The sequence below is a fragment of the Glandiceps talaboti genome, chromosome 22 (assembly GCF_964340395.1).
Source record: "Glandiceps talaboti chromosome 22, keGlaTala1.1, whole genome shotgun sequence".
Classification (NCBI taxonomy): domain Eukaryota; kingdom Metazoa; phylum Hemichordata; class Enteropneusta; family Spengelidae; genus Glandiceps; species Glandiceps talaboti.
The window spans coordinates 15716851-15777798 of NC_135570.1; the positions used below are offsets into that span (position 1 = coordinate 15716851).

At 36.8% G+C, this 60948-nt stretch overlaps 1 protein-coding gene across 4 annotated transcripts; it reads left to right on the top strand.

The window, feature by feature from the left end:
* The first annotated feature begins 27651 nt into the window (after positions 1 to 27651).
* Positions 27652 to 58611, top strand: LOC144452346 (uncharacterized). Of its 4 annotated transcripts, none has more exons than XM_078143426.1 (18): positions 27652 to 27767; positions 29066 to 29197; positions 31177 to 31447; positions 32719 to 32811; positions 33403 to 33537; positions 33759 to 33872; positions 37007 to 37086; positions 38334 to 38439; positions 40930 to 40987; positions 41103 to 41197; positions 43134 to 43283; positions 44014 to 44167; positions 46373 to 48604; positions 49835 to 49954; positions 52134 to 52320; positions 52609 to 53708; positions 55544 to 55642; positions 56388 to 58611. In XM_078143426.1, the coding sequence occupies exons 3-18, from the start codon at positions 31319 to 31321 to the stop codon at positions 56408 to 56410; spliced, it is 4875 nt and encodes a 1624-aa protein (XP_077999552.1). In that variant the 5' UTR covers positions 27652 to 27767; positions 29066 to 29197; positions 31177 to 31318; the 3' UTR covers positions 56411 to 58611. The 4 variants fall into 4 exon arrangements, with proteins under 4 accessions (XP_077999552.1, XP_077999556.1, XP_077999554.1 ...); XM_078143430.1 differs by having other exon boundaries at positions 52609 to 53275; XM_078143428.1 differs by lacking the exon at positions 29066 to 29197 and having other exon boundaries at positions 27659 to 27767.
* Positions 58612 to 60948: the final 2337 nt, after the last annotated feature.

Genomic DNA, 60948 nt, shown 5'->3' on the forward strand with positions numbered 1-60948 from the left:
GGGTTTCAAATTTCACACCATTCCTGGATATCCGTTTGACAATGAAATTCCTGAAAATTGTTGAAAACTCATGGAAATTAAAGTTTGGTGCCATTTCAGCCTGTTTTATATTCTATTTGTTATAACAAATACTTCATGATAATCACCGAGTCTATTGTTTGTCACCTTCCTTGCAGATGCCGTACTTTTTTCTACAGAATTCAAGGCTTCATCAAGCAAATTTTGACATCCCTGAAGAAGGTTTTGGGGGAGCTATTTTGGTAGTGGGTCAAAATAGAACAAGAAGGTAGATTTATTCTGTCAATAACATTTACTATGCAAATAAGCACAGGCATTCAAATAAATCTGTATGTTTTCTAAAAAAAAAATAAACATTAAATAAGATGAATATGGAACTGTTATGTATGTATCCATCTCATTATGACAAACTGTCAGGTCCATTGTTTTGATAATTGGTGGGGGATATGTTCCCTTTGGAGTCTGGTTGGGAAGTTGTGCAAATCAAAATGATTGTGTCAGAGGTGTGCATTTTTAGGCAAAAAAAAAAATACATATTTGTTAGAGAATCAAAGCTTGAAGTCTAAGTCAAAGAGTAAGTTATAGTTTCATCGATGGAAACATTAAATCTTTTATGGTGTAAATCTAGGTCTGAGTGGTACCACAGGGTTTCAAATTTCACACCATTCCTGGATATCCGTTTGACAATGAAATTCCTGAAAATTGTTGAAAACTCATGGAAATTAAAGTTTGGTGCCATTTCAGCCTGTTTTATATTCTATTTGATATAACAAATACTTCATGATAATCACCGAGTCTATTGTTTGTCACCTTCCTTGCAGATGCCGTACTTTTTTCTACAGAATTCAAGGCTTCATCAAGCAAATTTTGACATCCCTGAAGAAGGTTTTGGGGGAGCTATTTTGGTAGTGGGTCAAAATAGAACAAGAAGGTAGATTTATTCTGTCAATAACATTTACTATGCAAATAAGCACAGGCATTCAAATAAATCTGTATGTTTTCTAAAAAAAAATATAAACATTAAATAAGATGAATATGGAACTGTTATGTATGTATCCATCTCATTATGACTTAGAGCACTAGATCGACTTGAAAACAAAAGGTCAAATAATGATTCGAAGCTGGATGAAAGACCATCAGGAGTGAATGCATCAGCAAGTAGGAGTAAATTAAAATACCTTGGAGGCAGATGCATCGATAAAGCAAAGTATTCTGTGACAAAGCAACTTCGGTGAGGTATGTTCCACGATCAGGTGAAATATGAGGTCTGTAAAAGTACTCTAAGTATGTTGGATGTATTGGAGGCATCCGAAAATGAGACAGTGTGACAACAGACACATAAGAAGGCCTCTCATACATATATCAGATCCTAAATTTGATTTTTTTTCCTGTCAAGTTGAACAACGTCGAAGCGGGCTAGAAATTATCGAAGCTTTTCAGATATTTAGGGGCAGTATCATTGAAAAAGTTGAAAAATGCTTTAAAATGCCACAGATTTGCAGAATACATGGAAGCATTTGTTTGACAAGGAAGAGAATGGAGAAATAGTACGACGACGTTAACTGTCGATATTTCAGGATTGCAAATAACCAGTACAGAAAATCACTGCTGGAACAACTTGGTAATACTCATGGTGCAGAGAATAGAAATTCAAAAAAGAAAACGAGTTAACACTGTAGCAGAAAACGCAACAGGCAACATCACCAAACACCAAAAAATTGGAAATGGGTGGATAGGGGAGGTGACGGAAAAGGATGGGGAAAGGAAAAGCAATGAAGGAAAATGGACAAATAGTTCTGTGCGAGTGCTGCATGTTTGGTGATGTGCGAGTCGTGAAGCTTGGATACAATGCAATGATTGCAAAGGGTGGTTGCATATGGAATGTATAGGTTTATCGTTGTCAGTGTATGCAGAAAATGAACTAAATAGTGTCCTCACCTACAAATGTACGAGTTGTTGTGAGCCTTCATAAGTTACGTTTTGAAATCATGACCCCATGGAAAGGGCACATGTTGCAAGCGAAGATAATTGGCATTTCAAATAAGTGATCACACATTAGCCTAAACCATTTTGTATTGTATCCTACATGTAGATATTTTCACCAATATTTATTTTTATTGTACCAAAGTGTTTTATCTCATGAGAATTTTTACAGCTGCATCATTTTTCACATTTCTCTGGTACCACTAAATCAGTCAACTTTTCTCTGTAGCAAAATAAAGTTGTTTTACAGCATACAATTACTCAATGTAATACATAGGTCACATTGTAGGGTAGTTTAATTTTTGGCCGAGATAAAAAAAGGTAAAAAAAAGTGCTTGTTATTGTTGTGATATTTTTTTTATTTATTTGAAAAAAAACATTCTTCACAGTAATTTTCTTTTCCACAAATATTGTCTTGTTTTTAGCTGACAAAGAGAAGGTCCTAAAGCCACGGAGTACGGATGATGGCAAAAAAAGGTAGGCATTAATATTTCAGCTTTAAAGCATAGTGTCTTTTTCTGCACTTGATCTAGTTTCTCATTGTGATAACGTCTATGGTGCAGTCAAGATCACGAAATTATTCCCATGAGAATATATTATAAGCCACTCAGTGTCTGGTAAAACCCCCAATAAGGCAACAAGTGCAAAACAGGCATTTGACTGTCGCCTTTATTAAATAATGGTTACTGTATTAAAAGGCAAATTTCTAGCAATGTCTTGTAAGTCAATAACCGAGAAAGTCCAATCTGTTCAGAAATATGTGAAGAAACATTAAAGACACAATCTCTGCATTGTTAGATCTTTTTTAAGGTTGTTGCACAGGCTATTTTTCAACCCCATGCTTTACTTATAGTAAAAATGTCATAATTTTGTTAAAAATAAAGATATTGACTCCATATTTTCAGTTTGTTTTTTATATATTCAACATATCAGCAAAAACATTAAAATTTTGTTTGTTTATGTTATGATGAAATTCGATACGTGTGTATATTAATGTCATATTTTTCAATTTTTACAAGGCAATTGTTATTTTCGGGGGTTTTTTCACCACTCACAGTCATCAAAAATAAAAATTGGTATTGTTCAACTTTGCTAGAGGGTCAAAATACAATGTAGATCAAGCTGAAATTTGTTGAAAGTGAAGAGAATAGAAAAAAGAAAAAACCATGTGCATGACTTAAAACTCACAAACTGTCAGGTCCATTGTTTTGATAATTGGTGGGGGATATGTTCCCTTTGGAGTCTGGTTGGGAAGTTGTGCAAATCAAAATGATTGTGTCAGAGGTGTGCATTTTTAGGCAAAAAAAAAAATACATATTTGTTAGAGAATCAAAGCTTGAAGTCTAAGTCAAAGAGTAAGTTATAGTTTCATCGATGGAAACATTAAATCTTTTATGGTGTAAATCTAGGTCTGAGTGGTACCACAGGGTTTCAAATTTCACACCATTCCTGGATATCCGTTTGACAATGAAATTCCTGAAAATTGTTGAAAACTCATGGAAATTAAAGTTTGGTGCCATTTCAGCCTGTTTTATATTCTATTTGTTATAACAAATACTTCATGATAATCACCGAGTCTATTGTTTGTCACCTTCCTTGCAGATGCCGTACTTTTTTCTACAGAATTCAAGGCTTCATCAAGCAAATTTTGACATCCCTGAAGAAGGTTTTGGGGGAGCTATTTTGGTAGTGGGTCAAAATAGAACAAGAAGGTAGATTTATTCTGTCAATAACATTTACTATGCAAATAAGCACAGGCATTCAAATAAATCTGTATGTTTTCTAAAAAAAAATATAAACATTAAATAAGATGAATATGGAACTGTTATGTATGTATCCATCTCATTATGACTTAGAGCACTAGATCGACTTGAAAACAAAAGGTCAAATAATGATTCGAAGCTGGATGAAAGACCATCAGGAGTGAATGCATCAGCAAGTAGGAGTAAATTAAAATACCTTGGAGGCAGATGCATCGATAAAGCAAAGTATTCTGTGACAAAGCAACTTCGGTGAGGTATGTTCCACGATCAGGTGAAATATGAGGTCTGTAAAAGTACTCTAAGTATGTTGGATGTATTGGAGGCATCCGAATATGTTGGATGTATTGGAGGCATCCGAAAATGAGACAGTGTGACAACAGACACATAAGAAGGCCTCTCATACATATATCAGATCCTAAATTTGATTTTTTTTTCCCTGTCAAGTTGAACAACGTCGAAGCGGGCTAGAAATTATCGAAGCTTTTCAGATATTTAGGGGCAGTATCATTGAAAAAGTTAAAAAATGCTTTAAAATGCCGCAGATTTGCAGAATACATGGAAGCATTTGTTTGACGAGGAAGAGAATGGAGAAATAGTACGACGACGTTAACTGTCGATATTTCAGGATTGCAAATAACCAGTACAGAAAATCACTGCTGGAACAACTTGGTAATTCTCATGGTGCACAGAATAGAAATTCAAAAAAGAAAACGAGTTAACACTGTAGCAGAAAACGCAACAGGCAACATCACCAAACACCAAAAAATTGGAAATGGGTGGATAGGGGAGGTGACGGAAAAGGATGGGTGGTTGCATATGGAATGTATAGGTTTATCGTTGTCAGAGTTACGTTAAATCCTGTCTAAGAATAGATACCAGGTGTTAATATTGTAAGAAATGGTTAAAATGCCCCAAGTTGGACATGTAGACTTGCGTGCCAATGAGAGCTAAAATCCTGATCATAGCCATGTGAATCAAGGTTTGCAAAGTATATGTTTGGAATAGAAAGGTTTTACCGTATGCCATCTAGAAGTTTGAAATGTTGGGGGAAATAGTTTGTCTTAAGTATGTACAAATACCTACCAGTATGTGAAGTCTGATGATCTTATGCATTGATAAATAGATACACAAAATTCTGTGATTACATAATTTTAGGCAAATTCTGCCATCAGCTGTGTTCACAATTGTTCTGTGATAGAAGCATCTGACTGGACTGGAATAATATGAGAAGAGAACTTTGAATCAAATCTGAATTTCACAATTTAAATTGTTCATTTAGCATTCATGTAAGAATAAATTATACCATGCAAGAACCAAACTGAACAAAAAATATGGAATATATACTTTGGTCATTCTATGTCATGACAACAAGTGTCTGTGTCATTGGTTCTGTTGTGTTCAAAATTGCCCTTACTTTCCCCAATCTTACTGGCAATGGTACATTGTATAATCATATTATTCCCAACTTTTTTCTTCATTCAGCCGTAAACTATTCGTGGCCTCTAAGGGTTGTCACTCCTCAAGTGACTCATCATGACAAGGGCCCCTTAGGTTACTCATATTTTCCTTGGCTGAACGAAGAAAATATTTGGGAATTATATATAAGTACAAATGAAACTGGTGTTTCTGTCAGCAAGAAACCCATAATAAGAGTTTTTCTATGTTTATGGTGGTAGGACCAGTGGAACGTTGAAGTGAATGATGACCAAGGCTTTGTACCAGCAGGCAATGTCAAGAAGATAGATTTGTGCTAAAAAGTAAAAGCCAGATGAGGGAAAGGAGACGGTTAGTGTTAATAACCTTTGTATGTCCCTGGGATAATGTTTGGATGGCGAGGGTAGATGGGCCGGGCTCAATATACATGTTTGTTGGTTCACTACCATTTCAGTGAACATGCCTCGACTAACTTTATTCAAACTTGGCAGACACCCACTTTGGAGTGTATAGGGTTGATGAATGTACTATATATGTAAGTTAAGTTCTTCATACAATTTATTATTTGTAATTCATATGTAGCAGATGATACCACTCTCGGCAGACAGGAAAATGAAAATACTAAAAGTCTTTATATCATCTATTTTGGCACAAGCACAGAAGGAGTCAAAGAAGCTGCTCATAAAATTAACGGATTATTACTTAAAACTACACATCTCTGAAGTGGAGAGATGGGGAGGGGGTGTACTGTTTAATTTTAATTACACATAACAATATGTCTAGCTGGGAAAGGGGGAGGGGCTACAAGATTCTTAGGTTCATTGGGGGGTGAAATTTTTTGAGAACGTGAAGGGAACGGCAAAAAACAGATTAAATAATTAGCCCTGTAAAGAAGTGGTAGTAATAACTTGCTTGTGTAGTTTACCAGATCTACCTCAGAGTTAGCGCTGGGATTTTAAAACTAATAGCCACGATCTTCATTTGTGGTGAAAAATACACATTTTTTTTTTAGCCACAGAGGCATCTTATTAGCCACACAGTCTACATTTGTTATGTGAATAGAAACAAGATTGGCATGTGCTTATTGTTAGCAAATGTTTGGTTATTGCTTTCAAGTTGTGGAACACAACATGCAGTCACAGTTCTGACTTGTAATTATCAGCTAAATCTCTTAGTGCAGTGTAACCTGTAAAATTTGGATATGGCCCAACGTATGGAAAACATATTGTATGGAATACAATGAATAAAGAAATATACAAGCTATACATGAAGACAAGGAAAGCAAGGATATTGTGACCACATTCATGAAAAATAATACAAAATAACACAAAGTAATGAAATGGCAATGAAATTCCAAGAGATGATACATCAAATAGCAAACATATGTTCCATAAAAAGGAAATCAAAGAAGAAGACACAACATAGGAAAATGAATTACACACGTCAGATAGACAGTGCAACCTGAAGAAAAAAGAACTAAAAACAATTGCAAATATGTTACCCAACAGATGGTACACTCAGAATAATGTATTACACCAAGAAACAAGTCATTGAGAATGACATAGTCCCCGCTATGATTGTTTTTTACGGAATTATCACTACTCTGATCACGCAACAACACTTGTGAACCTAAATCAAACAGACTTAGATATGTTGTGTCTGCTTGTTGGACATGGAACATGCCTACAACAATAAAGAATGGGTCGGGTATGGGGGATCGTATCACGATGAAAATGGATATGCACATGTATGTCATAGAACACTGTCCTAATACCAACTTTGAATGAGATCTGTTCAAGCATGTCCGAGTTATGGCTTTGGACATAGAAAAATCGCAAACAAAGTGGCTGCCAGGCGGCCATATTGGATCGTATCACAACAACAATGAATATGCACATGTATGTCATAGAACACTGTCCTATAACCAACTTTGAATAAGATCTGTTCAAGCATGTCTGAGTTATGGCTTTAGACAGGGAAAATTTGCAAACAAAATGGCTGCTAGGCGGCCATATTGGATCGTATCATGAAACAAATTGACGTGCACATGTATGCCATTGTATGTTGCCCCTGTACCAAGTTTGAAAAAAAATCAGTCCAGGCATCTCCAAGAAATGGCTGCGGATGGACGGACACATGGACGCACAGACAGACGAAACCCAATCCATAATTAATTATCAAATCTTCATACGGAATCACCCACTCTGATGAGATTCTTGGCCTCTGTAATAATAATTAACAAGTCTACATTGCAGATACAGTATAGACCCCTAATGAAGACACTTTGGGCTATATCAAAATTATGTCACTCAGCAAATATAAGTTGTGGTGGGGGTGTCTTTGAAGTCTAAGTTGTACAAAGATCAAAGGTCTGATGCAACTAATATTCTTATTTCAATCTTTCATCTCACATCTTATGAATAAAGATTGGAATAACAAGTATTTGTTGTGTCAGATCTTGTCTTGGTGACGTAATTACCAGGGGAGAGCAGTGGAGAGATGGAAGAGATAATGCACAATGAACAAAAAACGAGACCAGACTTACCAGGGGAGGGCAGTGGAGAGCTGGAAGAGATAATGCAGAATGAACAGCATTATAAAGGCAGGACGATGTATCAGAGGATACGTCACATCACTTTTTATTTTGCGTAGGTCAGTATGATATTGCTACTCTGGTTATTATTTTATAGGTAGTAAAATAGCTATTAATAACTATTCAAATGATTAACAACTATTCTAGTTCAATGTTGATGTCGATACTTTCCCTTTTTTTGAATTCAAAATCGTCTTCTGGCATTGCCACTACAGTCAATGTATGGGTTTCCATGACATTGTAGTTTTCATATATGCTAAATATCCAATGTTTACATATGATGTATATCAAAATATTATGTATACTAATACTAAGTTTTGCCCTCAACAGTCTCATCTGAAAAGGGTAGGTTGATGCATGAGGGCATCCAAACACGGTTTGCCTTTAATACAGACCATACAACCATTAGATGAAATAGATTTATTATTGATATGATACACTGTTATGACTTTGACCTTTCTTTCTATCCTTTCATTCTCAGGAAGTACTTGTATGCCGTGAGCATGGAACCTGGCTTATATATTTTTATATTAAAGAACTCCATTCTCAGGACAAATTACTGGTTTGCCAAGAATTTGACAATGATCCATTACTAAAAATTTTAGAGCCAAGGTATTCAGTGTTCAGGCCTTTCAGTCTAAACAGCAAGTCTTGGAACGTGAACTTTCTGCCCTTGGTGACAAAGTGCATCAACTAGATGACAGAGATGGATGTTTTATTCAATCCCACCGAGAGTCAGATGGTGCTTTCTCTAATCTCAAAGTCTGTCGACTTCTACATTGGATGGCATCATGATGTATGAATCAACACTGTCTGACAGAACAAACAACACACATGTCCTTAGACTTTACAACTATAATCTATTTATAGACACTCAGTTTCAGTGATGATACTACCAATATGAGGCTGTCCCAAATCAGCTGTTGATTTCAATTAACAGGAAGTGGCGACAGGTGAATTTACTTTGAAAGCTTTCAGGGTAAAATGTGACCAGAAATCATGCCAACATGATGACTGCATGCCAGGCCTGCATGTAAGTGTTACTGAAAGGTAACATATACCTACTGAATTTATGATACCATTGCCTACAGAGTTCAACCAACATCACAGTGACTGAGCATCTCATAGATATAGCATTGTCTACATATTCAGTGTAACTCATTCTGTCTGGCCATACACATTCCAAACGTTCATGACAACTGACATAAGCCACCACTCTCTGTTACACACCAATATTTTCAAGTCTCTTAATAACTGCAAACATGACATGGTTGAATTAATTGGTAGCAAGCATATTACAAGTCAGTACCCTGGCTAGCTAGAATTTACCAGGGCGGACATAACGTTGGCTTCATATCACCTCTTGAGATATATGCCACCATTACATTTCTATTTAATATATATATATATATATATATATATATATATATATATATATATATATATATATATATATATATATATGGGAATGGGAATGACGAAACAAATGTACAGAAATACCTGTAAGTAAAGCAATTTTGTAAAGATGTAATTTTAGAACTAAAAATAACACTTCCAAAAGAGGACAATATAGTTTCTAATGCGACTTGAAGTTTTGTAAATGTTGAAGGGCTCACTTTCTACACCAGATATACAAGCAAGAAATTTTCACTGAGTATGTATGGATTACGAAACGCTGGATGGTTGTGAAATTGTGCCGGTGCTTTGAAACTCGGACCATTATGGTCTGATGTTGAAGGAACACCACTGCTCTCGCTCTAATACATAAACAAATCGTTTTTTGTCTGTAATAGTTTCAGATGAGTACAGGAAAGTAGTCCGTGAAGCTGCCAACGATTCAATGGAGAGTGCATTACATGAGGTAATTTTATTTCATTTCTGCGTTTTCTTTCGTGTGCTTGTATGTTACACAGGAAGTTATTTTGTAACATAAATCTTAGATCAATCATTGGATGGACTTTGAGCGCATGTGTGTCTACATGGGTAGTTTTTGGAGACAAAGCAAAAGAGATGACACCGTCAACGATGTCAATATTTCTCATACTTGTTATGTTTCAGGAAATTGCTTCCGACGACAGACGGCAGGAGCCGAGTATTGACATTATGTCCGATGCACGACATGGTACGCGAAAAAATTCCCGCAACACTGACATAATCATACTCGGTGACAAAGTAGTGTTATTTATAGTGTATAAGCATGATAAGAGATTATATATAATTATATATATATATATATATATATAGGAAGCCAGTGGTAAGATTTGTCCGTAGTACAGTGCTCGATACGTCTGCACGCAGAGCGGAGTATATGTTGAGGGTAGAAGAAAATCAAGTCGGGTTTTTCGTCTCGACAAGCCTGTTTCGTGAGTAAATCACTCGTCAGGAGATACATCAACATCTCCTGACGAGTGATTTACTCACGAAACAGGCTTGTAGAGACGAAAAACCCGACTTGATTTTCTTCTACCATCAACATATATATATATATATATATATATATAACTCGGTGAGTATCAATCTGCTAAGACAGTGCTCTATACCGCAGTGGCAGAGCGTAATAGTTTTGGTAGTACTGGAACTCTTTCTTGGGTGTAACTCGGAGTTTCACGCATATTGCGATCATCAGACACTCGATGATCGCAATATGCGTGAAACTCCGAGTTACACCCAAGAAAGAGTTCCAGTACTACCAAAACTATATATATATATATATACTATAGCAAAGCCGAGAAGTGCTGATACTATTACATTAGTACCATCTCAATTTCTCCCATGCGCCTGAGATGTCAATGTAAATCACGTCACCATTTACTGATATAAACCATTTACTAAAGTGTTGCTTTCATTTTCCCCAAGTACGCACAAGTGTATTACCAAAGAACATGTCACAGCAGAAGATGATCGATGTTCTCAAAGGCATGAGATGAATGGTGTCAGGAGGTTTTATGGATGGGCAGACGTCAAGGGTAAGTATGTACATGTGGCAGGTCTTCAGTGGTAACTCATCATATTCTTGTTTGTTGTAGAAAATGAGGCAATAATAATGTATTCATGTTCTATCCACAGGAATTCCAGTGAAAGTCCACGCTCATGACAACAACGCGTCTGTCAATAAATATCTGAGAGAAGAGAGACCCGACACTATAAGTAGTAATGATACCTGGCATGGTAAGCATCATAATCAAATACATATCAAATAATGTCTTATCATACCAGTATAGTGTCAATTTATTTCCGTGTTCAAAATAAAACCAAACGTTTTTTGAGCATCAAAGTAGATATACGTCGACTGTCAATAAAACTAGTGTGTTTTTTTCCGATGCTCACTTGGAACTAATATGGGTTTTGTATTTACGTTTGTACCCTTGCAGTCACAAAGCAAATCGGCAAGTCACTCAAAAAAATAACGATGGGATCAAATCGGAGCAAGGGCAAGACATGGCACCCTGAACTATCGGATAAAGGTGGGTGAAAAGTTATACCACGTGGCAAGCAGAAACATGCCGAAATGGCCGAGATCCACTCCAATTACTTTAAAATGCATATCATGTATTAAAATCGGGAATAAAAATATTAAAAAATTGAATAGCCTTGAGTCGTTCGGCTTCTCTAAATGCGTTCCAAAGTTGGTATTTTTTGTCTTTTTAATCACGGTCCTCTCTGGTCTTCATCATATAGTGCTGTCTCATGATTTTTTTTATGTGTTTATCAATCAAAACGAGTTTTTCATTTAGACGTTATTAAATTGATTACGTAAAGATGTTCAAATAATGTATTTTAATGTATTTATTTATTTTCACTTTAATAATATCCATTTTATTTTATTTTGATTTAAAAGGTGCAAATGTAAAAACTCATTGCTACTGGGCCATGAAGAGAGCGAGGAAATATATCAAAGATAATGGTGGTACGCCCCAATCCCGAGCAGAGGTGGCGACATTGCTTCGCACAAATCTAGATAATATTGTCGCACATTACCAGGTAATGCATAATCTTTATGTTCAAATATTATTTTCGATGGATAAATTGGAGTTAAAGATACTGGTATATTCTTAATATTTCATAAAATGCATCCGATTCTTGTCGTAACGCTTTGCATAATACATCTGATTTATTTTAATTTGTTCTCTTGTATCCAACATGTTCTCCACCCTGACTTGACACCAATGAATCCACTCTTTTCAGGACAATCATATGAACTGTGACCCTTCTTCAAGATGTCGTAACCAACCTAACTATGAGCCATCGTTCCGACCTCTCCGAAGCCCCTTTGCCATTGATCTTCTCACGAAGACGATCCGACAGACAAATATATACAAACGCCCAGAAAGCTATGTTGACGTAAGTTATAGTTTTACGTGTTGTTTGGGCAATGAATTGCAATTCTCATTTGACAAACTTTTATTGCAACTACTAAAGACATGTGACTACAGTAACAGTACTTCATATATTTGATTGCAGTGTAAAGATACTCACTATGTCGAAAGTTTCAACAATGTGGCGTTACTCTACCATGACAAGAGGGTGACTTTCAAGAAAGAAGCGTACCAATTCCGTAGCGATCTCACCTGTCTAGACTGGGTAATTCATCAGTTGTTGCTTGTTTTTTTGTTAGTATGTCTGTGTAGCAAATACTGATTTCAAAGTCAAGGATTTCTTGATAACACTCTGATGTCTATTATAAAGTGCAATGAAGCACTGGCAAATACATACAGGCATCGAGACAGTTATGTTTGTAACCGGTATAAGTTACGGTGCGTCATTTGGGACTATATGCACTGATATCCATGCAATAACTACGAACTGCAGAAATTACAAGTAGTTCAACTCTTTCTGTTTGAGTCTTCTTTCTTTTTATCATTCATTGTTATTATACAAATGTGTTCGTTACATTACTATTAGTGTAACAAATATAATGACGGAAGTTGGAATAATGCCTGAAATATTAAATAATCATGCATGTATTGTTATTTTTCACTCTCCAGAACGAAAACGTACTTCCGAGACAAGTGGACGATTGAATGGCAGATCCCATAGAGGCAGGAGAACAAGAAAGAACCGAAAACCAAAAACATACAATTGGCGAGAGGGCATTTGGAAGTGGACGGTGCGCCATATTTTCCAGTGAGATATCCACGCAACCAAAACCATCGCTCCCTCCATGGGAGTGAGTGTGCCAGACACACACACAAGCCATAGACACAAACGTGGTGTACGTAGGGTCTATGCACAAACCAAACGGCCCTTTTCAGGGCCACACATCCTCCAAAAAGAGAACTACCATAGCCGTCTGGTGAAAATAAAGTGAAATGGTCAATTTGAGCGAGTGAGTGAGTGAATGAGCATGAGATAAAGTACTTTTCTATATACATGTAAAAGCTACATTGACCGAACCCCCATCAACTCCCGGTAGGGGTACCTTCTATATTTGCTGTACTATGCCGCACTGAAGGGTCGATTTTAGTGAAAATGTCCCTAGCCAAGGGTCTGATATTTTTAGATTGTTCAAAATTCTCCCAAGTTGGTTTAATTTACCAAACTTCCTCTAGCCAAAAGTGCATTTTTGAGATTGGAGTGCCCATGCCAAGTGAATGTCCAGCGACACACACACCCCTGTATTTTGTTTATAAGTGCCCCCCCCCCCTCCAGACATCTTCTCTTTGTCTTCCCGGGGTCGATGACCTTCACGTAGTCGGGTACCGGGTTGATCTATAGCTCAAGTGTTTTCTTAGCAAGCGATCTTTTTTATAAACACATATGACATTATTGCCCATATTTTAGCAGATTTCTCTTGTAATACTTTTTGGTGGAATCGAAACCCTTCTTTTACCTCATGTGTAAACCCGGAAATAATGACATCCTATTTTACGTGGTTTTGGCATTTGCATTGAAGGCTGAAAATCGGTACACCCTGTTACACATACCGAGCGTGCCAAATCACACAATAAATTCAAACTCCCCCGAAATAATAACGAACCTGTAAATCTTTTTTTTTAAAGAAGTAAATTTTGGGGTTTTTTCCGCCCATTATCTGCGTATTATTTTGAATTGATTACATGTAACAAAGCATTCTTTTTCACCATGTCGTTGGAAGTGGCAGTATGTCGATCATCTCAATCTAAACTGAGCATGACGTCAACCCGACTTTCCGTGTTATGATACACACAGTACATGCTGCATCAACAGAAAATAATGTAACGCGTCTGGACAAAAATATACAAGGAAAGAAGGCAGAATACTATTCAAAATAGTGCCGAAACAGATTTTTTGGATCATGAGTTTCAATTGCAAAAGTCGTGTAGCTGTAAGTGCAATTATCTTCGGCTCCACCCTGCCACGTACGTACATCCCCGGCGTACAGCACACCCCGTTATATTCATACGCTGTCATCCAAGCTCCATATTTTGATTCACTGTACAGTGGTAAAGTTATAAAATTGGCCCGTTCAACCCTTTCGGGACATTGCAATGAACGATAAACAAAACAGCGATTTATTTCAGACAGTTCCTTTGCCATCGCTAGTGCATTGTTGTGTGATACGTCAACACAGCTGTCTCCCCGGTACATTTGTATTCCGATCTTTGAACAAACATACAAAAGGTTCTTTTTCGTGAAATTCATTCTTTTATTTATAAAACTATATGTGTTACATAATTATGACACATTACAATGAAACAAAATTACCACCTCTGTCAAGTCAAAAGTGTTATATGCAGTAGACAACTGCCATCCATTGTCTATGGTATAATACGCACACTGCACAGTCGCTGTATACTGTGTCGGTCGAACTTTCAAGCTCAATGTGTATATGGCCGTTTCGTTGCGAGCCTGTACATAATACAGTTCGAGTATCACAACGACTAGCAACGCAGTGAAATGATTCCGATGTCCGTTGTTACTATAAATGATTTTGGTTCAGGCAGAAACAGTGTCTGTCATAACAGGATTAGTAAATGTTTGATCGTTGTCATTGATATGTGGACACGGTGACGTGAGTGTTAATCCGCTCAGATAAGACGCTGTGTACTGGGTGGAGTAGTCCCTAATGCGGTGACCCAGGATTGAAATACAGGCCTTTAAACACAACAATACAAGGACAACAACAATTATGTCACAGACTTCAAGATCATAATCAATTTTGCACATCAAACCAAACTATCTCATATATGTCTGACAATTAAAACAACAAAGTACTAATAACATTTACACTGTCCATAAAACCACACATGGTACACTTTTAGTACCACACTTGTGTGCGAAATTTTCCCCTTACAAGCTGTGTCGCAATCACTGTGCAGGACAAAATGAACCAGCTTGTGATGACTAGGAATTACTTTGTCCATTGGGTATCAATAGTATAAAGATGGCAAAACCTTAATGTTAGGGGATGGACTGAATGAAATCATCAGATGAGATGCCTGGTGTGGTTAATAACACATACAGCCAATAGAATTTTTTCTTTTGTGTGTGTGTGTGTGGTGGGGGGGGGGGGGTATATGTGATTATATGAACGCTTTTCTTGATAAGTATATACACTCACATACAATTAGGAATCTGTATTTGGCTATAGCGATGTAGATGCTGTTTTTCTTTCTGGAAATATCAATGCAAGAATTGGTAATTTTAATTACTGTCACACATTGATTCTGCTCTGACTCTGAACGAACTGAGGATTTAAAATTGATCTTATTTCTGTATCACAATAAATGGTGGTTGCTTACCAGTAGTTCTTGTGCTGTTTTCATCTTTCGTCAGCAATTTAATATTTGTATGTTTGTGTGTATCATTGTATGGGTGCGCACACACACATCATACCTATAGTACTACTGAACCTTCTCAGTCCAGCTGTGCTAATAACACCAGACAGCACTCTTTTATAGTCTGCGTTCTTGAATCTTAAAAATTTCTTAGGGCACAAAGGGGAAACATGTCCCCCCCCCCCCCACCTACCAAACCAACATAAATATCGTATAACTGCAAATGGGCACGTCATTTTGAAAAGAGAAGCACAAACCGAGCAATTGGGTGACTTTCAAGATGAAGAATGAAACTCTAGTCATATTAACGAACAAGTACAAGATGGTGAACTGTGACTTTTACATCTCTGGTTGGACACATAATGAGCATTTACATAAAGAAATAATTAAAAACTTGAATGCTATATCTTTTGCATTACTGAAACTCATGTCATAGATGATCAATGCCTAAATATGGAAAATTATCGTTGGTTTGGTTACAGTAAGGAAAACACAAGTCAATGCTGGGAAGGGTCGGGTGGGGTAGGTATGTTTGTGAGAGAGTCCCTGTTTGCTAGTTATTTTGTCAAAGGCAATACAAGCATTGTCTTTAAGTTTGATCTGGATCATAGTGCTCGTGGTACAGTGTAGTACAAAATGTACTACATCACTGAAATTTTTAACTTCCTTTACTGTTACAGTAGCAATCATCATTTTAACATTGTCAAGTCATTGAGAATGACATAGTCCCTGCTCTGATTGGGTTTTAAGAAACTGGCAGTTTATGTTGTCATTTTCTTGATATCACTACTCTGATCACGCAACAACACTTGTGAACCTAAATCAAACAGACTTAGATACATGGAACATGCCTACTCATGTTGTGTCTCCTCGTTGGACATGGGACATGCCTACTCTTCAAGATGACGTGATGGAATAAACCATTCAACAATAAAGGATAGGTCTGGTATGGGGGGGGGGGGGGGGGGGGGGGAGACGACGACCTGTTCAAGCATGTCCGAGTTATGGCTTTGGACATGAAAACTGCCAGATTATATCAACTTTAGTAAAGGATTTGCCCTCTTCCACTCAAAGTTTGTTCATAGCATCAAACTAGCGGACGATCCCAAAAAGGAGTTGGTTTATGTGAAGGGGAAGAAAACAGTGTGATTCAATGGTGGTGCTCAGTAAATCAAACACTAAACATGTGGTCCGACAGTTTCCAGACCAGAAAATGTAAATAATTGGTGTTTAGATAACAAAATGTGCCCTAATACTGAGAAAACCAAATGCATGTTAGTCACTACAAGGCAGAAAAGATCATGCTTGGCTAATCGAGTGCGAAGTGTTAAAATCGGTGAAAATGATATGAAAATGTAGAATGTGAAAAGCTGCTTGGTGTTACTATTCAGAGTGATTTATCCTTGTCAGTTCATGTGGTAAAAAAACAAAAAGTAACCTAGCCAGAATTAAGCAATTTTTACTAGTTACTGTGAGACGTCAGTTTTATAATTGTTTTATTTTGCCTTATTTCAACTACTGTTTGAGTATTTGGGATTATTGTAGTCAGAAGGATATGGATCATTTGAACTGTCTTTTAAAGTGGGCAATGCGGCTGATATTAAACTGAGAAACTAGTAGTACTCCTTCTGATGAAATGTTAAACTGTTACAATGGTACCCGCTATATTATCATTATAAGTTTAACCTAGTTGTTACTTTACACAAGGCTCGTTGTGGTCTGTTTCCACGGTACATCCAGGACATGTTAACAGTGTACAACCCACAGAGATCTTAAGATCTGTTAGTAACAATGGCCTACAAGTACCATTTGTTAGAACTGAATAGTTATAAGTCTTTTGGAGTAACTGCTTCTAGCCTGTACAACAATTTACCTATTGCAATAAGGAGTTGTACAAGTCTTAGAGCTTTTAAGCAAGCTTGTTATAAATTTTATCTACAAAGTTTTACACATAATTCTTAGTTTCTTTCTTTATGTAACTTAGTGATGTATCTCCTGTGTTGTAGTTATAAATATTTTCGTCTTTTTATACTCGACCCTTGTGAGGCATACCTATCAAGGCTATTGAGAGTAATTAATTGACTCGATACCATTTTATCTTTGCTTGGTCAATATCTTTACCAAGTTTTATCAAATTTGGTGCAAACTTTCTTGCTATAGGCCCTAATTGCCAAAGTTCATTAATTATGCAAATGAACAATTAAGACTCTGCACTAAATTTCAGTAAAAAACTATCATATCTCTGAATGACCAATATCTGTGGCAAGTTTCATCACAACTAATGAAGCCCTTCTGGATGAATTTATTGGCACCACTAAATTTCATTGTATGCCTTTCCCATATCTTTGAAAATGAAACATCAATGTTTAGGATGTAAAAAAAAACTGTAAGAGTAATGTAATAAAATAAGTAGTTGACTTGCTGGCTAGATCTACACCATTACATAGTAGTGTCATTTCCTTCAAGTTCAAAGTCTGCCTCAAGATCAAATACAAGTAGTGATGTTACAAAGACTGATTACGGCCAGGCTGGGTGCCTACTAAATGGCTTTACTGTGTGTAGCAACATTGAAAAACATTGCAGTGAAACAAGCCAAGACATATAAAATAACGAATTTGAATCTTTAGTATGCCTTCCCATACCTTTGGAAAGGAAATATCAATATTTGGGAGTACAAAAAACCTGTATGAGTATAAATAAGTAGTTGACTTGCTCCTTGGATCTACACACACACATGGAGTCATTTCCTTCAAGTCCAGAGTCTGCCTCAAGATCAAATACAAGTGAGATACAAAGACTGATTAGGCCTGACTGGGCGTCTCCTATTTCAAAGGGCTTCACTATGTGTCATTACTTATAGAAATTATCATTAATTATGCAAGCCACGCCCACCCAAAACTAATCAGCCCTAAGTTACAGCCCGACAATGCGACATAGTAAATTGCAAAACATTTGCTTCAGTACTTTTTGAGATCAGTGGAACAAAATTTCCGCAGACAGACAGACATCACCACATTACCTCCCATACGGGAGCTAAAAATTACACAAAATATTACTCATTAATTAGTGTTATTCCAACACACAGTTACCAAGACAGACATTTTACACAGTGCCTATAAAACTATTAGTTCGTATGCACTAAAAATTACACAAAATATTACTCATTAATTAGTGTTATTCCAACACAGTTTCTAAGACAGACAGACATTTTACACTATGCCTATAAAACTATGTAGTTCAAATGCACTAAAAATTACACAAAAAATATTACTCATTAACCCTTTGCGGCCGGCAGGCGCCTGAGGGCGTACTTCACCCTAGACTCCGTTGCAGCCGACAGGCGCCTAAAGGCGTATGTATGCAATGCAACCTTTGACTCGAACGTATGATGTCATTGTTCGTTATTGGGGGGTATTAGCAATTCAATTGCCTAGAAATTGCCGCCAAAAGTCCATTGATATGTATATTGCTGTTTACCATAACACGACGAAGAGGTCAACGGTCAAAATTCGTAGTTCACGGAAAATTTATCAATGAAAATCTAAATATGGCGACCGAAGTAAACAACGAACTGTCAGTGGGTGACATGATCGCTGATATTTTTGATTCTTCATCTGATTCTGACTCAGAATTTGAGGGATTTACACCGTCTGACATAGAGGACGACGTACCATTAGCCAGGTTAGTTCGACGTTACTCAGATGACGAGGCAGTACACCCGATGACAGCGACTCCAGTAGTAGTGATAGTAGTAGTGACGACGACTCGATCGAGTGGTCGCGCAACATAACTGATGTTGATGACTTTGAATTTAACGAAAATTCAGGAATAAATTTTGATTTCAATGATAAATCAGCGAAAGATGTTTTTGATTGTTTTTTCACTCCGGAACTTATGACCAAAATAGTAACAAACTAACCGCTACGCTGATCAATGTCGTCGTGATCCAAACAACCGGAAGTCTGCGTGGGAAGGTATATCCGTCGATCATCTTGAAGTGTTTTTAGGTCTAACTTTAGCGATGGGATTAGTTGACAAGAAGGGGTCGTTCAAGGAGTATTGGTCTGAATATTGGCTAACGCAGACCCCTGCTTTTGGAAAACATATGCCTAGTGACATGTACTGTCAAATCTTAAGATATCTACATTTTGTTGACAATGAAGCCCTACCCACTGATCGAAATGACCCTAACTTTGACAAACTTCAGAAAATAAAACATGTAATTGATGTCATTAGATTCGACAGAAATTTGCAGCATGCACCAGCCTTAACAGAAACTAAATCAAAATGTCAGATACACATGCATAGGAAAGATACTAAGTACATTTGTGGATCATGTAAAGTTAAGATGTGCCCAGTACCCTGCTTCCAACGATATCATTATATGATTGATTACCAGTACAATGATCCGGAGTGTGCAGGTAGAGATTTAGCTAGGAAAAGGAGGAAACTGTAGAGTAGGGTAATTGCAGGGAAAAAACAGAGTAGGGGTGAGTAAAATAAACTTTATTCATAGTTTTGGATGGATTTTATTTTAAAAAAGCAGTGAGTAAGAAGAATAATCAATAATATCATTTGCATAACAATACACTTTGATACACTGTAACATGTTAACTTTACATAAACCACATTTAAGTTGGGTCAGTTGTCATAGAAACAAAGTCCTAAGCATATGAAAGTTATAATGTCTTGACAAGTCTCTAAAATTTATTCAGGCCCTCGGGGGTCCTGTATAGGGCCACCTATACAGGAAGTAAAGGGTTAATTAGTGTTATTCCAAAACAAAGTTAGCAAGACAGACATTTTACACTCTGCCTATAAAACTATTAGTTCGTATGCACTAAAAATTACACAAAATATTACTCATTAATTAGTGTTATTCCAACACAGTTACCAAGACAGACAGACATTTTACACCATGCCTATTAAAACTATGTAGTTCAAATGCACTAAAAATGACACAAAATATGACTTATTAATTAGTGTTATTCCAACAGTTACCAAGAAAGACATTTTACACTATGCCTATAAAACTATTAGTTCGTATGCACTAAAAATTACACAAAATATTACTCATTAATTAGTGTTATTCCAAAACAAAGTTAGCAAGACGGACAGACATTTTACACCATGCCTATTAAAACTATTTAAAGTAATTTGAATGCAGTAAAAATTACACAAAATATTACTCATTAATTAGTGTTATTCCAACACACAGTTACCAAGACAGACAGACATTTTACACCATGCCCTTGAACCATACTAAAACTCGTTCAGTTATGCTTCTGTGTACAGACTATCACTGGTGTTATATAACAAACCGAAGTGTTACATTCACTTCCGCATTCCTTTCTGCCACACATACACACTTTTAAGAAAGCTCTGGCAAAAGTAATGTACAGTTGCAAAAGACGAGATCATATACTGATCTGAATAAATCAGACCCCGTGAGGAGTACGGTGCCCAGAGCAATGATCTCGAGATATCACATTAGAGTAAAGTGAGTAGAGTAAAGTGTTAACTTCGTGCCACGACCCACAGGGGCGTGTAATATTTCATAGATTGTTGTTTTCTTATTGCTTAGAATGCCGTTTTCTTAGGAAAATATCGTATGAATCTTGCTGCTACAAATGTATCAATCTCTATACTACTAAGAAATATACTTCCCTTTACATGTAGGAATATATATTAATCAAAAGGTTGTTATATTTAGTCTGTAGACCTGGAAAACAACAATCTATGAAATATTACACGCCCCTGTGCCACGACAGAACGGCGTGGCAACACATCACATCATCCATTCCTGTTTGGGCATTCAAATCTGCAGTCCCAAAATACAGAACGTGTAAATCAACAGTCTCTCGTTGTTTCCTGCGAGAAATATGGTGGTGTATTCATTCCCTACGTTCTTGCACGAATGAGTAACAAGTAGCATCTTGCTAGATGCTAGTAGGTCCATTTGTCGGCGTGTTTTCAGTGAAATGGTGTTAATCTGCACTCCCAACTCCTTCAGCTATGCTTCTGGCGTGGTCTTGCTTGAATAACCACTTTACTTTGACCGAAGATGTAAAACTACGCACAGATCCATTTAACGTTGGCATTAGGTGTAAAGTAATACTGGTGAGTCTTGTCTGTGAGTCAGAAACATAAATGTAAATCATTATTTGATATGAGAAAGATACAACGGGTGTATATAGTTAAATTGATAGGGGTGTACGTACGAGCTTAGGTACGTACTACTTTATTATCGGAAGGATGTAATTACAGAACACGTTGTTACAAGTTGTGTTTGATCAGATATAAGTCAAGTCTCGGTTACCCAGACTCTCGCCGCCGGGGGTCTGCCTACGAGACCTCCCCAAACGAGAGGTCTCGTAGGCAGAGCCCCCAGCGGTGAGAGTCTGGGTAACCGAGACTATATGCTCGGATCATAGACCAGCCACCCATGGTACCCAGGTACTATGATCGGATCTACCAGCTACCACGCCACGGCGCCTATTGTAGACAACAATGTTGTGAATTTGTTTTTATTACGTAAAATTCTCACACAGGATGTATAATTTGTAAAATATTATCATTCACTTTAACATGTATTTACGATTTACGATCGTTTTATCAAGAGCTGAATTGATCAATATTGAATTGAATTGAATTGAATTGAATTGAATTGAATTAAAACAGAATAACATTTTATGTACATTTCAAAAAGGAGGTTGATTGGATAATATATCTGGTGAGGGCCGCAGAAATAGTTCGATCTAACTAGTCTAGTCTGTGACCTTGACAAAATTAATATACAAGAAAAAAAAATACAAGTGTGTAACTTGGCAACAAAAAGTAAGAAAAGAAAGAAAATGGATATGTACAAATACGATACAATAATTGCACAAAATATTTACATATCTCATAATGATTTAAATAAAATTTATACCAATTAGAGAAAAAAATATAAGAGCGGCTAATAAGGCTGAGTAGAGAATTCACGGCAGGGGGCCTGGGGCTGGGGAGAATCGAATTTGGGGCGACCGTGAACTATTTTCCTCAACATTTGAACCAAGTTAAAACTCGGGAAATTTGGATTCTAGGGGAGACCCCCCCCCCCCCTGGGAGCTGTACATATTCCCATCTCAAGCTTTCCCCTTGACTGTCAACAGTCGTCTTGACTTTTTTTGTAATTTATTGTTGCCGCTGAAATTAATGGAATTGAACATGGTATGTGCAGGACGTTCCATGAAGTCAAGACTACATTTTAGGTGTTCTAAACCTCAGTAAGTAGATTTCGGCAAGCTGGAGAATGCCCGGTTGAAAAACCAAGCAAAGTTAAACTTTGGCTTTGAAGCTGTTCTTGTGTGTGAGTGTAACAAAACATTTGTAAAGCGCAATACAGGTATTACCTAGGAAAAAAATCTTGTATTCTCAACAGATTGTAGAAAAATTAAGCATATGGTATTTTTAATGATTTCGAGATGATTGAAAATTGCAAAATGCTCACAATATACTACTTCTTTTGTTCATTACTCAGATAAAAGAGTGGGTCTTTCTTTATTTCAGACAATTTAAAACTAAATTGAGTACCTCAAAGTCTTATTTTTCGGGAATGGTAAATCATCGAGGGAGATATATGTTTCACATCACCATGACAACAGCTTTGCCACTATAATTATCCGAATATATGAAATCTCATAACTAAAGATTGTATTCAGATTCAATGCGATGATCTCTATAATATAGTAAGGTTCCATTTGTCAAAATTTGGCAAAATACTTGTGTGAATCACCTAGTGTTAGCTAATGTTCTAAACCATGCCCATGGCCCACACTGGCACTGTGTAGTACAGCATTGATTTCTGCAGGGAATTCTGGGTATTTCTCATACATCATCAATGGCAATTCCAACAAATTTGAGCAAGTGTGTGAGACTGGACGACGTTGGATACCATCAAGCGTTACGAAGCAAACTCATCTGGCATATCAGCCCCTGTACAGAACCGTAGGAAATACTTCAGAGTTTGGTCATTTACTTCTCTGAGATACCGTTGAAGGTGGTTCGCGACGGTCTTGCCCTCGCTACTCATGGGATCAGAGAACAGTAATTTTTTAATTACTTTCCTCGTCGTAGGCTTTTTCTCATCGTAGATTCGTGCAATAGCCACAGCATCCATTCCGTTAGCAACAGATCGGAGTATTGGTTTTCATTAATCCGCTATAAACGCCGGCTCCATGCACTAGCTCTTTATGTGCGATTTCCAAGATTATCTTTCGAATGTTGTCAGCCCTTGGTATCTGTCTACATTGATGGTTGTTAAGGAAATCGACAAGTTCGTCTTCGTCTACTCCCTGAAAGCTATCGATGGCTTCTTCTATTAACCCCCGTTTCTTTGTTGTGAGGTAAAAACGCAACATGCGAAAACCCGTTCTCTCGTAAGACCGATTTGTCGTCATCGGCTACGGTAGTTTTCTGTTATGTCTTATACATCAAATTCGAAGTCATCAATGATTCCCTTAGGTGATCTACCATTTTTGGAAAAATAACGGCTTGCCAAGCTCCAGTAGGTCACGTTTTCTGTATGTCTTGTCGACTGACAAACTCCTCGTGCCGCCTCCCTTTTTGCTACGTACTTGCCTGTATGATTTGGTCGCTTGGTCATAATCCAACCATCCCAGTTCGATGCGCCTACGCTGCTTTCTTGCATGTTTATTTCCCAATAAGTGCCCATGGCGAGAACGCTGGTTCAGACTGTCCGTTGAATCATCTGATGATTCTGAGTCGGGTCTATTTCTATTTCTCATACGAAATCTACTTCTTATTTTATCCAGTAATGCCGTTTTCCTTTTTGCGCCCGTTGTCTTAAATTGTAACGTACGTTTACAAAATCAATCACAGCAATTTGATCACCAGGAGAAGGGAAGTACTTCGGAAGCAGTTCCTTTTCCATTAGCATAATAACTGATGGTTCGATCTGAAATAAGAAACCAAATAGTCTCAATTTCAATAAAATGTCGATACTGAATAGCACCTATTTGACCAGATAATAAACGGAAAAAAGTTCACATGATGTGCATATTGCCAAGCAAAAGTATCAACATGGGCTGCTGCCAAATACAATAGCGGCATCTTGTCACAAGTTCTGGGATGCACGCAAAATACATGCGCGCATTCACAAATACAGACAGACCGACCGACCGACATACATACATACATACATACATACATACATACATACATACATACAGTCAGACGCATGAACAGAGAGGTAATACACATTAGCCCACATGGAACACAGCACCTGTCTTAAAACAAACCTTGTCACTTTCCATCTTATCGATTTCTTCGGAAGACATGCCCCGGCTTCTTAAAAATTATAAAAAACGATCGGCCATGACTTGGTTGCGATTGCAGAAGTGCCTGTAATGACGAGGAAACACAGAACACAAGTTTGTAACTTCAGACAACACGGTGATAATTGAAACTCTAAAAACACTGCCGCCAAAGCGATCAAAACCACGGCAACCTGAAATTTAAAAAAAAAAATACGGCCAGTGCACAACTTTACAGTTTTAAAAATGTTTATCCATATGCTAGTCCATGCTAACAATAGGTGTTCATTTGCTGAATGACTATCCAGTTGCCCATCCAACCATGTTGCTATCTTTGCGACATACGCGCTCATTTGGCTGTTGCTATGGGCGTGGTCATGTTGTTAGATATATTTGCATAAATTTTTAATGGTTTTAGAAAATAGCAAAATAAAACCCCGTTCCATTATAATGTTAGTGTCAATGCATGTCTTCTATAACATTACAATTGTCTTCTGGCATTGTTAAAATATTTGACAGCATAGCAGGAATATCCTGACATTTTTTGATACGTACCGTAAATTACATCATGACATACTGTAGTTATTGATGATATCTAATTATAAGGTTTGAATTAAGTGGATTGCAAGGGGTGGTTAAGTATGCTTCAATTGATACGTTATTGTGAGCACCTTTTAAATATGCCGCAAAGGCTATGCCCAAATATGTTTAAACTCAGCGTGTGCCCTTTTAAACTTTGACATATAATGGTGATTTGTGTGTAATGAGGATGTCATGGGGTTTGTGGCAAAGTCAATCTGATTAAAATCCGATGTAGATGTCGGCTAATCGTTCATTATTATTTACCTTCGTTTTTTTGCCTGAATTGACCTTCTTGGTACATGTTTACATTTTTTAGCCTGATCGCCTCCTCTACTGATGTGGACAAAGTTAGATCTGGCCAGCCCTAGCTTCACACTAACCTGTGGTCACAATAAAAAAGATATTCGAACAATGATACTTCCTAAAAGTAGGACAACGAAGGTATAAACTTACTCAGATCTCGAGGATATATAGTGCCGATCGAAGGTTGTCCTTCCTCCCTAAACGAGTATGACCTGTAGAGGGTGCTGTACTACGAAACACCACAACTTAGCCAGTAAGGGCTTTCATACGCACATAATACAACACAAACGTGAAATGTCTAAAATGCAAAATGGGTTTTCTCCTTATATCAATAATAGATCCATGGTTAGCCTTATTTGACTAACAACGTATTGTATGTCCCTCTTTGTCCAACCTTTTTACTGTGCCACCACTTTCCACTTTTCACAAAGTGAAAACTATCATGCCTTGAATGATCCAGATTTACGCCACATTGCAACGTTATATAAATACTCTAAAGTTAATATAGTGACGTGGAGACGGCATAACCATGTCCATGGTTCTTCTGTACAACTCGTGTACGACAGTCATCAAAAACATAATATGTGTTTTGTATGTGCAAGTGTCCTTCATATTCTCCTACAGTCGGTCGACGAAACCGTGTTTTTCTAGCTACTAAAGCATTGGAATTTACCAAATCCTCAAATTAGTGAATGTGCTGTGGAGATAACATGTTTATGATGGCGATATATCATTATGATGGAGATATACCAGTTGTTAACGGTTAGGTGTTCAATTGCGGAATCTCGTATTAGAGTAATATTATCAGTAGATCTAGAGTAACGGGATAATGATTGACGAGACAGAATAGTAGGAAGATAACGTAGCACAGAATACGGTCCGTCAGGAACTTGACTAGAATTGGGTGACAGCAACATGCGGAATTAATGTATTTGTGTATGCATATTCCTTCCGTGCTCTCTCTCTCTCTCTCTCTCTCTCTCTCTCTCTCTCTCTCTCTCTCTCTCTCTCTCTCTCTCTCTCTCTCTCTCTCTCTCTCTCTCTCTCTCTCTCTCTCTTGAATTTTTTTTGTTCAACCCTCAGGAGCAGTCGTTTACCTTGTACTTTGTCAAATTGCTCACTCCATTTATCTACTGTACATTTAATTACGTGACCATCAATAGCCAAGTGAATGTGTGTCTGCCCATAACATGTATTGAGAGTAAAATTGGTGTATTGAAGACAATTTTCAAATGCTCGATATCAAATGTGTATGGTTTGAAATTTGATGCGACTAAATGGCCTCCTACAGAATGTATGCCTACTTTTATTTGAGTGATTTTTACCCATTTTAGCAATCTCTAGATTTTTAGGAAATATGGTGACCCCCACTTTATTCTTTTCAGATTTGAATTCATTGCTATAAAATATTATATACACCCGCAATAATGGCCTTATAGGTGAGCATTGGATTTTATAAAAAAAAATGGCTTCCAACTTGAAAAATCCATGTGATATAACACAACATAGATCAAGTCTGTATTTGTAATTCAATACATTGCAAAACGCTATAAAAAAATGTGTGCAATAAGTTTGTTATTATATAGCAAAAGGTTAATAAATGTGTAACATTTTGTTATTGTACAATAACACTCATTTTTTATAGTTTCAGAAATAAAGTATTATTTGTTGTTTCACATTGTAGGAAGCAATGATAAAATTATTCCATAAATTAAAAATCCCAAATAAATTCCTAATCTTCATCAACATGGCCATCCTTGAATAGAATAGTATTTCACAGTGTGCACTAATTTATGTATGTATGTATGTATGTATGTATGTATGTATGTATGTATGTATGTATGTATGTATGTAACCGCCCTGTTGTTTCCCGGCATGCTCTGTCATATGTTATGACGTCACGGGTAATCGCAAACAACATGGCGGAAACGTATTTCCTAAACTTCCTCTGTTGGAGGAATATCTAACTTCACTTTGGCATTGCTACTACAGACAAGTATTCTCACACACATTTCTGGTAAGTTGAATCTTCTCCTAAGTGTATATGTGTACGAAGTGTAAAGAAATCGTCAAAATGTTGATGGCGATCCACATTTTATCGCTTGACAGACTAGTCTGGAAGTGGAACGAAGCTGCGAAGGTTCACGTCACGGTTATGAATATGAGCATTCATCATAGGTCGCGGTGAAGGCTAGGTCTCTCTATGCAAAGTAAACGTAAACTAGTCCAACCGTCCTACCCTAACACATTTTCGGGTTTTACACGCAATAGAAAACGTATATCGTGTTTGTAGTACCACCAATAGACAAAGACTGAAAGAGTAGCGTATATCACAATGTTATTGTATATTATATTAGTCGGCGTTGATCAACTTGTTTCCTCACACTGACTGTAAACATTACTAGTATTAGTCATCAAGCAGTTGTCCCACTGTATGTACATCCTCTATCACTCGAGGTCGAAAAAACCGGACGTTCCTTACACCTTAGTATTATTACCAAAATTATCGTATCCCTTACATTCAATCGTATTGACTGTTGACAGTCAGCAACAGTGCTGTTCTTGTACGTTCCCTTCGAGGTTCAACGACACTTCTTCCGGTCCGCTATGGTCTCCCCCGTCTCTATCTAACGAGGGAACAGATATCATTCGCTTGGATTTTAGGAATAGAAACCACCCGTACCCTTGTTAATGACTATATAAAATACAGATATAAACTATAAATCACTAAATTCAACCTACGTCGTGTTTAGTCTGTCAATTCTATTTGTCTTATAATATTAATAAATTAAATAAAACATTTATTTATATAGCACCATATATCCACAACAATGCTCGTAGGCGCTTCACAGAAGAAGAAAAAATGAATTAAAAAAAGAAACAATGTACTGCACACACAAAAAATTACTAGCATGGCTGAAAAAGGTAAAAAACTAAACAAAGAAGTGCAGAAACATTGCCTCAACAAAAGTAAAACACTATAAAAAATAGGAATTAACAATAACAGTGGTTAAAACTTATGTTGACTCTAGCCACAAAAACGTATAATATGGCAGCTTTAAACCACAGGAACTTGTTTCCCCAAGATATATTTTAGAATACAGTAAGTAAGATATCAGTAATTTTGAGGTACTTGGCAAATAATATATGAAAGGGGTCAAATAACAGGTTTCTAGGATTGCATAAAGTCCATGCACTGTGATATATAAACAAGGTTTGCAACAAAACGCAGTCAAAGAACAACACTGTGAACTTTCAGCTGGTTGTTTTACTCAGCAAACATTTCAAAAAATTTACCTTCTGTCACCTTCCTAGGTCCCACACTTAATAAAGTTCCAATCAAATGAGCAGGCCTAGTCAATCAAAATCATCAGTGGAAATTTTGCCACCATCCCAAGATGATATAAAACGGTTGTAACTGGCATGACATCGCAAACCAAGTCATCGGTAAGTGTTCACCATACAAAGGTATGCAAACTATGATGTCGGTAACAATTCACCAATACATGTACAAAGGTATGGAGTGCAACAAGTCAGTCAAAACCACTGGCAGTGACCACCATTGCGATAAACAGTCGAGTTGGTGAAAATCATTGGTACACAAAAAATGCTCCCCATTCCTCAGGGGAATTTTTCCCCACAAGTGACTATTTATTCTGTGTTGAGGAGAGAGTGGGGACACTGCCAGAGTAAAATTAACTCAGGTAAAAAGGTTTAACGCTGGTGGGAGGCGATTTCCAGATTGACAAAAATGGCACTTCTGCAAATGTTGTTATATGCCAATGTAGACCTCTAGATGTGAAATGGGAGCCAAGATGTGTTGATTGACTTTGTAATCAACACAAAACTGTAAACGGAATGTTGAAAAAGTGATTTTTGACATTGCTAGGCCAAAAAATAGAAGTGTGTGAATTTTAGTTGACCACTTGGCAGATGGAGAGGCTTGGCAGGAAGAGGGTTAATGTACATACAATGTAGTATACATGTATAATTCTGTTACAGGGCTCGAAATTAACAGTAGTAGTCCTGTGTCCACAGACTACCAATTCTTGTCATGGGGCTACCATAGTCATGTGTCCACAGACTACCAATTCTTGTCATGGGGCTACCATAATTTGCAGCTAGTAGCCCAATAGAGGAGTTGTTTTCAGTTCAGGAATATGAAACTACTGATCTTGAGAAAGTGAAAGGGAACACCTTTAGTTTACACCTGGTGTTGAGAAACTCACTAAAATGTGACAGGGAACACCTTTAGTTTACACCTGGTGTGAGAAACTCACTGAATAGTGAAAGGGAACACCTTTAGTTTACACCTGGTGTTGAGAAACTCACTAAACTGTGATAGGGAACACCTTTAGTTTACACCTGGTGTTGAGAAACTCACTAAACTGTGACAGGGAACACCTTTAGTTTACACCTGGTGTTGAGAAACTCACTAAACTGTGAAAGGGAACACCTTTAGTTTACACCTGGTGTTTAGAAACTCACTAAACTGTGAAAGGGAACACCTTTAGTTTACACCTGATGTTGAGAAACTCACTAAACTGTGACAGGGAACACCTTTAGTTTACACCTGGTGTTGAGAAACTCACTAAACTGTGAAAGGGAACACCTTTAGTTTACACCTGGTGTTTAGAAACTCACTAAACTGTGAAAGGGAACACCTTTAGTTTACACCTGATGTTGAGAAACTCACTAAACTGTGACAGGGAACACCTTTAGTTTACACCTGGTGTTGAGAAACTCACTGAATAGTGAAAGGGAACACCTTTAGTTTACACCTGGTGTTGAGAAACTCACTAAACTGTGATAGGGAACACCTTTAGTTTACACCTGGTGTTGAGAAACTCACTAAACTGTGACAGGGAACACCTTTAGTTTACACCTGGTGTTGAGAAACTCACTAAACTGTGAAAGGGAACACCTTTAGTTTACACCTGATGTTGAGAAACTCACTAAACTGTGACAGGGAACACCTTTAGTTTACACCTGGTGTTTAGAAACTCACTAAACTGTGAAAGGGAACACCTTTAGTTTACACCTGGTGTTTAGAAACTCACTAAACTGTGAAAGGGAACACCTTTAGTTTACACCTGATGTTGAGAAACTCACTAAACTGTGACAGGGAACACCTTTAGTTTACACCTGGTGTTTAGAAACTCACTAAACTGTGAAAGGGAACACCTTTAGTTTACACCTGGTGTTGAGAAACTCACTAAACTGTGACAGGGAACACCTTTAGTTTACACCTGGTGTTTAGAAACTCACTAAACTGTGAAAGGGAACACCTTTAGTTTACACCTGGTGTTTAGAAACTCACTAAACTGTGACAGGGAACACCTTTAGTTTACACCTGGTGTTTAGAAACTCACTGAACTGAGACAGGGAACACCTTTAGTTTACACCTGGTGTTATTTTTATTTCAGACTCATGGGAAAGTAAACATAATCAAAATTTTTGGAAAACGAAACATCGTGAGAAACCAAATATATAAAGGTTGAACTGGTATACGTGAAGCCAATATTTGATATTCGTCCACTTGGTCGAATTGTACCAGTACTAGTAAAAATGAATGGTGGTTGGCTAAGAGATGGTCCATTGCAGTACAATCCTAGGCATAGCATGTCTATTACCAATACTAAAGGACTACTGAATGCACCAGGGGAAAACAATTGTTTTCTGAATAGTGCTGTACAGGTAAGAACAGAAATTTTATTGCCACTTTATGTACATGTAAATGTTGGATTTTTAGTATTAATGTAAATGCATGGTCACATATGCAACAATTGTTTTAAAATGTATATACACATCTACATCACCTCTACAAGAGACATGAACAGACAGGAACAGCAATTACATGTGTACAATGTATGTCCGTTATGACTTGTGTGTGTGTGTAACCATCTTAAAGTAAAAAACTACTGAACCGATTACCATGATATTTGATGGGTACATTACTTTTGGTGTCTACATGTAGTTGGGAAATTGTTCAAATCAAAGTAATCTTCCCAGCGTTGTGTGATTTTGGTCAAGAAATGTGTTATTTGGTCAAAAAACTTAAACTCAAAAACTATAGTGTATATAAGTCTGAAATTTGGTGGGAACATTCACAGGGCTGTTCAAGAATTGTTCATGACATGATGATCCCATCAGTGATTGAATTTTAAAATATAAAGGTATTTTGTGATTCGGTATAACAATGTGTCATTTTGGTCAAAAATCTTTGATCCCAAAACTACTCAGCAGATTGGGCTGAAATTTAACAGGGATGCATCAGGGGTGTATAGATGAAGAAATGTTAAGCATATAATGATCTCATCAGTAATATGCAAAATATGAATTGTAGTAAAAAAAACTGATAATTGTATCTCAAAAAGTACTTGGTCAGTATGACTGAAATTTGGTAAGATGTTAAAACTGTTATGCTGCAGATTTTGTTTAAACAAATTTTGACACAACTGGCACTAACAACCATGACCACACCCTTGGCAGCAACCAAATGCCAGTATATTTTGCTAAAATAACATTTGATATGCAAGTGAGTAAACATTCAAAAAAATGTATGCAAATGTCCCTGGTAACCATAACCATGCCCATAGCAACAGCCAACCAATGGTTTATTTCACAAAGATAACAAGAACTCTTAGCCAAGTGAACATTCAAAAAGTGTATGCAAATATGCCTAGTAACCATGACCATGCCCATAGCAACAGTCAAATTATCACGTATATTGCAATGATAACAACAGGGCTGGATAGGTAACTGGATAATCATTCAGCAAATGAACACCTATACTTAGCATAGATCAGCATGTGGATAAACAATTTAAAAATGTATAGTTGTGCTACAATGCCATTGGCACTATTTTTTTTCTGTTGTAGTGTATATTGTGGAAGTTGTATATAGATGTTATTGTATACATACCCCAATGCATGACTGTATAATGATTGCGTTTTGTTTGCTTTCAGGTGTTGTGGCATTTAGATGTATTCAGAAGAAGTTTCCGTCTTTTATCTGGACATGCCTGTATGGGCAATTCCTGCATATTTTGTGCTTTAAAGGTAATATCGCTGTCTAAGGCTAAAGAAAATACTGTGTCGCAGTGTTTCCAGAAACTATGCTGCTCCTACATGTATTTCAAAGCTGGCAAGATTCAATTTTTGAAAATTGTTAGCACTTATTTGTCTTTTTGTAACCAGAACATTGTACACTAACACACATGCATGACAGAACCTTGTGGTGCTTGTACAAGTGTGGCATACTTGGGTATTTGCACAAGTGCTTGCAGTGTTTTCTGTTCAGCCATACTTTCACAAGCTTACTGAGTAAAAGTGTAGCACTAGCAGACAAGTGTAAATGCCTGTGAGTACCCACACTAACACTCACACAGCTGAAGGTTCTTTTATTATAAATATGTTTATCTGAAACAGTAAATTTTCTGAAAAAATTATAGTTTTCCATACAAGGAACAATATAATTTACATGTATATGTAATTTACACACATTGTACTGTTGTGCGATAATGTTGCTCTGCAGTGCAAACGCCACTAATAATAGTACTATGCATGTCCATGGTGCTAGTAATCATTGGTACATACATGTATGTAGTATTGATAACAATTGCACTTTATTGGTGTCATTGTGTCCTTCAGGTGATATTCACCCAATTCCAATACAGTGAAGAGACAGCCCTACCTCCCAATGCTTTGAGGAAGGCTTTAGCAGAAACATTCAAAGATCAACAGAGGTTTCAACTAGGATGTATGGATGATGCTGCTGAATGTTTCGTAAGTTAATTTTAATTTCTGAATTTCTCCTTAACAACTGTTGCATTTAATCTTCTCCTGCACCTGCAATTTTCCGGGGGGGGGGGGGGGGGGGGGGGTGACAGCATAAAAAGTGATGGGTAATGGTGAGAAATATATTTATCTAATGTATGTAATTTAATCATGTAACCGGCGATACAAGCATTTTTAAAAAGTAACAATTTTTTGTGTTTTTTTCACAGGAGAACATATTAACTCGAATTCATTTTCATGTTGCACATACCACCAAAGAAGACATGTGTGATGCTAAACATTGCCTGGCACACCGCAAGTTTGCTATGACCCTTATAGAACAGGTACAGTAGCTAGAGTTCACATATCACATTGGTACTAAGTTTGCTATGACCCTTATAGAACAGGTACAGTAGCTAGAGTTCACATATCACATTGGTACTAAGTTTACTATAACCCTTATAGAACAGGTACAGTAGCTAGAGTTCACATATTACATTGGTACTAAGTTTGCTATGACCCTTATAGAACAGGTACAGTAGCTAGAGTTCACATATTACATTGGTACTAAGTTTGCTATGACCCTTATAGAACAGGTACAGTAGCTAGAGTTCACATATCACATTGGTACTAAGTTTGCTATGACCCTTATAGAACAGGTACAGTAGCTAGAGTTCACATATCACATTGGTACTAAGTTTACTATAACCCTTATAGAACAGGTACAGTAGCTAGAGTTCACATATTACATTGGTACTAAGTTTGCTATGACCCTTATAGAACAGGTACAGTAGCTAGAGTTCATATATCACATTGGTACTAAGTTTACTATGACCCTTATAGAACAGGTACAGTAGCTAGAGTTCACATATTACATTGGTACTAAGTTTGCTATGACCCTTATAGAACAGGTACAGTAGCTAGAGTTCACATATCACATTGGTACTAAGTTTACTATGACCCTTATAGAACAGGTACAGTAGCTAGAGTTCACATATCACATTGGTACTAAGTTTACTATGACCCTTATAGAACAGGTACAGTAGCTAGAGTTCATATATCACATTGGTACTAAGTTTGCTATGACCCTTATAGAACAGGTACAGTAGCTAGAGTTCATATATCACATTGGTACTAAGTTTACTATAACCCTTATAGAACAGGTACAGTAGCTATTGTCCATATATCACATTGGTACTAAGTTTACTATGACCCTTATAGAACAGGTACAGTCGCTAGAGTTCATATATCACATTGGTACTAAGTTTGCTATAACCCTTATAGAACAGGTACAGTAGCTAGAGTTCATATATCACATTGGTACTAAGTTTACTATAACCCTTATAGAACAGGTACAGTAGCTAGAGTTCATATATCACATTGGTACTAAGTTTACTATAACCCTTATAGAACAGGTACAGTAGCTAGAGTTCACATATTACATTGGTACTAAGTTTGCTATGACCCTTATTGAACAGATACAGTAGCTAGAGTTCACATATCACATTGGTACTAAGTTTACTATAACCCTTATAGAACAGGTACAGTAGCTAGAGTTCACATATTACATTGGTACTAAGTTTACTATAACCCTTATAGAACAGGTACAGTAGCTGGAGTTCACATATTACATTGGTACTAAGTTTACTATGACCCTTATAGAACAGGTACAGTAGCTAGAGTTCACATATTACATTGGTACTAAGTTTGCTATAACCCTTATAGAACAGGTACAGTAGCTAGAGTTCATATATCACATTGGTACTAAGTTTACTATGACCCTTATAGAACAGGTACAGTAGCTAGAGTTCATATATCACATTGGTACTAAGTTTACTATGACCCTTATAGAACAGGTACAGTAGCTAGAGTTCATATATCACATTGGTACTAAGTTTACTATGACCCTTATAGAACAGGTACAGTAGCTAGAGTTCACATATTACATTGGTACTAAGTTTGCTATGACCCTTATAGAACAGGTACAGTAGCTAGAGTTCACATATTACATTGGTACTAAGTTTACTATAACCCTTATAGAACAGGTACAGTAGCTAGAGTTCACATATCACATTGGTACTAAGTTTACTATGACCCTTATAGAACAGGTACAGTAGCTAGAGTTCACATATCACATTGGTACTAAGTTTACTATAACCCTTATAGAACAGGTACAGTAGCTAGAGTTCATATATCACATTGGTACTAAGTTTACTATAACCCTTATAGAACAGGTACAGTAGCTAGAGTTCACATATCACATTGGTACTAAGTTTACTATAACCCTTATAGAACAGGTACAGTAGCTAGAGTTCACATATTACATTGGTACTAAGTTTACTATAACCCTTATAGAACAGGTACAGTAGCTAGAGTTCATATATCACATTGGTACTAAGTTTACTATGACCCTTATAGAACAGGTACAGTAGCTAGAGTTCACATATCACATTGGTACTAAGTTTGCTATAACCCTTATAGAACAGGTACAGTAGCTAGAGTTCATATATCACATTGGTACTAAGTTTGCTATGACCCTTATAGAACAGGTAAAGTAGCTATTGTCCATATATCACATTGGTACTAAGTTTACTATAACCCTTATAGAACAGATACAGTAGCTAGAGTTCACATATTACATTGGTACTAAGTTTACTATAACCCTTATAGAACAGGTACAGTAGCTAGAGTTCATATATCACATTGGTACTAAGTTTACTATGACCCTTATAGAACAGGTACAGTAGCTAGAGTTCACATATCACATTGGTACTAAGTTTGCTATAACCCTTATAGAACAGGTACAGTAGCTAGAGTTCATATATCACATTGGTACTAAGTTTGCTATGACCCTTATAGAACAGGTAAAGTAGCTATTGTCCATATATCACATTGGTACTAAGTTTACTATAACCCTTATAGAACAGATACAGTAGCTAGAGTTCACATATTACATTGGTACTAAGTTTACTATAACCCTTATAGAACAGGTACAGTAGCTAGAGTTCATATATCACATTGGTACTAAGTTTACTATGACCCTTATAGAACAGGTACAGTAGCTAGAGTTCACATATCACATTGGTACTAAGTTTGCTATAACCCTTATAGAACAGGTACAGTAGCTAGAGTTCATATATCACATTGGTACTAAGTTTGCTATGACCCTTATAGAACAGGTAAAGTAGCTATTGTCCATATATCACATTGGTACTAAGTTTACTATAACCCTTATAGAACAGATACAGTAGCTAGAGTTCACATATTACATTGGTACTAAGTTTACTATAACCCTTATAGAACAGGTACAGTAGCTAGAGTTCATATATCACATTGGTACTAAGTTTACTATAACCCTTATAGAACAGGTACAGTAGCTAGAGTTCATATATCACATTGGTATTAAGTTTACTATAACCCTTATAGAACAACTAAAGTACCTAGAGTTCAAAATTATTTCTGTTTCCATAATTTTCAGTGCGAATGTAAATGTGGTGCAACATCAGAGCCTCTTCCATTTACTCAGATGGTACACTATGTGTCTGCTACAGCTTTATGGTAAGTTATAACCAAATACATATTGTGAGTTGGACTTCTGTTTACTGTGTGTCAGTGTCATGTGTTACCCTGACAAAATATTTAGAAATTTACATAACAAATAGATACAATGTCATGATTTTTTGCACAATTTAACTTTGTCAGTATTAGTGTAGGCATGGTGAAATGAAATCACAATTTACTGTGCAACTAAAAAAAGCGACCAGTTTTTGTTCAGACACCAAAATTATTACCAAAACAGTGTTATATTCCATTCGATTTAACAAAAGCAATATTTCTGCTCATTAAGAGAAGAAAATGACTTGGCAAATAATTTCAGTTTCCACCACTGAGGGCGCTGTACCAATCGTGGCATATTTGTTTATTTGTATTTACTTGCTTGTTTGCAAAGGATATTTGCATAGTTCAATGAGGAAATGGCTTACATTATTATGCTAACTAATTTTCTCAAACGGAAGCATTAGTGTTTATTGTGATGTCTTAGAAATACTGTCATAGGAGGGAAACATAATCCATGAATGATTTTCTGTTGCAATTGATGCTGCTGCGATGGTTGCATAGCATACATTTACATACATTTAAAACAATATCTTTTATCCAAAAGTGGTCCTTTTAAGCCCAATTTTCACTTCTTCATTTCATATGTAAGTAATTTATTCGTTTCACAATATATACGTAATGTGTAGATAAGGAAAAAATTGGATTGGTTCTATGCTTTATTACTCCCTTCAAGTTAAAGTTGATCAATGTAGGGTAGGTAAATTCCTACTCTGTAGTGGAAATAGTCCTTGGCCTAGGGGGTCTTGTGTATGAAAAGTCTATGGCATCTTAGGGGTTAAGATTTGTTCATGACATGGAGATCTGAGCAAATGGGGCTGAAATTTAATGGGGATGCATCTGGGCATGTGTAGATGAAGCTGTAGTCACAACGTGATAATCCCATTAGCGAAAACATTGAAACATTATTTGAAAACATTTTGACACAGTTGGCCCTAACAACCATGACCATGCCCTTAGCAACAGTGAAATGACGACACGTAGTACAAAGATTACAACAGGAATGGGTAGGTAAGTGAATACAGATTCCAAAAATGTATGCAAATCTGCCTAGCAACAAGACCACGCCCATAGCTGATTAGCAATAGTTAAATACAGTTGTTCTACAATGTTATTGGCACTAGTATTTTTGAAGTAATGTATTTGAGGGACTGTATGGTATTTATGAAGACTTTGTTTTGTCTCTACAGTGCACAAGCCAAACAAATGAGAGAAGAACATAATATCTATGAACCTGTAATGTTTAGTATCCTCCTGCAGAGAGCTGGTGGTGTTGGTGATGTTAGAAATTGTCCTGTAAGTAATTAGATATTATTGCCGTTGTATGTCTTCCTTCAGTCGAGAAATTTACTAGTGATATAATGAGGAACCTTGTCATTCATAGTATTTCCTGACTGAATGAAGAAATCTTTTGGAGAATACAAGTATAATTCAACTTTCATACAAAAGCTTGATTTGAGTCAAGTTGGGAAAATAATGCTTTCAGCATACATGTATATTTCAAGCTCTGCATGAAGAACCAATTATGTATAACATATGTGCTTGTGGTGTAGAATATCTGATATTTTCTAAGTACATGTATTGCATAACAGAAACAGTTGTCACTTAAATTATTTTTGCTAACTGTACACTTGGTAATGAGGCTGAACTCGATTAGTTGCTAAATGCAACTATTTTCAGTCTTTTTCTCTTTTCAACTTTGTATATTGAGTATATTGTTATAATTTATTCATATGATTTATGAGAATAAATTATTATTATTTACTATTATTAATAATCAGTGGATCAATTCTGTATTTTCTAATGTATTGCATACAGCTTGGCTTGTGTTGTGTAGAATAACCAGGGGATCAATTCTGTATTTTCTAATGTATTGCATACAGCTTGGCTTGTGTTGTATAGAATAACCAGGGGATCAATTCTGTATTTTCTAATGCATTGCATACAGCTTGGCTTGTGTTGTGTAGGATAACCAGTGGATCAATTCTGTATTTTCTAATGTATTGCATACAGCTTGGCTTGTGTTGTATAGAATAACCAGGGGATCAATTCTGTATTTTCTAATGTATTGCATACAGCTTGGCTTGTGTTGTATAGAATAACCAGGGGATCAATTCTGTATTTTCTAATGTATTGCATACAGCTTGGCTTGTGTTGTGTAGAGTAACCAGTGGATCAATTCTGTATTTTCTAATGTATTGCATACAGCTTGGCTTGTGTTGTGTAGAATAACCAGGGGATCAATTCTGTATTTTCTAATGTATTGCATACAGCTTGGCATGTGTTGTGTAGGATAACCAGGGGATCAATTCTGTATTTTCTAATGTATTGCATACAGCTTGGCTTGTGTTGTATAGAATAACCAGGGGATCAATTCTGTATTTTCTAATGTATTACATACTGCTTGGCTTGTGTTGTGTAGAGTAACCAGGGGATCAATTCTGTATTTTCTAATGTATTACATACAGCTTGGCTTGTGTTGTGTAGAGTAACCAGGGGATCAATTCTGTATTTTCTAATGTATTGCATACAGCTTGGCTTGTGTTGTATAGAGTAACCAGGGGATCAATTCTGTATTTTCTAATGTATTGCATACAGCTTGGCTTGTGTTGTGTAGAATAACCAGGGGATCAATTCTGTATTTTCTAATGTATTGCATACAGCTTGGCTTGTGTTGTGTAGAATAACCAGGGGATCAATTCTGTATTTTCTAATGTATTGCATACAGCTGGCTTGTGTTGTGTAGGATAACCAGGGGATCAATTCTGTATTTTCTAATGTATTGCATACAGCTTGGCTTGTGTTGTGTAGAATAACCAGGGGATCAATTCTGTATTTTCTAATGTATTGCATACAGCTTGGCTTGTGTTGTGTAGGATAACCAGGGGATCAATATCAATTACACTGTGTATAGACAAGTTATTGTCTTTGAACAGAAACTATCAATCTTTATTACCTGGTCATTCTGCATCATGACAACTTACATGTACATCATTGGTTCTGTGGGGTGCATAATTTGAAATTATTTTTCCCAATTTTTAACACAACTAAACTGACGTTCAATTGTGCTATACGCATAGTAAAATGTCTATCTGTATGATTGTGTAGGTCTGAGTCAGTAACCACTAATCTGAGAGTGGGTTTCCTTGGTATTGAGTGGGGACATTAAGTAGGGTTGTAGTGATGGAAAATTGTAAAAAATGAAAATGATTATGTGATTCAAAAAGTGTGACAGATATTTAGTTTTAAAAAAAACCTTAACTCAAAAAATCTGTGGCAGATTGGTCTGAAATTTAGTAGGGAGGTTCAAAAGGAAGTATAAAGAATAGACCTGTTGCCAGTTCCAAGATTCATTGCTCGTCTTTCCATACAATACCATGTATTGTGTACATGCTGAGGGATTTGCACGCACTACTCAGGGGAATGGTTGTCTTCTGACTGTACCCTGGGTTTACCTGTAAAATCCCTTTCTGTAATTGATGGCGTTTAGTCTTTGTTCTAAAAAATCACTCACAATCAAAGAGGTCAGTATGTCCGTCCATTATTTCTGGACATTATGTAAGACCCATTATCAGAGCTGTAAATATCGGCAAAACAGACAGAACTGTGATAAGCAAGTGACAAGGAATTACTCTTGCTGGCTAATAGAAACAAACTCTCATATGGGCAGTCTGAATATACAAATTGATGTATTCCAAAGAGATTTTATGAAATGTGAGAATAGCACAATATCTGTCCAATAGATTTTAATTCCATACAATTAATCCATTTGTTATTCCATTTCAGAGTAATTGTGGTAAGAGCATACAGCTACAAAGGAAATTAATGAATTGTCCTGAAATAGGTATGTACGGTAATATCACTATCTCAATTCTGTTTTTAAAATTTAAAACTGTACAGTTGTGTTATAATGCCAATGGTGCTATTTTTTTAAATTGCTATTTGTTGTTCTCTTGTAGTAAGCATTGGTCTTGTGTGGGATTCTGATCAGCCAAGTATTGATCACATTATGGATGTCATTCGAAGTTTGGGGACCACTATTAGACTACCCTATGTGAGTATAACATTTCTTATTCTAAGAACCCACTATTAGACTACCCTATGTGAGTATAACATTTCTGATTCTATGAACCCACTATTAGACTACCCTATGTGAGTATAACATTTCTGATTCTAAGAACCCACTATTAGACTACCCTATGTGAGTATAACATTTCTGATTCTAAGAACCCACTATTAGACTACCCTATGTGAGTATAACATCTCTGATTCTATGAACCCACTATTAGACTACCCTATGTGAGTATAACGTCTTTGATTCTAAGAACCCACTATTAGACTACCCTATGTGAGTATAACATTTCTGATTCTAAGAACCCACTATTAGACTACCCTATGTGAGTATAACATTTCTGATTCTAAGAACCCACTATTAGACTGCCCTATGTGAGTATAACATTTCTGATTCTAAGAACCCACTATTAGACTACCCTATGTGAATATAACATTTCTGATTCTAAGAACCCACTATTAGACTACCCTACATGTATGTGCATATAACATCTCTGATTCTAAGAACCCACTATTAGACTACCCTATGTGAGTATAACATTTCTGATTCTAAGAACCCACTATTAGACTACCCTATGTGAGTATAACGTCTTTGATTCTAAGAACCCACTATTAGACTACCATATGTGAGTATAACATATCTGATTCTAAGAACCCACTATTAGACTACCCTATGTGAGTATAACATTTCTGATTCTAAGAACCCACTATTAGACTACCCTATGTGAGTATAACATATTTGATTCTAAGAACCCACTATTAGACTGCCCTATGTGAGTATAACATTTCTGATTCTAAGAACTCACTATTAGACTACCCTATGTGAGTATAACGTCTTTGATTCTAAGAACCCACTATTAGACTACCCTATGTGAGTATAACGTCTTTGATTCTAAGAACCCACTATTAGACTACTCTTCATGTATTTGTGTGTACCATCTCTGATTCTAAGAACCCCAATTCGACTCCTACCCTATGTGGGGATACTACCTCTGATTCTAAGAACTCCTATCACACTCTATTTGTGTGTACCACCTCAGATTCTAAGAACTCCTATCACACTCTATTTGTGTGTACCACCTCTGATTCTAAGAACTCCTATCACACTCTATTTGTGTGTACCACCTCAGATTCTAAGAACTCCTATCACACTCTATTTGTGTGTACCACCTCTGATTCTAAGAACTCCTATCACACTCTATTTGTATGTACCACCTCTGATTCTAAGAACTCCTATCACACTCTATTTGTGTGTACCACCTCTGATTCTAAGAACTCCTATCACACTCTATTTGTGTGTACCACCTCTGATTCTAAGAACTCCTATCACACTCTATTTGTGTGTACCACCTCAGATTCTAAGAACTCCTATCACACTCTATTTGTGTGTACCACCTCTGATTCTAAGAACTCCTATCACACTCTATTTGTATGTACCACCTCTGATTCTAAGAACTCCTATCACACTCTATTTGTGTGTACCACCTCTGATTCTAAGAACTCCTATCACACTCTATTTGTGTGTACCATCTCGATCTCAGATTCTAAGAACTCCTATCACACTCTATTTGTATGTACCATCTCTGATTCTAAGAACTCCTATCACACTCTATTTGTGTGTACCATCTCTGATTCTAAGAACTCCTATCACACTCTATTTGTGTGTACCATCTCTGATTCTAAGAACAACATTACATTATTTACATTACATGTAAATAAATTTACAGGCAATACTTGGCAAGCTTTTCACTAATGCATTTCCAAAAATTTACAAAATTTTTACTTTTTTTGTCCAAAATGTTGCTTCCACATAGTAATATTTTTTTTCATACATTGATTCACTGAGTATTTTGAACTCTGATAATTAAACTAAAAGTCATTACAATTTACTTACAATGTCTATTGATTATTTCTTTCAGGTATTTCAAGGTGTATTTGATGACAGAGCCCATAAATCAATTTTGTATTTAGTTGGTATCGTTACGTATTATGGTAAACATTATTCCACGTTCTTCTTCCATACCAAACTGAGAGTTTGGATATACTTTGATGATGCCACAGTCAGAGAGGTAAGATAGTATCTCAATAATGACACTAATAGTAAACTTAAAATCAGTTTCTATAAAATTAAAGCAATTTTCAGATATGTAACATACAGATAGGGGCATATACATCATTTTAAGATATGTAACATACAGATAGGGGCATATACATCATGTCAGCAAAGACACAACAACTAACTCATTTGACAGAAAACATGTTTATTTGTACAAAACTGTGGAATGTAAATCATGATTTTACTTTTGAATGTAGTGATTTGTAACACGTACTGGGTACATTGAAACATTCTGTATTCATTGTATTTCAACTGTGTTGCTGTACTACAACCATGAGCCTACTGTATTGCTACACCTGTACTACAGTTTCAAACTGTGTTGCTATGTGTACACCTGTATTGCTATACCTGTACTACAGCTTCAAACTGTGTTGCTATGTGTACACCTGTATTGAAATATGGCCTACAGTTAGAGTTTATATTCAATTTGTATAAGTGTATTACCCAATACTATATGGCATACAGTTAGAGTTTATATTGTATAAGCTACATAATACTATAGTTTTACTGTGTGTGTGTGTGTGGGGGGGGGGGGGTCTGTGGCTAATAATTTTTGTCTGTGACTAATGAAATTTATAACACTCTTTTAGCCATGGTGGCGAATGGTTTTTGAAACCCAGTGCTAATACAGGCAAGTCTTGGTTAGACACACAATATATATTATATGATTGCTTTCATTATAGATTGGCAAATCTTGGTCAGATGTGGTAGAGAAATGCAGAAGAGGACATTATCAGCCGTTATTATTGCTATATGCTGACCCATCTGGTACAGTTGTATCTACTGAAACAGCCCCAACTAAAGTATTTATGTTACCAAATGATACCCAACCTGATCGTAAGTATAATGTTAAATTGTCTTAGAAAATGAATGCCATGAAGTATTTCAATTCTTTGTACCTGTACAAGTGGTTTACTTCATCAATAAAGAATAACAAGTTCACTTATTTTCACATACACCTACATGTATTAGTTATTATGTGTAACTTGTAGAGTAAAAGTTATGGTGTTGTTCTCACTATTACTGGAGACACTGGTTGGGACTTGTGTATTGCACATAGGTGGGGTAATATGGCTCAGTATTTGAACAGACTTTGTACCCATGACAGTGATACGTTAACCAGTAAGATTTTCAATTGGAACCATGCTCACTGGGTCAGCAGATATTGCCACATTGACATCATGTAATATTAAGTTTGTCAGGTTACGTAAACAATCAAATTACATAGAAAACAGGTATTGGTATGTTTTCTAATAAACCAAAATTAAGCACTTATAGTATTTTTAGAACAACATATTGTTGTGAAAAATATTTAGATTTCTTCAAAGCTGAATGCTTTTCTTTTTGTTCAGTTGAGACCCCACTCAGGATCTAAACACGTCATTTTAGGGGCAAGGGGTTACAAACTCACTGTTATGTGTTTTGGAATACAAACTCACTGTTATGTCTTTTGGATTACAAACTCACTGTTATGTCTTTTGGATTACAAGCTCACTGTTATGTCTTTTGGAATACAAGCTCACTGTTATGTCTTTTGGAATACAAGCTCACTGTTATGTCTTTTGGAATACAAGCTCACTGTTATGTCTTTTGGAATACAAGCTCACTGTTATGTCTTTTGGAATACAAGCTCACTGTTATGTCTTTTGGAATACAAGCTCACTGTTATGTCTTTTGGATTACAAACTCACTGTTATGTCTTTTGGAATACAAGCTCACTGTTATGTCTTTTGGATTACAAGCTCACTGTTATGTCTTTTGGAATACAAGCTCACTGTTATGTCTTTTGGATTACAAGCTCACTGTTATGTCTTTTGGATTACAAGCTCACTGTTATGTCTTTTGGAATACAAGCTCACTGTTATGTCTTTTGGATTACAAACTCACTGTTATGTCTTTTGGAATACAAGCTCACTGTTATGTCTTTTGGATTACAAACTCACTGTTATGTCTTTTGGAATACAAGCTCACTGTTATGTCTTTTGGATTACAAGCTCACTGTTATGTCTTTTGGAATACAAGCTCACTGTTATGTCTCTTGGATTACAAACTCACTGTTATGTCTTTTGGAATACAAGCTCACTGTTATGTCTTTTGGATTACAAGCTCACTGTTATGTCTTTTGGAATACAAGCTCACTGTTATGTCTTTTGGATTACAAGCTCACTGTTATGTCTTTTGGATTACAAGCTCACTGTTATGTCTTTTGGAATACAAGCTCACTGTTATGTCTTTTGGAATACAAGCTCACTGTTATGTCTTTTGGATTACAAACTCACTGTTATGTCTTTTGGAATACAAGCTCACTGTTATGTCTTTTGGATTACAAACTCACTGTTATGTCTTTTGGAATACAAACTCACTGTTATGTCTTTTGGATTACAAGCTCACTGTTATGTCTTTTGGAATACAAGCTCACTGTTATGTCTTTTGGAATACAAGCTCACTGTTATGTCTTTTGGATTACAAGCTCACTGTTATGTCTTTTGGAATACAAGCTCACTGTTATGTCTTTTGGATTACAAACTCACTGTTATGTCTTTTGGAATACAAGCTCACTGTTATGTCTTTTGGAATACAAGCTCACTGTTATGTCTTTTGGATTACAAACTCACTGTTATGTCTTTTGGATTACAAACTCACTGTTATGTCTTTTGGAATACAAGCTCACTGTTATGTCTTTTGGATTACAAGCTCACTGTTATGTCTTTTGGATTACAAACTCACTGTTATGTCTTTTGGAATACAGATTCAATTAAGGATGAATTCCACTTTTTATTTCACTGTCCATTCTATCCATGATTTATGAATGCACTTCTTCATTTTGCAAACTTTAATGAGTCACACAAATAGACCTTTATAATAAACAATTTGCATCATAACTTTGGAGATATATATACGTTGATACAAATCAAAATTATAATATGTGTTATGCCTTCAGATTTGAGTTCTGCCAATAGCAAGGGATGACTAAGCATGCATATAAATGCTATCAAGCAATACAGAGAGCCTGTATCAATATGTTGTGTTGTTCCTTGATAGGTTCACATTGGAGAGGAGATAGTTGTAGCTATAATCAACATTTTGGCAGTGATGGTAGTGAAAGACATACATCCAGTTATTGGCAGAATAGAAGTAACATTGGTAAAAACCATGAGACGTCTACTGAGACACAATCTTTGTCATCATTGACATCAACAGAAGAGACAGCACAACAGCCTGCCAAAAGACGATCTCGAGGCCGGTCCAAATCCCGAGATAGAGCCAGAGAAAATTACGATACTGTATCAGTGTCATCATCTGCTAGCAATAGCTCTGCTGATAAAAGTAAAACACGCAAATCTAGGAGCAAATCTCTAGATAAGTTGCGAAGTCTTAGACGTCAGTTTAGCAATGCATCATACAGTTCCACTGATTCCCAACGAATTGATGATTATGAAGACCTTAACACACTAGAAAGAAAACGACCATTCCAGGGTGTTCCCATTCCTCCAGACAACAGATACCATACTCCAGGCAATGGAAAACTGAGTACAGCAAGTCCAAAGATGCCAAAGGCATTAAAATCACCAAAAGTTAAAAGAAAAGGAAGTTTTAAGGGTGGCAAAGACATAGTTAGAGCAGACATCATCAGATGTGAAATATCTGCCAATGCTGGAACTACAAAACAAGATTCACTTGTATACAACCCATATGACAATCTACCGACACTTGATCAGGATGAGCCACTGCAACAGAGCCAGGCAACTGAATTCAAATCGTGTGAAAGGTCAGAGGTCAACAAGGGGGGTCAAAAGTTACAGTCAGGAAATGTTGATAATCATCAGAATAATGGCACTAGTAGTTATGTTGAGGATCTGAAGCAAATTCATACATCTCCTGAACACCAGCTTGGGTTCCCACAAAGTGTGGAACCTAACTCTAACTATGAACAACTGCAGTTAATACATGAACAGTGGTTGAACGAACAGAAGTTGCTACGTGGGGAACAACTTTCTAAAACTGTTGGACAGCTGCAAGGAAACAAAACACCTGCAGTGTGCACACCCACCTCTCAGGCTGAGAATCCAAGTAATGTGCCAGTGTTACAACAAAACCCACCAAAGCAAGAACAACAGATATACTACTACCAGCCAAAACCACAACAACATAGATACCCTACAACACCAGTAGTGCATAAAGACTCAAGTTCAGAAGTTTATACTTCTAACCAGTCTGTGATACACCCCGAACATCAACATTTCCCACTCGCAAACCACAACTTACAGAAGAAAAGAATGACTCCAAAACTAGTGAAACAAAGAAACACAGAAAATAAACCTGCATCAAAGAATGGTAGCAGCTCTGAAATCAAATTAGCAAAGAGACTTCGAAGGAAGTCTCTAGGTGGTTTTGACAATCGAGGAACAGAAGAACTGAAAGAAGCCATTGCACAACAGCAACAACCTCTGAGACCAAGTAGTGCATTACCTTTCAAAGATCACATGATGGAACATTTAGAGACTGATAAAGGATACACTAGTGTTGATCACATCAAAGGTGGTTTAGTTCATTCTGGGTATGCTACATTACCCAGAAAAGTCAAGACAAAATCAGGATCTGCAGTGTCATCGTCAGCTTTAATGACAAAACAATCAAGTGTACAGGTCAATAACAGTAATGTCATTCCATCAGGGAATGGTCAAACTGTGACAGGGAGTGGTCAAACTGTGACAGGGAGTGGTCAAACTGTGACAGGGAGTGGTGGGCTTCAAAGGAGCGCAAGCTTCCACTGTAGAAGTCAAAACAGTATTTACAAAACTGATGACAGCAATACTGTCATCCCCACAGAGCTTGGTCCAATGGTCAGAGCAAACAAGCAGATGAATTGTGAGGCAGACAAAGGACGAAATCGCAGCAGTAACAGTAGTGCAGATTCTTGTCATAGTGAAACAAGTAGTCGACATAGTGTACAGTCTGAGAAGTATGGGCGGCAGTCAAACACGGCCACTCCACTCATGAAGCACAAAGGTGTATTGCAGGGAGACACTCCTTATATAGCAGAGATTGGTAGGAGAGACTCGGGATACAAAAGTGGAGACAGAACAAGTGGTAGCTCAACTAGCAGTTTCTCAGCAGACATACCAATAGTAGAACACAGCCATAGCTATATGCCCCTACGCAACTTGAGGCATGGACCACATATAGACAAGAATCACCAAGGTCAGATGTCATCTGATAATGGTCAAAATCTGATAGATTTCAGCCGTGCAGAACAAGTCAAGCTCTCCAAAGGTAAGAACACAAAAGCATCTAAAGATATTTTTATTAATATTTTTAATTTTTTACATTTGTAAGGCTAAGAACATATCAGTGTTCTAACATTACCCTCAACTCAATCTGTGCCTCTTACCATACTTAACCATGTTAGCACCCCAGGCACTTCCATTGTAACCTCTCAAAGTAGGGGATGTGTGCTAGCTCAGACACCCCTCAATTGCAATGGTTGAGACCTGGGTGTTGACTGGAATATTTACCAAAAACAAAACTTACTAAACTGAAAGTACTGGGCCCTTGCTCAAGCAAGGACACTAAATTAAATGCAGTTACATGTAAGTATGGTAATTATCAAATTAATGTATAATTACACATGTATTATACCATCACAACAGTTTAGCTAAATTTTAATGTGACCTTTTCTAGCACATATATACTACAAGTGTGTGTCTTTCTACCATATCAGACCAAAATCACAAGTCTCAAGCCCCCCTCACTTGTGAAGTCTCAAGGCCCCCCCCCCCCCCATTACTTTTAAAGACTCCAACACCCCTCATGTTTAATGTTATTGTGGAGTTATTCAAAACACTTTGACACAACTGGCCCTAGCTACCATGACCACACCCTTACATGTAGCAACAGTGAAATGGTGATGTATCACAAAGATAACAACAGGGATGGGTAGGTACATGAATAAAGGTTCAAAAATTGTATGCATATATGCCCAGCAACAAGACCACACCCATAGCAACAGCCAAATACAGTTGTGCTACAACGCCACTGGCACTATTTTTTGATATGGGGATTTGTATGCGTATCATATTTACATGTACTACCAGTTATGAACTGGACAATTAAATAAAATGTCCTTTAAATGTACTTCCCCAAACTACTAGTCCATAGCTAATATGTGGTCGTATGAAAGTGTTTTGAGCATGAGAAGAGTAAAACACAGAACCATATACCTTAGTTTGTAAGTTATAGAAAATACAACTTAATTTACAGAAGTTTCCCTTTGTCTGTAAAATATGTTGCCGTCAAGACAAATTATTGTCAAGACGAATTCTAATGAAAGATGTACTCTCAACCTCTTCTAAAATGTTATCACCAAAAATCCAATTATTACTAGTGTTTTCATTGTAACTTACATGTCATGGTTAAATTGTATTTCAGATAGTGAATATTGCCAATATTGATGTCAGGCTATTCACAATATGTACATGTAGCTAATCTGTGGTTTGCATTTAGTTGACAGCATTCGATGTGATTCATTACTCCAAGAAGCTGAAAATCTTATGGATAAATCCTCACAAGCAGAGAAGAAGGGAGATCTAGCAACATCATTATGTTCATGTTTGAATGCCATAAGTAAGTTACCCCTCTGAGCGTTAGTGTATACCCTATGTACCCATACCTGTATACCCATATGTACCTTTACCTGTATACCCATATGTACCTTTACCTGTATACCCTATGTACCCTTACCTGTATGCCCATATGTACCCTTACCTGTATACCCATTATGTACCCATACCTGTATGCCCATATGTACCCTTACCTGTATGCCCATTATGTACCCTTACCTGTATGCCCCATGTGTTCCCATACCTGTATACCCATATGTACCTTTACCTGTATACCCATATGTACCTTTACCTGTATACCCTATGTACCCTTACCTGTATACCCATATGTCCCCATACCTGTATACCATATGTACCCTTACCTGTATGCCCCATGTGTTCCCATACCTGTATACCCATATGTACCCATACCTGTATACCCATATGTACCTTTACCTGTATACCCTATGTACCTTTACCTGTATACCCTATGTACCCTTACCTGTATGCCCATATGTACCCTTACCTGTATACCCATTATGTACCCATACCTGTATGCCCATATGTACCCTTACCTGTATGCCCATTATGTACCCTTACCTGTATGCCCCATGTGTTCCCATACCTGTATACCCATATGTACCTTTACCTGTATACCCATATGTACCTTTACCTGTATACCCTATGTACCCTTACCTGTATACCCATATGTCCCCATACCTGTATACCATATGTACCCTTACCTGTATGCCCCATGTGTTCCCATACCTGTATACCCATATGTACCCATACCTGTATACCCATATGTACCTTTACCTGTATACCCTATGTACCTTTACCTGTATACCCTATGTACCCTTACCTGTATACCCATATGTCCCCATACCTGTATACCCTATGTACCCTTACCTGTATACCCATATGTACCTTTACCTGTATACCCATATGTACCTTTACCTGTATACCCTATGTACCTTTACCTGTATACCCATATGTACCCTTACCTGTATACCCATGTGTTCCCATACCTGTATACCCCATATGTACCTCTACCTGTATACCCATATGTACCTTTACCTGTATACCCTATGTACCTTTACCTGTATACCCATATGTACCTTTACCTGTATACCCTATGTACCTTTACCTGTATACCCTATGTACCTTTACCTGTATACCCTATGTACCCATACCTGTATACCCCATATGTACCCATACCTGTATACCCTATGTACCCTTACCTGTATACCCTATGTACCCTTACCTGTATACCCATATGTACCCTTACCTGTATGCCCATATGTACCCTTACCTGTATACCCTATGTACCCTTACCTGTATACCCATATGTACCCTTACCTGTATACCCTATGTACCCTTACCTGTATACCCATATGTACCCATACCTGTATACCCTATGTACCCTTACCTGTATACCCATATGTACCCTTACCTGTATACCCATATGTACCTTTACCTGTATACCCACATGTACCCTTACATATATACCCATATGTACCCCTACCTGTATACCCCATATGTACCTTTACCTGTATACCCATATGTACCCTTACATATATACCCATATGTACCCTTACCTGTATGCCCATTATGTACCCTTACATATATGCCCATATGTACCCTTACCTGTATACCCCATGTGTACCCTTACATATATGCTGAATAAATATAGACTCCACAACACAAGATTGCTAAGTCTCATTTGTTCTTATTTTATTGGAAAAATAAATGGTATTTTTGGGTAAAAAAAATCAAATTTTTAGTCAAAAATATCAAAATTCACATTTAGAACGTTATTTTCAAAAATACCTGACAAAATTACATCAGATGTAGTAAACATGTACCTTTGAAAATTGCAGTGAACAATATACATATTAAAAAAACAGCCCTACATCATGTAAATAACAACAGTATGTAAACAAGTAAATAAATAGCTCAGTTTTATCGGCAGAATCATGATTTGTTCCTTCCATAATCACATAATTGACAGTTTCTGTTAGAAAACAATCCTGATCTTATTTCCACTAGAGTCCAGCCTCCAAAATCAACTTCGTCGTTAGTTAATACCCACGGGAAGCTATTACAAAGGGCTCCTTCCGTCCCTAATTATGTAATTTCTCTGGAAACTGATGCTTTATAAATTGATTGATTTATTTAATACCAATATCTTTGTCATTCTGTAGCTCGTTTAAGAAGTGCAATGGACCTAACAGAAATAGATCATAATCATCGTGGTAGGGTTATCCTAGAAACCAGACACAAAGCTTGTTTATTGAAATCTCAAAGTTTGCATCGGCGATTAGTTGCTAAGAGACAAGATCCAATGATGAATTCTCTCTATAAGGATGACTCAATCAATGACCAATTAAGGTAAGTACAAAACTATAGATAATTTTCATTTCATTCTTGGCACAAAGGTGACATTTTAAATTACAATAAAAGTCTCATTTCTACAGTACTATGGTGTCAAATTACAGTAAAATTCTTTCAATTCCACAGTACCAGTAGAACAGTAGAATTCTTTCATTTTTATAGTACCATGATGTCAAATTACAGTAAAAGAGTGCCATTTCTATTGCACCATGGTATCAAATTACTTTAATTTCGTGAGTACTGTGGTGTCAAATTACAGTAAAACTCTAAATTTCTTTTCCTCAGTACCATGGTATCAAATCTCAGCATTCCTGGTAAACGAAGTGATGATTTGATCAATTTACAAGATCCAGAGTCTAAGAAACAACAAGATTTACAGCAGCAGATCAGAAAACTATATCAGCAAAGAAATGGTAATTTAGTGCCACAATACCCAAGCCAGGACCAACCTGTATGTACAAGTCAACCACAAAGTGTGACCAGATATTTACAGCAAAATGACAGAATGATCAATGAACGTGCATCAAATGCACTGGGATCTCAGCCAGACCTTTCTAGGGCTCAACCAGTTTCAGAAAGAGAATTGAACACAAATTATAGAAATGTAGAGACTGTGTATCGGACAAAGTCTGATAATTATGGTCAGTTAGGCTGTGGTAACAAACTACAAAAAAGTCATGAGAACCTACGCTATGGTCGACAAAATAGTACACAGGGCAATCCATCAACAGAAACAAGTAACCTTGACAACAAGAATCATTATGGCAACTACTACAGTGTACTTCAAGATGATTCCAGAAGGGATGAACAGAATCACAGAGAGTTTATGCGACAAAGAGAGCAAGAGGTGAAAATGTTAGAAACTCCAAAGGACAGGACTTACCACAAGTACAAAGAGACATCAAATAGATGTGAGAATGATAACATTGGTTCACATCAACAATACAGTGCAGTAGGTATTACATATGGTGATCTAACAAGGAGTAAACCCATATCCAAGTCTACACCAAATGTTAATGTCATTGAAACATATCAAAGGACAGCATACAGAAAACCACGAACTGAACAGGATAAACAACATGATGTCGATAGACAAAAACAGATCATTCTAGCTAGACATAGAGAAATGGTTGCCAAGCAGAAACAAACACTGTTAGAGAAACAGGAGTTGTTAGATAGACAGAATCATAACCCAAAACAACAACTAAACAATGAATATACAAGATCACAACCTATGCTGTACTATCCACAATCTGATGTACAAAGACATACCAGTCAAGACCCAAAACAAGTAGCACTGCAAACATGGTATAGGAAAGAAAAAGACAGGCATAATCCAACACAGAGAAGAGAAACAGGCAATCAAGATACTGCTACATTATCAGGTAAAGAAGACCTCCATATATGTACTTGTACACTAAAGAGTTCAAAACTATATTAGGTCCTTTAGACTCTAGGGTGCAGTACATTATGAGCATACAAGTCTGACTATCGCTATGTCTAGACTCTAGGGTGCAGTACATTATGAACATACAAGTCTGACTATCGCTATGTCTAGACTCTAGGGTGCAGTACATTATGAGCATACAAGTGTGACTATCACTAAGTATAGACTCTAGGGTGCAGTACATTATGAGCATACAAGTCTGACTATCACTAAGTATAGACTCTAGGGTGCAGTACATTATGAGCATACAAGTCTGACTATCGCTATGTCTAGACTCTAGGGTGCAGTACATTATGAGCATACAAGTGTGACTATCGCTAAGTATAGACTCTAGGGTGCAGTACATTATGAGCATACAAGTCTGACTATCACTAAGTATAGACTCTAGGGTGCAGTACATTATGAGCATACAAGTCTGACTATCGCTATGTCTAGACTCTAGGGTGCAGTACATTATGAGCATACAAGTGTGACTATCGCTAAGTATAGACTCTAGGGTGCAGTACATTATGAGCATACAAGTGTGACTATCGCTAAGTATAGACTCTAGGGTGCAGTACATTATGAGCATACAAGTCTGACTATCGCTATGTCTAGACTCTAGGGTGCAGTACATTATGAGCATACAAGTGTGACTATCACTAAGTATAGACTCTCGGGTGCAGTACATTATGAGCATACAAGTGTGACTATCGCTAAGTATAGACTCTAGGGTGCAGTACATTATGAGCATACAAGTCTGACTATCGCTATGTCTAGACTCTAGGGTGCAGTACATTATGAGCATACAAGTCTGACTATCACTAAGTATAGACTCTAGGGTGCAGTACATTATGAGCATACAAGTCTGACTATCGCTATGTCTAGACTCTAGGGTGCAGTACATTATGAGCATACAAGTCTGACTATCGCTATGTCTAGACTCTAGGGTGCAGTACATTATGAGCATACAAGTGTGACTATCGCTAAGTATAGACTCTAGGGTGCAGTACATTATGAGCATACAAGTGTGACTATCGCTAAGTATAGACTCTAGGGTGCAGTACATTATGAGCATACAAGTCTGACTATCGCTATGTCTAGACTCTAGGGTGCAGTACATTATGAGCATACAAGTGTGACTATCGCTATGTCTAGACTCTAGGGTGCAGTACATTATGAGCATACAAGTCTGACTATCGCTATGTCTAGACTCTAGGGTGCAGTACATTATGAGCATACAAGTCTGACTATCGCTAAGTATAGACTCTAGGGTGCAGTACATTATGAGCATACAAGTCTGACTATCGCTATGTCTAGACTCTAGGGTGCAGTACATTATGAGCATACAAGTGTGACTATCGCTATGTCTAGACTCTAGGGTGCAGTACATTATGAGCATACAAGTCTGACTATCGCTATGTCTAGACTCTAGGGTGCAGTACATTATGAGCATACAAGTCTGACTATCGCTATGTCTAGACTCTAGGGTGCAGTACATTATGAGCATACAAGTCTGACTATCGCTATGTCTAGACTCTAGGGTGCAGTACATTATGAGCATACAAGTCTGACTATCGCTATGTCTAGACTCTAGGGTGCAGTACATTATGAGCATACAAGTCTGACTATCGCTATGTCTAGACTCTAGGGTGCAGTACATTATGAGCATACAAGTCTGACTATCGCTATGTCTAGACTCTAGGGTGCAGTACATTATGAGCATACAAGTGTGACTATCACTATCCTACATTATGTACATGTACATTATGACCACTTTCACTTGTTTGACAGGTACCTGTCCAAAGTGTGGATGCAAGGAATATTGGTTACCTGATGCAGCCAAATGTTACATGTGTGACTTCCATACAAACACACAGACAATACCAATAGGTGAGTACACAACATGACTTCCATACAAACACACAGACAATACCAATAGGTGAGTACACAACATGACTTCCATACAAACACGCAGACAATACCAATAGGTGAGTACACAACATGACTTCCATACAAACACCCAGACAATACCAATAAGGTGAGTACACATGTAACTTCCAGACAAACACACAAACAGTACCAATAGGTGAGTACACAACGTAACTTCCATACATACAAACAAACACACAGACAATACCAATAGGTGAGTACAGATGTGACCTCCAGACAAACACACAGACAATACCAGTAGGTGAGTCCAACCCACCTATCAGAAAAAAAATTTGAACACCCTGATAATGTGACAGATGTAGATATTGGGTGCTCAGGGGACTAAAAGCGAACAAACGACAATAAGTAAATAAAGAAATGGCGCCAGGTTTACTACATAGGATTAAAATCAGACTGTGTTATACCCACATTGACACTCACATAGCATGGGATTAGGTTGCATGTTTTAAGCAAAACAACAGATTTCTGTGAAAATATACTGTGTGATCACTCAATTTCATGTACAAGGAATGAATGCATGCGAATTTGCATATCACTTGCATAAGGTATATGTACAGATAAATCAGGGGTTGCTCAAATGGACCATGTGACCTGTGGGTACTATTGGTACTTCCTTATAGTAACTTTTACTTCAATGTTTTAGGCAACATTTCTAAATCCAATAATGTTGTATGTTTGATTGCAGGCATTGCAAGCACAAGAACATGAGAACCCCTTTCAATCCAACACTGAATGGAGAAACTAGCATACCAGCATATATACATAATGTACAGTTAGTTTATGAAGCTATACATTTGAATGACATAGACTAGTATGACATGCTTCCAAACAGACTAATTGAACCATGTGAAAATGAAGGAAAATTTTGAACCTGAACTTTAATACAGGAATGAGAGAAAACAGTACACAAACAAGACAGTTATCCGGAATGAGTGATGTTGTATGACTAGATGTATACAAAGGAAACCAGACCGTTAATACATAGGACACTCCAGCAAGATGCAGCAATTGTACATGTAGCAACAGAGTTGTTAGTACATGGGAAGGGATACTGTATGCAACAAGATGCACAAAGCACAACCTGATTGTTAGCATGTGTCAAACAAATAATATTACAAAAGAGAAATTAAAAATAAAATCATGGGACCATATAGTTTATTTGTGTTGTGAAATGTATTTAATCATTTAATCACTTTTTACATAATCAAGAAAAATGCAAAACAAGCAGACTATCAGATACGTTGTGTTGGTCCGCCCTCACCAGTGAGAGGGGTTAATGGATGTGTGAGGGCGTCCTATCATGGCGTACCTTACAGACTACAAAATAAGGCGTTGTGTTTGATTTCTTTGCATGTACAGGACTATGCATGTTTACTGCCAATCATGAAATAAAACTTAATTTTAGGAATGATAGACTAGCAAATTGAAATAGAATTGAAAATTATCCAAAGTTGTTGCTATGCAGGACAAAGTAAACAAAAATCAAAGCCATTTCAATCATGTCCGTTGATTTTTCATTTTAAGCACAACTGAACTAATGAACTTCAGTAGTGCTATAGGCATGGTGCAGTCTGTGTGTGTGTGTGTGTGTGTGTGTAAACTACAAACTCAAAAAGGCCAACCAATTGCATTGGACATAACTTATGGTTTCTAGGTTTGGAAATTGTTCAAAGTAAAATGACAGGTATGTGATTTGGGCCAAAATTTAAACTCTAAAGCCACTGGGCAGATCGGGTGTTTAGATTAAGAATTGTTCATGACATGATGATCCCATTAATGATATGCAAATCAGGACAGAAAATTTTGTCGTTTTAGTCCAAAATCTATAGTTCCAGAACTCTACTGAGCAGATTGGGATAAAATGTGATGGTAACATTCTTCGGGGTGTTTAGATTAACAATTATTCATGACATGACAATCCCATCAGGGCTAAGGTGTGTCTTAATTGTTAAAAAGCTTTAATTCCAAAACTACTGAGCAGATTGGGCTGAAATTTAATGGAGATGCATCTGGGGATGTGTAGATGAAGATGTATTCACAACATGATGGATCCCATCTGCGATATGATAATTAGGTCTAAAAATCTCAATTTTGGTAAAAAACTAATATATTGAAAACTACATGGTGAAAGGGGCTGAAACTTAAGGATTTTGCCCTAGCAACCATGACCACACCTTTAGCAACAGTGAAATGATTATGTATGCAAATATGCCTAGCAATAAGGCCACGCCTATAGCAACAGCCAAATGGTTTATATTGCAAAGATGTAAGCTGGGAAGGGTAGGCAAGTAACATTCCAAAAATGTATACAAATATGCCTAGCAACAGCACAATGCCCATAGCAACAGCCAAATGATGGCATATATTGTAAAGATAATAACTGATTACTATGCAAGCAAATAAACATTCAATGTATTCAAATATTCCTATCAACATGACCATGTCCATAGCAACAACCAAATGATTTATATTGCTTAGATGAAACCTGACATGGGTAGGTAAGTGAATAAAGATTCCAACAATGTAAGCAAATATGCCTTGCAACAAGACCACGCCCATAGCAACAGCTAAATACAGTTGTGCTACAACGCCATTGTTGCTCAGTAAAATACAAGTCCATCATTTTCATATTTTAGCTTATACGGAAGAGCTTCTAATCTGTTTAGACTGGTAATACAGAATTGTATCCACTCTCAGAAGACAGTTTCCCATTGCAGTAAAAATCTCAATTTGTGATGTACTTATCTTTTTTGTGAGAATGTTCTATCAATGTACACTAACTACAGTACTGTGACATCTACTACATGTAAATAAATAATTATACACTATGTAGTACTATCTAGTATGTATCAGTGAGAATTGTGGTGAAATGGATGCTGTTGTAGCCAGTGTTAGGAAGTCAGATACAACAATAGATGCGAGTATACAACGTATATTTTATGTATTTCAGTAATAAGTTAACAAGTGCTAGGTATACAGATATTTCCATTTGTGTGCACTACCCAAATAAATCATTTCATTACAATTCCATTTGTAAAATCTCTCAAATTCTGAGATGAAATACTGTTGCTAAATCATGATAGCTCTGTAAACACTTTAAAACATTACATATGTTGAAAATTATTGTCTGTGCTTATATTACCAGATTGGCAAGGTAAAAGTAAAATTGTAAGTTCTTCATATTTCATATAGACACTGCAGCAGAGATTGCTGTCATAATTAGTTTGTGAAAGAAGAGTACATACATTAATGAAGTCAGAGGGCATCTTAGCATTGAGACTAAACCTTTTTATACATTCTGGTGAGAGTTTACCGGTAAAATTGTGAAGTCGTAACTGTGTTTTTTCTTACAATCACTAGCTTTCCATTTGTAAGTTCATCCATGGAATGAGACCAGTGTGAAAGTGTAGTAAGTTCATCCATGGAATGAGACCAGTGTGAAAGTGTAGTAAGTTCATCCATGGAATGAGACCAGTGTGAAAGTGTAGTAAGTTCATCCATGGAATGAGACCAGTGTGTAACTGTGTATTTGTAAGTTCATCCATGGAATGAGACCAGTGTGAAAGTGTAGTAAGTTCATCCATGGAATGAGACCAGTGTGTAACTGTGTATTTGTAAGTTCATCCATGGAATGAGACCAGTGTGAAAGTGTAGTAAGTTCATCCATGGAATAAGACCAGTTACGTGTGTATTTGTAAGTTCATCCATGAGACATGAAGTTTTCAGAAAAACAAGTCTTCATAGAAAATATACTCCCCCTTCAAATGTGACTGAATGGAGACATGATTTCAAAGTGTCTGTGATAATGCAGTGAATTGCTGAATTTCAGTAACTGAACCTGAAGATCCAGGTCTAGGTCAAAGGTCAATGTCTAAAAAGAAAGTTTAAACCTGACAATATAGGGGTAGACACTTTAATGTAGTCTCCATTTATTTAATGTTTTGAGTTAATTGGTGAATCATGATTGAGTATGGCTGCAAAGTTTAAGTTGTAAAACGTTTCACTAAAAGTTGATACTAGTATTTTCTTGTTTTATTTTGTTGTTAAATAATGAAAGGAAGCTTAATTTATTAATCAATTTACCATTATCAAAATCATAAAAAAAAATCGAACTATAAATGAACTTCATGAAGAATTTTGTTGTGTAAAACACTGTGTGTATAGCGATTGAATAATTTCCCTTGATGTTATAATTTTGGTGGACAAAAAAGTACTGCCTTTGACTTTGACATGGTGCAAAGTTTGTTTTAGAACATCTCCCTCACACGTACGTATACGGTGTAGAAGCAGGATTAGTAGTGCTGTATGTACATTGTACTTCCATTATTGTACGAGCTCAGATCGCTTAATTCTTTTTGTGGTCTGAGGTACAAGTAATAAGGGAAGTATAGTTAAACAATAACACGAGTGATCATGAGATGACTGCAGTTTTTTCACAGAGTTCAGGCTCAGTTAGTAAACAAACAAACAAGTAAATAAACAAACACACACACACACAACAACAAACAAAACCATAAACAAACAAACCGATAACTGAGTAGATAAATCAATTAATAAAAAACAACAACAAACAATCAAATACTGACACTCCCCCCCCCCCCATAAAATAGTCACCATCGGAGATACCCCTAAAAGGTCGAGACTGATCCCTACCCAAAAGGGTATTTCCATGGGTGAATTTTTTGGGTTAGTATTTGTTTGTTTGTTTGTTTGTTTGTATTTGTAATTGTAAATAAAACTATAACTGAGCCCGAGCTCCCTGTGGTTCTTTGTCAAACAAATTAGCATGATTTCGGTTGAAGCTTCAATGTGAATTGGTGTTGGAAATAAAAGCAAGTTGTATACGTTTTCATAACGACGTTGGAATAAGCAAGTTACATTTGAGAGATAAACGTTGAACATGCACGTAACGTGAGACATGACGTACATGAAACGTACCTGAAGGTCGTCTATGATGCTCAGCCCTCTCTGAGACGGTGTAGAATATATGTGACAAGTTGGATGATATCTACTGCCCTCTACGGCAATGGGACATCGCTGGCCCGCGGAATGGCCGGAATATCATGCCAGAAAATGCGCTTGCATTAGATAAGGAATGAACCATTTGATTGGGGGGGGGGGTTCTGGAGGATTTGGACCTAACAACAATTTTTTTTCCAAACACCATGACAGCAATTTTATTTTCGAGAGCAATTTGACACAGCAATTTTTTTTTACCAAGTAGAGGTACATATTTTTTTTAATAT

Coding starts and splice junctions, on each gene's coding strand:
- LOC144452346 (XM_078143426.1), top strand. CDS start 31,319: ATGAATGGTGGTTGGCTAAGAGATGGTCCATTGCAGTACAATCCTAGG. Junction 37,087..38,333: donor GTGTCTGCTACAGCTTTATG/GTAAGTTATAAC, acceptor TTGTCTCTACAG/TGCACAAGCCAAACAAATGA. Junction 44,168..46,372: donor AAATGATACCCAACCTGATC/GTAAGTATAATG, acceptor GTTCCTTGATAG/GTTCACATTGGAGAGGAGAT.